This window comes from Heptranchias perlo, chromosome 18 (genome assembly GCF_035084215.1).
Source record: "Heptranchias perlo isolate sHepPer1 chromosome 18, sHepPer1.hap1, whole genome shotgun sequence".
Classification (NCBI taxonomy): Eukaryota; Metazoa; Chordata; class Chondrichthyes; order Hexanchiformes; family Hexanchidae; genus Heptranchias; species Heptranchias perlo.
The window spans coordinates 24,936,051-25,008,139 of record NC_090342.1 but is presented as its reverse complement, the minus strand read 5'-3'; the positions used below and the strand labels follow the sequence as shown (position 1 = coordinate 25,008,139).

At 43.5% G+C, this 72,089-nt stretch overlaps 1 long non-coding RNA gene across 1 annotated transcript; it reads right to left on the bottom strand.

Moving 5' to 3' along the window:
- Positions 1-37,678: 37,678 nt before the first annotated feature.
- On the bottom strand, positions 37,679-71,885 carry LOC137334974 (uncharacterized). The gene is made up of 3 exons (XR_010966287.1): positions 71,828-71,885; positions 50,399-50,458; positions 37,679-38,076 (listed from the first exon to the last, which is right to left on the bottom strand). It is a non-coding gene; the product is annotated as an uncharacterized lncRNA (long non-coding RNA).
- Positions 71,886-72,089: the final 204 nt, after the last annotated feature.

Here is a 72,089-nt window from a genome sequence, read left to right as displayed (position 1 = left end):
GCTCTTACCTTACATAAAAAGTACATCAAGCCCAAAGTAAGGAAAGATATTAAGTCCCGGGGCTTGACTAAATACATCCAATGCTCCTGAAGGAAATGGGGGGGGAAGAAAGAACGGAGGCCCTAGAAATTATACGGGGGATTTTAACTCCCTCCAGCCAGTAGAAACCGGGCGGAACGGGTGTTAAAATCGATCGTTTCTTTTTCCCCTTCGATACTGCCCCGCAACGAATTTAATGCCAGGTGGTTGAGGCATCCACAGCCTCCTACCTGGAGCAACTGCTATGGTCCCTCCGACTTTCAGAAAGCTTTTGACAAGGTACCACATAGAAGACTATTGGAGAAGATTTAAAGAACTAGGGAAAGGTAGCAAATTGCTTTAAAAACTGGTTAGTAGGAAGTTAAAAGCAGTTTCTCAGAATAGTTGGAAGTGGGTAGAGGTGACCCACAAGGTTCTGTTAATTGTATACATCAATGATTTGGATACAAGGCTTGAGGGAGTTGTATCCACATTTTCAGATGCTACTAAAATAGGAGGCATAGTAAATAATTCTGAGAGACTGAGACAGGAGCAAGGGGATATTGATAAGATGGTGGAATGGGCAAAAAAGTGGTAGTCATGGCAAATTTAACAGCTAGGCCTCATTCAAATGTTGCCAGTCCACTTCCCACAGGCGTGAAGAGGGTACAGAGCGACTGCCGGCAGTCTAAGATCGGGTAGTCTTTGGCCACCCACCGGCTACCAGAGAAGTGGCGGTGAGGGGGTTTTGGAAAGGTCTTGCGGGAGGGATGAGGGGACTCCAGGGTAGGGGAGATCATGACATTCCTTCTGGGGCCCAGAGGAGCTCTCCTGCTCCTCCCAGCTCCACAAAGGAGAGTTTCAGATTTACCAGAAGGGTTTCTTCTATCTTTAGACCTGCTTCTGCCTTTGGGGAAAGCCATGGCAGCTTCCCCGCTCATGCCCCAGTTAAAATTGCATCAGGGTCCTTTTGATGTAATAGAATTCTGATTTGGATAAATTTATGAGGCTCTCACCTGCTTTAGGCAGGCAACTCATCCGCCTACAAAACCCTGCAAGTTAACAGCAGAAATGGTCAGGATCTGAGTGGGTAAGTAATCTGCTCGTTTATAACTTCTTGTCCACCTGGTTTCTGCTGGGCAGGCAAGGTTAGAATTGAGCCAAATGAATCTGATTTTGACTTATCAGTCTGAGTTTACCTGGAGTCAAACATCTTCTGATAATCAACCACCTTGAACTATGCCTGGCATCCTACACAACCGTGCCATACAGAGATGCCTAAATTTGGAGGAAGCAGAGCAAATACAATAGCCCTCATCGGATGAGGAAGACTGGGGGGATGGCAAGGAAGCAGCAGAAGATGTATGGCCACCGCAGCACCTTGCAGGAAGAGATGAGTTAATTGCTCAGTGATTCTGGTGACCTATTCATTCCCCTGCCCTGAAAACCTACACAGAGCCCCTCTGCATTACATTCCTGGATATATTGTTCGCCTCGCCCTTAATCCTGCATTAAGAACATAGGAACAGAAGTAGGCCATTTAGTCCCTCGAGCCTGTTCTGCCATTCAATGAGATCATGGTTGATCTGTGACCTAACTCCATATACCCACCTTAGCCCCCTATCCCTTAATATTTTTGGATAACAAAAATCTATCAATCTCAGATTTAAAATTAACAACTGTCCTAGCATCAGCTGCTGTTTGCGGAAGAGAGTTCCAAACTTTTACCACCCATTGCATAAAGAAGTGTTTCCTAACTTCATGCCTGAAAGTCCTGGCTCTAATTTTTAGACTATGTCCCCCAGTCCTAGACTCCTCAACAAGTGGAAATAGTTTCTCTCTATCTACCCTATCAGTTCCCCTTAATATCTTGAAAACTTCGACCAAATCACCCCTTAATCTTCTAAATTCCAGGGAATACAACCCTAGTTTGTGTAATCTCTCCTTGAAACTTAACCCTTGGAGTTCAGGTATCATTCTAGTAAATCAACGCTATGCTTCCTCCAAGGTCAATATATCCTTCCTAAGGTGTGGTGCCCAGAACTGAACACAGTACTCCAGGTGTGGTCTAACCAGGGCTTTGTACAGCTGTAGCATAACTTCTAACCCCTTGTATTCTAGTCCTCTAGACATAAAGGCCAGCACTCCATTAGACTTTTTGATTATTTTCTGTACCTGTCCATGACATTTTAATGATCTATGCACTTGGACCCATAAGTCTCTTTGGAACTCCACTGTTTTGAGCTTTTCACCATTTAGAAAGTACTCTGATCTATCCATTTTAGATCTTGCCTACATTGAAATCCATTTGCAATAGTTTTGTCCATTCACTTAATCTATTAATATCTCTCTGTAATTTTACGCTCCTCTGGGCCCCACAAGGAATGTCATGATCTCCCCTACCCTGGAGTCTCCCCATCCCTCCTGCAAGACCTTTCCAAAACCCCCTCACCGCCAATTCTCTGGTAGCCGATGGGTGGCCAAAGACTATCCGATCTTAGACTGCCGGCAGTCGCTCTGTACCCTCTTCACGCCTGTTCCGGGTGGGAAGTGGACTGGCAGCATTTAAATGAGGCCTAGCAGTTAAAATTGCCATGACTACCACTTTTTTGTCCCTTCCACCATCTTATCAATATCCCCTTGCAGTTGTCTCAGTCTCTCAAAATTATTTACTATGCCTCCTATTTTAGTAGCATCTGAAAATGTGGATACAACTCCCTCAAGCCTTGTATCCAAATCATTGATGTATACAGTTAACAGAACCTTGTGGGTCACCTCTACCCACTTCCAACTATTCTGAGAAACTGCTTTTAACTTCCTACTATGCTTACAATGCCTCCTATCTTTGTGTCATCAGCAAACCTGGACATGTGACTCTCTATCCAATCATCTAAGTGGTTAATAAATACAGTGAATAGTTGAGGCACCAAGACAGATCCCTGTAGGACACCACTAGTCACACCCTGACAATTTGAGTACCTGCCCATTATCCCTACTCTCTGTCTCCTGCCGCTCAGCCAATTTCGTAATCAGGTCAATAATTTGCCCTCAGTTCCATGAGCTTTAACTTTAGCTAACAGTCTTTTTTGAGGGACTTTATCAAATGCCTTGTGGAAGTCCATATAAACAACATCCGTAGATATTCTCCTGTCCACTATTTTAGTCACCTTTTCCAAAAATTCAATCAGGATCGTCAGGCATGACCTACCCTTTACAAATCTATGTTGGCTCTCTCTGATCAGCTGAAAATTTTTAAGGTGTTCAGTCACTCTATCCTTAATTATAGACTCTAGTAATTTGCCGATAACAGATGTTAGGCTAACAGGATTATAACTCTCTGTTTTCCCTCTCTCACCTTTCTTAAATAGCAGAGTGACATGTGCAATTTTCCAATCTAAAGGTTCCTTCAGCTCCAACAACACTCAAGAAGCTCAACACCATCCAGGACAAAGCAGCCCACTTGATTGGCACCCCATCTACCACCCTAAACATTCACTCCCTTCACCACCAGCGCACCGTGGCTGCAGTGTGTACCATCCACAGGATGCACTGTAGCAACTCGCCAAAGCTTCTTCGACAGCACCTCCCTAACCCGCGACCTCTACCACCTAGAAAAACAAGGACTGCAGGGACATGGGAACAACACCACCTGCATGTTCCCCTCCAGGTCACACACCATCCCGACTTGGAAATATATCGCCGTTCCCTCATCGTCGCTGGGTCAAAATCCTGGAACTCCCTTCCTAACAGCACCGTGGGAGAACCTTCACCACACGGACTACAATAGTTCAAGAAGGCGGCTTACCACCATCTTCTCAAGAGCAATTAGGGATGGGCAATAAATGCTGGCCTTGCCAGCGATGCACACATCCCATGAACGAATAAAAAAAAAATACTTATGCAAAGTAATTATTTAACATGTCCGCCATTTCCTTATTTTCATTTACAATATCACCATTATCAGTTTTTAAGGGGCCCACAAAGCTCTTGATGACCCTCTTCTTCCTAACAAAATTGTAAAAATTTTTTGTGTTCATCTTGATATCCCTTGCAAGTTTCTTTTCATACTCCCTTTTTGTAGTTCTCACTATCTGTTTTGTCACCCTTTACTGTTCTTTATCGCCACAACCTGTGCTATTTTTTTGCATTTTTGTATGCTTTTTCTTTTAGTTTTATGTTCCCCTTAGCTCTTTTGTCATCCATGGCTTTTTTTTGGCAAGTAGAGCTCGTGCCCCTTGGGGGTATAAACTGGTTCTGTATCATGTTAAAATCTTTTTTGAACACTTCCCACTGATCTTCTATCATTTTACCCATTAACAGAATTGCCCAGTTTACTGTGGACAATCTCTGTCTAATCCCATTGAAATCAGCCTTTCCTAAATTTAGAATCTTAGTAGCTGATAGGGGTTTCTTCCTTTCAATCACAAGGTTGAACTCGATCATATTATGATCACTATTCGATAAATTTTCATGCACCGTTAGGCTGACAACTAAATCTGGCTCATTACTCATTATTAAATCTAATATGGCCTATCCCCTTGTTGGTTCTTGGACATATTATTGCAGAAAGTTGTCCTGAACACACTCAAGAAATTCGCTACCTTTCTGACATGAGTTCGTCTGCTTATCCCAATCAGTATGAAAGTTAAAATTCCCCATTAAAACCACTCTGCCTTTGTTACATGCTTGTCTAATCGCTGCATTTATACATTCTACCACTTCACAGCTGCTACCAGGGAGCCTATACACAACTCCCACTACAGTCTTAAATCCTTTTCTATTAAGGAACATTGAAATCATTCAGCCAAATATATATCAATTACATACTGACCATGCAGACTCAGAAGCCTCTATAAAACCTCATTGCAGATCATAGTGCCAAATGTGACAACGGTAATGAATTTAATTCTCAAAACATTAATTGCCTTCCATTCATTTCACACTCAAGTGTCAGCCCATGGTGCCTTTCTTAAAAGAAGGTTCACTAACTCTACGACTCCTACAAGTTGCTTCCTTAGTAGTCTCAGCAAAACTGGTGGAAGGCTGCTGTTGCTCACATTGGGACCCTTGAGATGCTTGTGGTCGGTGACTTGTGAAGGCCCGGCTGCTGATTACTGGAGCTTGGCTGCTGCCAGGGTCATCTGGCCCAGCTGACTTTCTGGCACCATGGTTCGTTTTGGTTGAGGGGTTGGCGGGGGAGCAGATGTGCTAACATCCTGAGAAAGGGCAACACGTGCCACTCTCGCTACACCACTGCCACTCCCATTGGGCTGGGGCTCATCACTTCCACTTATCTGCAGGAAAGTAGACTGCAGAAGATGAGTGATGCCTTGAAAACCCCTAACTATTTGCTCCAACAGTATCTCCAAGGCTGAAAGTGGACTCCTCCATTCTTCCAGCAATAGTGCTGAAACTCCTTGGCAGGCCTTCCCAAAATCTAATACAACTGCTTGTGAGAGACAAACAGTTTTCTTTTCATGACTGGGCCCTTGAAGTCCTCATGTTTCTCCCACTCAGCAGAGCTGGAAGAGGACCTCACCCCCTGAGTTGTCCCTGCCACCAGTACCTGCTACTGCTTACTCGTGCTGGTTGTTTCACCATGTGCAGACCTCTGACTCACTATCTAACCCACATGGAGTGCTGATGTCTGTGCTGGTGCTTGGGAGGAATAAAGCGTGTGACGGTGCATCCTCAAGAGGATTGTTCTCCGAAGTGTCTTCTTCAGGAAGCTCTTACTGCTGAGAAGGACCTAGAGGAAAGAGAAAAGGGACAAGATTTAGGATTGTACTGAGTTACTGAAGTGAATGAAAGCTAACAAGTAATATTCAGACACTCTACTGAGATGTGCTGCCAGCCTTGCCTTCCCCGATGCTCATGGCTTTGTGTGGGCCACTAATCTTCAGAGTTTCATATTCCACTTGGGTGAGGGTTATGATGTTAAGTGTTCCTTCCCTAGTCTTGCTCCTCTCCTTTACATTATGTGCAGTCTTATCCTGCAAAAAGGGTGAGAGTTAGTGAGTGGCTGTTGAAAAGGTAAGTGGAGATGTGTATGGCTTGTACATATAGTGCATCTGCTGGGAGCTGGAGAAGAAGCAAGATGGAATGAGGGTGGGGAGGTGATGAATGTAAACCTAACTGTGTGGAATGTGAAGTGAGGAAGGAGTCCTGGGAGCAGTTGGTGGTTGCGCAAGTGCTAAGGGGTAAGAAGAGTGTAGTGTGCAGTGTGAAGAGAGCAAAGGAAGAGGTAAAAGTGTTTGAAATGAAAAAGAGAGGTGTTACAGTGTGTCCTTGTGATTGGATGCTGCAGGATATGTTGCAGGGGAGGGAATTGTTGAGAGTGGTGGGAGAGGGAGTGAAAGGAGTTGCTGGTAGTTCTAGTTGAGAGATATGGAGAGATGAAGAGCTTTACTCACCTTTGCTGCTTTTGTGAGGCCATTGAAACTCTTCCTACACTGAAGCCATGTCCTGGGGTGATGCTGCCGGCACTGACCCTGTCAGCCACCTCTGTCCAAGCCTGCTGGATAGTGGCCCTAAAGATGCACCTGCAGATGCTTGGGAACAGTACCTCCCTCCTTTCCCTGACCTCCTCCACGAGGACCTCCAGGGGGGCATCGGGAATCCTGGGGACAGCCCTCTGACTCATTAGTCCTATCAGAATTGTGTTCACAGTTTTGGAACGAAATGTGAAAGCAGGGAATGCAATCTTGCTTCAAGAGGTGCATTCCTGCTTTAAATAGGCCTCGGGAGCCCCGCCTAAAATTGCATGGAGAAAGTGGGGGAGCGGGCTGCCCGTTTACCAACGCGATCAGGTCAGCAGCCCGTCAATCATATTAAAATGAGGATCAGGAGTTAAAATCATCCAGGCCGGACGCTGGTGTTGTCATGGGGGGCTTTCTGCTCACCCCACCTCCGCCCATCCGATTTGCACCCCGAGATAAAATCAGAGCTTAATTTGCAGTTCCTGACATAGTTTGTGTTTCAACTGACATTTGCCGTAGTCACAGCTACTGTTCCCAAAGTGTACAAGTGCTCTTTTTATAGGGTTTTTAGACTTTGTTTTTTCTAAATGCATTGCTGTCATGATACCAGATGTGGGCAATCAGAAATTAGCCCAGAGTTGCTTTGAGGACCTCATAGATATTGATAAAGCAGAACTGGACAGTTTTATCGTTAATTCTATTTTATGTACATGTAAAGGGCAACCATGGGCAGTATTTTATATCTGCAGCCACATCTATTTTTACCTTTAATCTGTGTCTGCAATTCCTCCTTTCACCCTGATACATAGGGGAAAATACTGGCTGAAAGATTCACTTGCTGCTGTTGAGATCATCGTGATTAGGAGTCATTTTGTATATATGACTGCAATAAGACAGTGAGGGAGTTACCAGTCAGTGCCAACAATTTTACTGTTGCTTTTAGACTGGAGACTGCAATATATGACAACCAGTGTAAATCTGTCTTGTAAATATTCGTGCTGCCTGATCATTTTAATCACGCAGGCATGCAGCCAGCGCTACTCCTTCTACTCACTGACGGCACACCTATCTGGGGGTGTGAGGGGGGCAGATATCAGGGGTCTCTGATACCACATAAAGGCAGCCAGCACCAGGGGAGGTGCATTCTGGCTGCAGACACCAGGGAAAGACACAAGTAGAGAAATGACTGAAATGTGCTGAAGGAGCACTAAGGTTCTTGGATGCTGCCTTGGAGGCCCTGGTGCAGGCAATGAACAGGATGAGGGACCTCCTCAACCCCCCCCCCCCCCACCCACCCACCCACCAATGGCAGGAAGTCCTCCAGGCATCAACTCTGCCGACAATGGAAGGAGGTCGCAGAGTAAGTGAATGCCAGGTGTTTGGCACCCAATACATGGTTGCAATGTCGGAAGAAGTTCAGTGACCTCACTAGAGTTGTCAAATTAACAACACTTCCTCTGCTCACACCTCCACCACCTACAGCTTCACTAGTTATGAAACTCACAGCACTCACAAGACTTCCCTCCCCACTTCCCTTCAATCTCCTAAAATTATTACACCACACTTCACTAACACCTCCTTCTCCTTACACTCACCATTATTACAACCCTCATTTACCCACAACTCACATCTCACACTCTAACTTGCAGTTCTACTACCATGACAGGCACATTCTCAAAACACCTCACAAGACTCTCACCAACACTCCTTTCTTGCAGGAGAAGGTCACACAGAACTTCAGACAGCAGGTTGGCATCCAAGGGGGAAGAGCCCACTTGCACAACCTCTCCCCCGCTCGAAGAAAGAGTATTGGCTATCATTCTCCTGCTCCTCCTCCTGCGCCTGTTGCTGCCCAAATGGTGGTAAGGGTTTGTCCCTTATGATGGTGAAGTTGTGCAGCATGCAGCAGATGACCACAAATCTGGATACCCGCTCAGAGGTGTACTGCAAAACTCCTACGGAATGGTCCAGGCAGTGGAAGCACTGGTTGAGCATGCCGATTGTTTGCTCGATGATATTTTTAGTGGCGGCTTAGCTCTCGTTGGAGTCATGAGCCATATCCAGAGGGGATAGTCCTTGTCACTCAGTAGCCAACCTGTAACTTGCCAGCCTGTTTGGAATAAAGGCGGCACAAACGACTGGGGCAGGATTGATGAATCATGACTGCTGCAGGATAGTGGGCACAGACCTGCATGATGCAAACCAACTGTACGTTGAGGTAGTTCGATTGATAAAGATGCCAGGCTGGTGATAGAGAGCACGCAAGGCAATATGAGTGCAGTCTATGACGCCTTGGCCCTGGGAAAGCCTGCCATGTGGGCAAAGCCGAGTGTGCTCTCTCCTGCTTCGCTCTATCCACAGGGAAGGAGATGTAGATGTTCCTCGTGGCGTAGAGAGCCTGAAACAATGGTGTGCTGCAAACTGGGATATGTCGCTGATGTCACCTGCTGCAGCCTGGAAGGAGCCCGTGGCATAAAAGTTAAGGGCCACGGTGACCTTGACAGCCAGAGACAATGCAGCCAAATTTCTAGGCCAGTGTTTCTTCATTAAATCGATCAGTAACCTTTCATCTACATCCCATTCTTTCTCCAGATTCCTTTGATACCCTTATAGTTTTATATTATATTTTTACAACATTTCAAGTTTCTTTGAGCCATGATAAGCGGTGTTTGGAATTGGAGAGGGTGTGGTGAATTGGAATCTCTGTTTGGTGATGAGGTGATTCTCGGAGCACCAAATCCAGGCCAGCAGGTCTGTCTGGGAGCTGCAGGCACAGAATGTGGTCACTGTATTTCTGAACTACTATTGTCTAAATTAAAAGAGCTTTGGGACTCCTACTGATAGTTTCAACTATAATTAGACATCATGATAGACACATTGTTACACTGCAGCTCTAAAGATCACAGTCATAGTATACGCGAGCAACAAAGAAGTGAAACAAGTGAAAGAAATAGAAATGCAAGAGGCCGAAAACGGTAGTGGAGACAAAGACATAACTAAAGAAAATCTATGTGAAAACTAGGATAGGAAAAGTCTTATTTCTAGTGCATGGTGTAATCAATTTTTGCAAACATATATACAATTAAAAGTATTATAAGATCACATAGGGAGGGATCAGCTTTCTATTGGAAGGTAGTATTACAGTACTTGTGGAGAACATAACTCATTTATGAAAGTAAAAGAAATGAATCTCCATTAATTGATGGACAGCTGTATTCTGTGTAATCGGTTGATTTATTTATTTCTGTAAATCTTTGCAAGTGTTTAAACTGTGTGTTTAACAACAATTTTGAATGCACAATTATTTTGAATAACCTTAATATTAATCTTCTCTTTCTACATTAAAACAGTGACTATACTACAAAAAAATGTACTTCAATGGCTGTAAAGTGCTTTGGGACATCCTAAGGTCATAAAAATCATATATAAATGCAAGTTCTTTCTTTCCCCAAGACGAAGGAGCAAAGCTCTGAAAGCTTGTGATTTCAAATAAAGCTGTTGGACTATAACCTGGTGTTGTGCGACTCCTTACATTTGTCCACCCCAGTCCATCACCGGCATCTCCACATCATGAATAATTATAGGTATATGATTCCTAGAATTATAATTATGCAAGCATATGCAGTGACTAATATCCTGTACTTATACTTCTGTAGTCTATGTCTATATATAGAGATCTTGCCCAAAAGCCTTCCTTTTTTCACCCTTGACAATAAAAAGTGCAAAACTAATATTTTTGGTGACAATCAAAAAATCCTAAATGAATTATAGTTTTTACTAAGATATTTCCAATAGAAAGAGTCAGTCATTATTAAACTGAAACCACTGGGGTTTAATTGTGCATCAGTCCCTTGATAATGGCACCAACTTGTGTTACTTGTCTGTATTAACATTTGTTCGAAAACTGCAACTGTCCAGATTTCCACATTCACACTCTAGTCTGGAATAACCTCTCACTATTGCACTTTACCACTAACCCACAAGAGGCTTTGCAAAATGAGCAACTACAAAGCTGTTCTCTGTCACATCACACACAGCATTTTGTGCAGGACCAGCAAAAAGATAAAATGCTGAGCTCCACTCGAAATTTAAGCTCATCTGAAACTCCATGTATACTTCTATTAGGAAATTAATTATAATTAATTCTTGATGCTTTGAATACAACATTCACATTATAACAGGTAGCTTGTTAAAAAGCATCCAGTTATCTGTGGAATTAGCAAGTGATTTTTAAAAATGCAATGAAGTTCTTAAACAACACCTACCTGCCCATACCAGCTGTATTCCAACATCATTAAATTTAGGAAATCTTGACTAAGAAAAGTTATTGAACTTTTGCGATCTAACTTGCAGAGAGATTCAAACTCACTGTTAAGCGACCACTTTGCCTTTCAAGCATGTGCACTCAGGTCTACACCTACTACTTAGCCACAAGTACGGCCACAATCAGAGCTTTGTTGAAGTGTTGGAATCTTAGTGCTTAAACCTGTTGATAATGAACCTGAACCCATTATTTTGAGTCAATGAATTGAAAGAAATAGGGCAAAGAATGAAAGCCACAGGGCCAATTACTAACATTCTTTGATGTATTACTTGCTAGGACTCACCAAATCACTTTGTGTCTTTGTCCTGATCCCCTCTGTTATTCATTAATTATTCTGAAAGGGTTAGAGTTCAAGCAGCTAATTGCATGGACACTCTTACTTGGTAGGGATTCTTCCAAGACTGACACTTTCCCCAACTGTGCCCAGCCACCTTGTGCTATGCCAATTAATCCAATTCTTGGTGTTTTTTGTACACCGTCCCAGGTTCTTTTTAATCTCTGCTCTAATGTTACCTTCAGGATTCCTGTAGCAGTGTGGAGAGGAGGGATTTTGAGGAATTGGCTGGGTCTGGTTTACGATGGAATTCTTCCTCACCAGTGGAGGCCATTGGCCACTGTCAGAAAAGCGATGGCCCTGGACTGCTCATCCTCTGCACAATGTTCTATGCCAAGGCTACCACTGCTCAGCTTTCTCCTTGATCACATGGATTGCTACATTCATTGTCAATATTCTGTAACAATGGATTCAATTGTGTAGAACGCAATATTCCTCGTCCACAAAACTAACCCTTTCAAGCCTGAGAGGAAGAGCTCAATTTCTGACAAATATGATTTTCAATCTCATTCTTTTCCTGAAATGCTGTTATGCAGAAAGATATTACTAATCCAGTATAAAGCTTGGATATGATTCAAGTACTTGACTGCAATTCCAGATCAATCCTTATACAATTACAGTTAAAACTTTGAACTACATTCAAAAATGTAATCAATACAAAATGGAAATGTTTCAATGCAATTTAATAAGGGGTAGATTCCCTGTGTCCTGGACAGGTAAACAACCTTTATGAGGACAGGTTGCATAAACTTGGCATGTATTCCCATGAAGTTAGAAGGTTAAGGGATGATCTAATCAAGGTGTTTAAAATGATAAAGGGATACAATAGGGTAGATACAGAGAAATTATTTTCTCTGATGGGGAATCCAGAACAAGAGGGCATAATTGTAAAATTAGAGTTAGGCCATTTAGGAGTGAAATAAGGAAGCTCTTTTTCACATTAATGGTAGTGGAAATCTAGAACTCACTCCCACAAAAGGCAGTGGATGTTGGGTCAATTGAAATGTTCAAGACTAAGACAGATAGACTTTTGTTAGGTAAAGGTATTAAGGGGTAGGGACAAAGGTGGGTAAATAGAGTTGAGGTAGAGATCAGCCATGATCTAATTGAATGGCAGAACAGGCTCAAGGGGCTGAATGGCCTACCCCTATTCCGATGTCCCTGTGCATTTTATTACTGATAGTAGACCCCTTTAATTACCCTGTTGATGTATTTTATTTACACAATATCACTAATTCAATTCTGAGACTATATTAAGAGGGCAGCAATGCAAACAGAACTATAATGATATCAGGAAAGATATTGTTCAAACCTAAGTACACTTATCTTGACAAAAGGGCCCTTACTATCACTGAGTGGCTGTTTCCTTAACAGTTTGTAACTTTATGTAAATCAAAGAATGTGCATTATCATTTCCATTTAAAAAACCTCATGAATTATTGTGCAACCATAATACTGATTTTACCTCAAACCCCATAACCTGTACCCACAAACTGAATTAAACTGCTGTATTCTCACTGTTACTTCCCATCTTTAGCCTGATCTGAAAACAGTTTTCCATTCATACAGAAGTTTCTTTAAAAAAAAAGACCGAACATCTCATTTTTACCAAAGTAATCAGAAAGAAACTGGTTTTTAGACATTCATTCACAAATAATGCTGTTCCTTACCCACTGGAATCCTTATTGGATTATATCAGATAAGTAAGTAGGAGGCATTGAATTTGTACCACTCACATTATTGTGCAACCGTGGAAGAAGTCCTTGGGTTACATTTCCTCACTTGCATAGAATAACTAGAACTGTCTGACACTGATTGAAAGAGGAACAACCTAACTTTTGCTGTTATTGCACACTATGCAGTTCAGTCTTAAAAAAATGTACCAGTTAAACTACAAAATGCAATTCTGAACAAAAGACAGTGCCCTGACACACAGTGCTGAGTGAGCTTATTTGTCCTGCATACCTCCCACAAATTGGCACCTGCCAGAAGTAATTTGTAGTGGCACACTTCACTTTAGATAGGCAGATGTTTTGCAGTCAAAGGAGGAGAGTTATGTAGCACATTTCTGTAATATGGGTGAGGAAGAATAGGCACAATCATTGGGAGGATGAGAGGCTTGTTTGCCCCACTCTTTTTGGCATGGACTATGTCCTTCTCTTCTCCTCCCTTCTCCCCAGTCCAATGTCCCCCTCAACTCAGGAGGAGATATACTGCTGCCAACTAAATGGTACAACAGTAGGAATAAAGCTTTTCAGCCTAACAAACCATGAACAGATGGTTGTGAAGCTTCATGTGAATTAATTGCATACTAAAACCCCTGAATGACTGGTGATGCAGACAATCCTTTCTACTAATCACCACCAGCAGTTAGCAAGAATGAAGCATCCTAGCCAGTGCAAGGGTCATAAAGAACAGTTAAATAACATGTTACGAGACTCTGAAAAGAAAAGGGGTAGAAATCAGGAAGAGAAGAAAGTGATAAAGATGACTCCATATGCAACTGTAGGCTTTAGACTGACTAGATTTTTAAATTATAAATTTTGTTGGGGGTCGACAATAGGATTGTGTCAACATTGCCATTTGTGCAAAGGAAGATGAAATATTTGTTTCCTAACAAATCATCCACATGTAATATAGGTTACACATTCACAAGATAAAATATTTCTTGAAGTAAACCTCTGATGAATGAAGCTGGCAGCTATTTGCAGTGCATCACAGATCCATTGGAGTGATAAATAAAGCAAGTGTAAAGTGGAGGGATCTATAAAACCCTACTGCCTCAATCTATATTACTAGAATATTTAAAATGTTCATTTGATTTATACATATTATAAGTTTTCCCATCTTCATATTGCTCCGCCTCCTCCTCTTCTTCAATGCTCTCGTCATCACAATGTGATTGACGAGTGACTTGGTCGTACTTCACCTCTAATCCTCGATGCTGCGCAATGTTGTGCAGGACGCAGCACACCTCTATGATTCTGGAGACCCTCGCTCGCGAGGACTGAAGAGCGCCTCCAGACCTGTCTAGGCACCTGAAGTGCATTTTCAAAAGCTGACGGCTTGCTCGATGACACATCTGGTGGTCATGTGGCTCTCGTTGTAGTGCTCTTGTGCCTCATTGGTGGGGTTCCTCACAGGTGTCATGGGCCAAGTTTGAAGGGGGTATCCCTTGTCTCCAACGAGCCAGCCCTTAAGTCTGTTTCTTGGTATGTAGAGGTCTGGGATGTTGGACTGCCGCAGTATAAAAGCATCATGGCAGCTCGCAGGAAACCTGGCGCACACCTGCATGAATCTTTTCTTGTGGTTGTACGCCAGCTGTACAGTGATCGAATGAAATCCCTTGCAGTTGATAAATACTCCTGATTCCTCTGGTGGTCCTCGGATTGCCACATGTGTACAATCGATGGCACCCTATACCTATGGGAAGCCAGCCAGGGACGCAAATCTAACTGCCCGCTCATTCTGGTCATTGTCGTCACAGGGGAAGTTGACATAAGTCGACGCCCTGAAAAACAACCCATCCTTGACCTGCCTTATACATTTATGTGCAGTCAACTAAGGGACCCTTGGGATGTCTCCAGTGGCGCCCTGGAAGGAACCAGAGGTAAAGAAATTGAGGGCAGTGGTGACTTTGAAAGCGACTGGCAATGCGTGGCCACCAGGTCCAGCAGGGAGCAGCTCTTCTTCTAGGAGTCTGCAGATGTCTGCGACCACCTGCCATGCCAATCTGAATCAGCAGAAACATTGCTCTTTAGATAGATCAAGGAAGCTGACTCACTGTCTGTACACCCTATTATATGGGTAATGCCTCCTGCGACCTCGGTTCCTCTGTTGCTCTCCACTCTGTTCTCCTCTCTGCCATTCTCCGTAGGTGGTGATTGTCTTCCTCATCCAAAGTCCAATCGAAAGCAGCCATGGCGCCCCTTCATGCCCACCCCCATCCTGATGCTGTCCATTTGAAAGACTCCTAACTTCTGCAACACGTCTGTCACCACAAGAACTCTTAGCAAAACATTTGCCAGAGGGAACTGAGAAAGCAGCTATAAGCACTGTGCCTTTATTCATAGCAAGGAATCAGAAATTTAGACACCCTCACGAAGTACCACTCAATCTCACATCTGATTCACTGACGAGTTTCCCGAGCTTGGGAAACCCGTGATGGAGGCCCTAATTTTAAATCGTTGGTGGAGCTCTTCAAATGAGCCCTATTAGCATATGATAATGAGCAACCCACCTCTGGCGAGCAGGTTACTCACACGCACCCTAATGACCCTACGTTAAAACCGGAAGTGGACGCGTTAGAGGCGGGCTAGTGTCGGGTTTCAGAATTTTGACATTGTTACCTACCTACCCACCCCCAACCCACCCATCCAAGGGGGTTAAAATTCCCCCCTTTGCTTCTGTAGGCTAGATTAATCAGGACAGAATTTGATTCTAGCCCTTGAGGATATCAATGTGAGGAAACCTTCACTTTGTCTACAGATTTGTTTAAATAAAGAGCCTGCAAAATATTTCCATCACTTACTCTTATTGAAATTATGTCAGGTTTTTGAAACAAAAGGAGAAATCATCTACTATATTTCAACAAGATGATGAAAATTTATTTATAGGATTTAAGCTAATGTTATATATTTAAACAAAAAAGTGGAGCTTTTGCTGACAGTGCTGCTAATGATTTCATTGTCCAGAACTGCTCAAGGCATGACTGTTGTGAAATCACCAATAACATCAGGCCAGCCCATATATTTATCAAAGCACGCAGCAAATAAACCAAAGTGAGCCCCTCAAAATATGTACGTAAATTATTATATATTGCTGCCACCTCCCCAACTTCCCCAACCAGTGGGCCAGGTATTTCTCCAACTTTCCACTCTTAGTGATCCTGGGCTACATCATACCACCAGTGCCAACACTTTTGAGGTTCTAGTTCCCATTTATTTATGTGATCACATTTTGGAAGTGCTGACCATCCACTAACAATATCATCTTCAAGATTTAAATTTTCTCCTTCCTATTTTTTTTGCTTGTTTTAGCTGTTTATCATCAAAATTCCTCCTTCAACTGGAGAGGTAGAGTGGAACAAACAGGCCTTTGAGTGCTCCATAATACTATAAACACTGTACTGTGATCACTGAGGGACAGTCACATCATCCCTTCTTTCTCTCTCTCGGATTAAAAATGAAACAATGACTTCTAGAATAAGCTCCATCTTGTGGCCCAGCAAAGAACTGACAAAACTTTGCCAACTAAGTAAGACAAGCAAATCTGATTATGTATTTAATGCTACACGGCCATTTTAGAAAGCTGCTCTGAGCATTCAGAGTGCTTACTATTTCTGCACTCATGACGTTTACAAGTTTTCTCCCCTCTTGAACAGTCTTATGAACAGGTTTGCTTGCCTTCCTTTTTCAGTTTTGTTTTGGGTGAAGAGTTTTTGTTAACCTGTCTTTCTTTGTCAAAAAGTGGATTTGTCTCCAGCATTCCCTGTTTTTATTTTGGACTGTCACCTTTCTGTTACTGAAATGTCCCCATTTATCCGTGAGATGATTCTACCAATTGGAGGAAGAAAAACAGCAAACGCTGTAGCAAAAAAAAACATGATTGCTGGCAGTCTTTCTGCTCCCTTTTGAGCCCCCACTTCAAACGGTTTTCATCAGCCTTACCTTCAAAATGGCTCCTCTATTGTGGCTCTAAAAAGGAATTTAAAAAGCGTAACAGTTTTTTTAAGATTGTACACCATCCCACTGCTTGAATGTTTTTTTTAATAATATTTTATGACTCTTTTCATGACTGCTTTTTAGAGACAAAGCAAAAGAAGCTGTGTTCCAGATAGGTAGCCCAAATATTGTTTAAAAGGTGGAAGGAGAGAGTTCGGCAGGCTGGTGGCAGCTACTGTATTTCACCAGAAATAATGGCTGTCTGTTGGACCAGCCAGTGTAGATCTCTCAGGAATGTTAGAAAATTCATCCAAACAAACCCAGCAAAAAAAACATATTTACAAATAAAGGCAGCTGAAACATCCAAAGATCTTTGTTCATTCAGTTCGTTTTGAGCTCTTCAACAAGGTATTAGTGACAGGAGACCTTCAAGGAGATTCAATCACCACTGAAATAAACATGCAAAAGCAGGGGAATATCATTGTACATAATTGTGCATGGGGAGACACTTTGAATTCAAAATTGGAAATTTTCAGGTTGTTCCAAATTTCTACCAAATTTGGCTTAGTGAAGTGTTTTGTTGGGGCAGTATGTCGCCCTAATCCCGATATTGAATGTCTGTGTTCTGCATCCGTTTTTTTTATATATTGGTATAATTATACTGAAGGTGCCAGTTTGAAGCCAGTACTGATTGACTAAAGTTATGCTGCTGGCTCCATATTACTCGCTAGCTAGGCAAACTGACATCCAAATCCGACTTACATTTTAATGTCAGCAAAGAGCCAGGGAACTTTTCAAACTTTGCTTCATATCAGACTGTAATTATACTGCAACTGGCATGAAGCTTAAACAATAGCAGACACAGGAACAGCTAGATAAAAAAACACTAAGTCCCATCAAGTTTGCCTTCTACCATCCTGGTAGTCGCATGATACAATGATAATGGTGTTGTTGACTCAACATGGCAATCGATATCAATTCATCCACAACAAACCCAGATAGCAAGCAAGGAAAACCTCAGTGATGGAGTGCTTTCGGAACCATGGGCTCAATTTTCAAAGTAAAAAACCGTTGGGTTGGGAGCGGGGGGGGCATTGAAAATTGGCACCAATTCAGACCCGCCTCCAACCCGCCCATTTCCGGTTTTTACAGGGGCGGGAGACCAACCCGCTCCGAGGAGGCCTTAAAACCTTTCAAGGAGGCTTCAGGCCTCCATTTTTCTCGAATTCCCGATTTCAACCCCAGAGGGCCGGGATTCCCGGGCCTTCTGTTTTACGCCTCATGAAAGGAGGCAAGGCCTGAGGTAGGTGCCCAGAAAGGCGCAGTTTGTGGGCCCGGACGAGCAGGAGTGCTTCCTCCAGGCCCAACAAGCCTACCTGCATCGGCCCCCCAACGATCGTGGACCTCCGACCCCCGATCGCGGCCCCCCCTTGAACCCAGACCCCCGACCCCCGTTTGCCAATTCCCCGACCACAGATCCCCCAACCTTCCACCCCCAACTCCAATCCTCCGATCCCTGACCCTCCCCCCCAACTCCGATCCTCCAACCTTCAACCCTCCCCCTCAACAATCGCGGACCCCCGCGATGACCCCCGATCCTGACACCCCCACCCCGTGACTGACCTCCGATCCTATCCCCCGTGACTCATGACCTCCGTGCCAACCTGTGCCCACCTACGCCCACCCGTGTCCCTTGCCCACCTGTGCCCCGTGGCCCACCCCCAATCCATACAAACAAAGGCTTACCTGCAGACTTACCTGAAGACGTCCTCTCCCTGGCTGGTCTCCCGTCTGACTGAGACCAGCCTGTCAATCAGCCGATCAGTCAGACGGGAAACCGACAAACAAAAAATAAACGACGTCCTTACATCAAAATCGTAAGGACGTCCGGAAAACCCGTCCTAATGGGTTTCCTGACCTCAATTTGACCCCCCTCACCCCTTCCCGGCTCTGTTTTAAAATTGAGTCCCATTGATCCAAAGTTACATTTTCCCTCCCAAGCATGCAACACTTACTACATGTAAGTAACAACCACCTAGAGATGGCCCCACATCCCTTTGCAAAATTGGATTCAGGAGACTTCACACCAAAATTACACTAGCATGAAAGCAACGCAGTTTTAACTTTACACTGATGTATACTGTGTAGTATACCTGGCCTAGAAATACAACGCTTGTTAGGTCTTTGCCCAGATACTTTAGTTATTGGCTAATTCTACTAGCGTACATTCACATTGATTATTGACTTATGTCTACTCTCACATACACAGATTGGTTATTGACTTATGTCTACTCTCACATATACAGACTGGTTGTTGACTTATGTCTACTCTCACATATACAGATTGGTTGTTGACTTATGCCTAGTCTCTCACATATACAGATTGGTTGTTGACTTATGTCTACTCTCACATATACAGATTGGTTGTTGACTTATGTCTACTCGCACATATTCAGATTGGTTGTTGACATGTCTTTGAGTACACATTCACATTGGTTGCTCCTATTTCAATGTCACATCCAAATATTAACTTTCACAAATTAAGATTATGTTAAGATTTATGTTGTTTTGTCTCACTAGGTTGAAATTTTTCTGAAAATCCAATCAAGTGATTTTTTTTTTAACTAAGCTGAATTAATAAAGTGACGAGAGCTAAGTACTGGTATTAACAAGGTTCTTTGATTCTAATTATGACTTAAACTTTACATAACTGAAAAGGACTGCAGACTTCAGTCAGTTAGCAGTAATAGGATTAAAACATTGGTAATGAACTGAAGACTTGGAAAGAGGAGGCATTTAAGCAGCACCTGCTACACTGAGTAATTCTGTTTTAGAAACTTGCTGGGTTTAACAACATCAATAATGTCAGGAGGTAAAATTTATTTGGAGTCTTGAAAGACCATGAAAATACACACCGGGTAGTAAGGTTTTATCTTTTTTGAATTCTTCAGAGCATTTGGTAAAACAAGTAACTCTCCTCCTGTTCTGCCCCTCACATAAAAACAAATAGTGATTTTCTTTTCTTTCTTAAAAATATATAATGAAGAGCCAAGTTCAATATGTGGCTGGTAATATTGTAAAGCTGGACAGTTTAACTCACCATTTCCCCCATAACTTTTTTTTTAAAAAGATATGTCTTTTGCATCAATAGCCTTGCATTTACTGTAAAAGCAATGTAAATTATTCAGGATTAAAATATTGTTTTGATCAGCTGAGCATTCATAAATAGTATCAAAATTATTGTAAACATATGGCCCTGATATTCCTCTCCCCTCTGTGCCAGGGAACTCAAAATGCTATGGGGAACAAGAAGCCACTTATCTTTTTAGCCTTCTTGGCCTCTCTGTCTGCCCTCACCCCTCGAGACCCTCCAATCTGAGGGGAGCCAGCACAAGGGATTGTGGCTGCTTCTTCAGGGGCACCTCTAAATGTCACCATACCAGCGTTCCCAGAGGAAAATGAGGCAGTGTAGGCACAGGTGCTTCATGTCTCCATGGGGGAAGCCCTAGAAATCCCGAGGCAACATAAAGGGGGCAGAGACTCAGTGTCATGGATTTCTGCTCCTGTTTCCTCTCCTTTGTGTCTGGAAACTAAATATTCCCAAGACAAGTAGGAAAGGAATATCAGGGCTCCATTGTTTTCCAGTGTCAAACACTATTTTAACCAATGATATGCATGGGGATTTTTTTCTTTACACTAGAAAATGCATTTAATCTTTCAAATGTGCTTTTCTGATATGTGTTTTATGCACAAATGTGTTTCAGAAGGACTCTTATGACAACCTATCATTCCAAGTTGTATGCTCTCTAGTCCAAATCACATTCATAAGTGCATAAAATAGAAATCACTGCTTTCATTTACTTAAACAAACCTACCGGGAATTTCCTCAGGGGTCTCCCAATCAGCCATCATAACTTCGGCGTAAGATTGGCGGAGACCATGGATACATGAAAAACAGGGTTTCTACCAATCTGCCAAAATTACGGTGGTCGATCAGGAGATCCCCAACCCCCCTCCAAGGAAATTCCCAGCAAGTAACTTTAGATGTATATTACCGCTTTCTGACAAGTCTCTTCCCATAAGGTCTTGATGCAGAGAGATTACCCTTACTCTTTGGGCTGCATTTTCCACCCTGCTGCTGCCCGATTTTGATGGTTGTAAGACTTATGGTATGGAGCTGTTCCATTGGCTCCCCCAACGTCCACCACTACTTTCAGGAGGTCCCACATATTTGGGTGGGGGTATTTAAATGATATGTTAATGACTGCAATACATCATCTGACATATTTCCCATCATTAATGACCTCATAACACTGGCCATCAGGAACGGGTGGTGGGGGGGTGGAATTAAAAATTAAACTTGTCTAGCACTATCAATCACAGAACAATCAATTGATCTAGGGAAGGTATGTTTTATTTAAATTTTTGCAACAAGAGGAGCAACCATTTTCCATACCTCCCACTTGAGACGGGTGACCTGGCAGCAGCGGAAATACTGCCGAACATCCGCAGGTAAATTTTAAATGGGCCAGACCCCAGATGATCTTCCAGGGTCAGCGGCCTTGGAGATGATTGGGCACAAGCCTTCTCACCATCAATCCAGCATGAACCCACCCGATAGGAAAATCTAGACCGAACATGTTGTATGCTAGTTGTCAAACAACAAAGTCACATCAAGGATATATGCCAATGTTGATAATGTCCTGTATGATTTACTTAAACCTCTTGCAGCTCCAAAAGGCATCAGAGAATGAATTCTTTGCTCCCTATGACCATTTATTTATATACCATCTTCTTAAACATGATCACTGGATTTTTTTAAATTTCAAAAAACATGGTTAATAATTTTTATTTGGCAACTAACTGACAAAGATGAATTATTAACAGATTATCATGGTGTTAGGTGTTATAGTTAAATTGGACTTTTGCTATGGAATGTTGCTAGGCTTCAAATAGATTTGGGCCCATTTTAGTCAAAATCACCTTAATATGCCCCGTTGCCATATTTATTTGACAAAATCTACCTTTGTTTTAGAAACTACATTTACTTCAGGCCTTTTTTTTCACTTTTAGCATTAGTGCGCTCCATCTAAAGCTGTTTATTATACTAGACCATTAAATTAATTGAAAACTTCCTTTTACAGGAATATGTCTGGGTGTTGAGAAACTATAATTAAGGTTTTATTTTGGCTTTATTACTGAACTTTAAAAAATATGTCATTAAAACTTTATTGAATTGCTTTAATTTCATATTTACTTGATTCATAATATTTTACAAAGCTGTGGGACAGAAAATTATGAGGGGTAGAAGGTAAATTATGAGTTATACCAAATCAAGGTTAAAATGAATTCCTAGTGACAGTGACCCAGAATGTGAAATCCTTCTAATGACACTAAAGAGCTGAGCTATCGAACCTCCATTCCTGCAGCATTAAAAGGCGTTCAGAAGGAGACTGTACAATTTATTGTTTGATGTTGATTGAGCAATGGAAAGACACACATAATTGTTCAGTGATCCCAGAAACAATGTGCTTTTAACATTGTGACATTTGGGGAATGTTAACAAGCCCAGGTAATCCTCTCTGCACGATGAAAATGGTCAAATTATGCCACACATATTGTGCCATTACGTCTATGAGGTCACCCTGCAGTTGAACTGTTCTTTAACCATTTCAGTGCCTTTTCTCAATATCCTAAATGGCCTTTTTTTTTGCCTTAGACATTGGCATGTCGCCAACAAATAATTATGAAAATAATTCAAAACATTCATTTTTAACTGTTGTTTAGAATGCATTCTGGGCTCTGAATTTATCTGTTGTGTCATGTCTAGCCAGTTGTAAGCAAAATGAAATCTCTGTATACATGGCTAATTTGTGTAGCTCTGGATATATGAAGTCGCAGAGGTTATGATTAGCTTCACAAGTGAAGATTTCTGATGTATTTCGCTAAAAAGATAAAAAGGAATGTTTTGAAGTATTTTCAAATTTAGTATCAACATGTCAATGTACACGGCTATAAATTGAAAGTGCATAATTTTGAAATTATTTGGATATTTTAGATATTTAAGATACTTTAGATATTTCTGGCTACTTACTTGCAGAGTAAGGGTATTAAGGGATAGGGAGAAAGGGCAGAGAATTAGGATTAAAAAGATAGAAAGCTGCCCAGTTAACAAAATGGCAGAACTGGCTCAAAGGGTTGAAAGGCCTACTCCTGTTCCCATGGCATTTTGTAAGTATAAGTAGATGTCTCAAAGTATAAGGTTAGAATATTTAGTGATAGCATGTTTTTTCAGAAACCAATTGAGTATTTTTATAGTTTTTCTAACCCGAGAAAAAAGGTCTCAGCCATATTTCTGATATCAATTTGATCTCACACCAGTTAAACTATGATTGTAATTTCTACTGGTAAAACTGCACACGGCTGCAAATAATAACGTTGTCTACATAACATACTTTAAAGTCTTAACAAAGATCATGCACATTAGTATTCAAGTATTTTCATGAGAACACCATCAACCAAAATAGAAAGAGAGCTGTCAATTTCCCAATAAACTGTCACAGTCTTTAGAGGTTTTTTTAAAGTATTTAAACTTATGGATTAAGTAAACAACCAAGATCTAATAGGGAGGTACGAAATGTCAAGGCCAGAAATCTGTGCTGATTTCAATCTGGGTCATTTAATGTCTTTGTTGGGTTCAAGCTCTATAAACTCAAATTTGATTTATTTTTTACTGATGGCAACTGCAGGTTTCTGCCAAAAAACTCATTAGTCCAGAAATTGGATCGCGGTCGAATTGGCATCAGATGTGTTTGCGACACCATTTGGGCACAGGATGTTGACCTCCAAGCACTCGTTGTCTGCCGGAAAATGGGCACTACAAGGCCCAATTTCACCCCCACTGTTTTCGTTGAATAAAGCCGTTAACAACATATTAAAATAACTACATGAAGGTATGTGGTTCAATTGGAAGATGTTATTGTCTGGAGTTAGGACAATGGAGGTGATGCTGTCTGAAATGCTAATAATAGATCTGTCTGAAATGCTAATAATAGATCTAAACACTCTTATCTAGCCTCTTGGGGAAAATTTAACTGTCTTTAATTCAGTTCCAACTTTGTCAGTGGTGTTTTTGTTTGATAACGCTCCTCTGAAGCGAGTTGGGACATTTTACTATGTTAAAGGTACAATATAAATGCAAGTTCTTGTTGCTGTTGTAGATATGGCCGAGGAGGACCTGTAAGTGTGTGAGTTGGCAACAGACTGGATCTAACACTGACTAACTGCTCTGGATGCAGTGAGAATTTGGCTAGTGATGCCTATAGCTCTCCAAAAACAGAAGGAAGTAAAGGAGAGATGTTCTGAAAAGCAAACTGAGCAAAAGCTGGCTTTGATTGAACAAACAGGAACAGTAGGGAACACAGCTGATACCAATGTTGGCTGAGTGTCAATATCAGAAATGGCAAGTAAGTGGTTTGTTGTTGTGGGTGAAGAATAGTGACAAAATTACTTATGGAGTTTAGCCTGGTCCAGTCTCTCCTTGGACTATGGTGCTTGATTTTTTTTTGCATTTCAAAAAGTACTGAGTATGCCTGTGATGAGTGGGTTTTTTCATTCTATATCATTATATTATGGAATGCACTGCTGATTAATTGCCAATGTTAATCTACAAAGTTGTAAATGTAAGGAATCTTACAGCACCAGGTTATAGTCCAACTGTTTTATTTGAAAATCACAAGCTTTCGGAGGCTTTCTCCTTCGTCAGGTGAGTGAGTGTGGGATTCCATGGAAGGTTACCGCATTTATAGTCAAAGAACAATACCTGGTGATTACAGATAATCTTTCCAACTGCCCGTTGTCAAGACTAACACGGGACGCAACCAACAGAGTACCCTTCGTCGTCCAGTACTTCCCCGGAGCGAAGAAACTACGCCATGTTCTCCGCAGCCTTCAATGTGTCATCGATGACGACGAACACCTCGCTAAGGCCATCCCCACACCTCCACTACTCGCCTTCAAACAGCCACCCAACCTCAAACAGACCATCGTTCGCAGCAAATTACCCAGCTTTCAGGAGAACAGCGTCCACGACACCACACAACCCTGCCACGGCAACCTCTGCAAGACATGCCAGATCATCGACACAGATACCACCATCACACGAGAGGACACCACCCACCAGGTACATGGTTCATACTCTTGTGACTCGGCCAACGTTGTCTACCTCATACATTGCTGGAAAGGATGCCCCGGAGCATGGTACATCGGCGAGACCATGCAGACACTGCGACAACGGATGAACGGACACCGCGCAACAATCGCCAGACAGGAGGGTTCCCTCCCAGTCGGGGAACACTTCAGCAGTCAAGGACATTCAGCCACCGATCTTCAGGTAAGCGTTCTCCAACGCGGCCTTCGAGACACACGACAACGCAAAATCGTCGAACTGAAATTGATAGCCAAGTTCCGCACCCATGAGGACGGCCTCAACCAGGATCTTGGGTTCATGTCACGCTACACGTAACCCCACCAGCGAAAAAAAGTTATCTGTTTTTAATACAACGGGTCATTCTCTGTCTTTTTCTTCCTTTCGGATGTTTCTCTGTCTGTCTTTTGCTCAGGCCGTTTGTATATTCGGTGGTCCTGTAGGTAACATCACTCTGTCTGAACACTTTGATTGCCTTGACAACGGGCAGTTGGAAAGATTATCTGTAATCACCAGATATTGTTCTCTGACTATAAATGCGGTAACCTTCCATGGAATCCCACACTCACTCACCTGACGAAGGAGAAAGCCTCCGAAAGCTTGTGATTTTCAAATAAAACAGTTGGACTATAACCTGGTGTTGTAAGATTCCTTACATTTACAAAGTTGTACACTGACAGCAAGTCTCATTCGGTGTTAGAACTGAGCAGGATCTTTGTTATACAAACCCTTAATATTCATGGAATCAAAAGCTAGCATTCTGATAACTGTCTCCAATTTTAGACTAAGAATTTTCTTCATGTTGTGGAAAATTAAACCACTGAGCTTCTCTAGTATGTATAAAGCTATAGATTACTTTAATCTTCATCTAAAAGTTTGCACATTAACACCTGGAAGGTCCTGGAGCCTTTCTCCGCCAGCAGATGTGCAGCTAAGCAGAACCTCCAACCGCCCTCATCCAAGGCCAGATACACTGTCCCAAATTCCAGGGATGGGGTCAATTTCATAATTGGAGGAGGAGGGCTGCATCTGAAGTGATTACTCCAGACCAAGCCAATCCACCATTGTAAGGTGGAGCAGAGCCCTCTGGAGGCCCAAATGCGCTGAAGAAAAAAACTCTTCAGCACGCACTGGAGCCACTCCAACTAGAGAAAATGTTCGAGTGAAGGGCTTTTAGAAGGCCTCAAAGGGACTCATGCCAGGTCTCAACTGGCGTGAGCTTTACTGAGGCCTTTCAAGGGCATAAAGGGAGGACTTTCCTGGGAAAGCCCAGGAAATCCCTTAGCGCACACCTTTAATGTGGGGTGGGCGGAAGATGTACCCGAGGCCTCCCCAACCAGAATTTACAGTCCAGTCCAAATGGAATGGAATTCTGGTAGTTCAGAGACTAACCTATATTCAGGACCTCCCCCTCCTCCTCCCCGACCCCCCCTTCTAAGGGTAAATGTGACTTACAACCTCTCCAGCCCCAGAAATTTTGGGATCTAAGGCATAAATGTTAGCCCAGAGCCGAGAAGACAGCAGGGGTGGGGAGAAATTCCTGGACATCCTTACGATCTTGACATAAGGATGTCTTTTATTTTTTTTGTCGTTTACCCGCCCCTCAGACTAGCCTGATTGACAGGCTGACCTCAGTCGGACAGGAGAAGTGCAAGGAAATGGATGCGAGAAATTAAGGGCTCGATTTTCGCACCCCCAAGCGGGTGCGTTCGTGGTGGGGGGGGCTGTGAAAATCGGGGATTCCCGGGGCAGGTCTGGAGCAATTAAAGCCGGCGGGGTGCCACTTAAAGTACTCGTTAAGGTATTTCAGGTCATTTAGAGACCTGATTAACGTAACATTTTAGGAGGGGTGGGATTTTGCAAACAACTGGGACGATTTCCCGTACGGGGGAAACACTCCCAGTTCAAATGGACGTGTTGCAGCCATCAGCCTGTGGCAGCTGCAAAGGTCCATTTAACAGGTCGGGGTGGGGGGGGGGTGGGGGGGGGGAGACCCTCACTCATTGCAGGAGGCCACTCAGTCACTTTGGACAAAGTTTGGCCTCCACCACCCTCCGCCTAACAATAAAATTCACAAACTTGCACACTTACCCCGGTGTCCAGACACATTTACCTACCTTGCGGACCCCCTCAGATGTACATCTTCCGGATGGGGGCCGCCGTAGCTGCAGTCATGACCTCCTTGGAGGACGAACAGCATCACCAGCCTCGCCGGCCACGCTGTCCACCTCTGACACGTGGAGCAACACAACACAGTGCTGTGACACATCCACCTGCACAGCAGGAGGGAAGGCAGAGAGAGATGCATCGCAGAAGGCACTACCCTCGCCACAGGGTCAATAGACCGAGGCTCAGCTTCCTGGACCTCTCTGAGCAGTAGTGCACACGGAGGCTCAGAGTCACTCGACATGTAATCGTGGACATCTGCAGCCTCCTTCATGCTAAGCTGCTCCTGGCTGGCCCGAGCACCATCTTCTTACCTGTCGCTGTCAAAGTCACCACCGCCCTCCACAACTTCTCCTCAGCATCCTTCCAGGGTGCCACCGGGGATATCGCCGATGTCTCTCAGTCGTCTGCACAAAACAGCCCTGCAAATACACCTACACCCACTCTGCAGTGACACAATGGGTGGCATCAGTTGTGGGTCTTCATAGTGATCCTCAGGAAAGGGCATTATTGCACAATCCAGACAAGATTCGCAAAGATGTGGCAGTAGTGGTGACAATATAATATGTAATGTGAGTTGATCAGAAATTAAATATAAGTAAAAACCATGACAAACCCTCAAACACCCTTGTGCATCCCCTTCATGCTCATGACACGTTTGCCTTACGCTTCCTACTGCACATATGTGATGCATGCCCTGTGGCTGCAGCACAGGTAGTGGCAGGTTGAGTGAGGCTGACCGTGAAAGAGATGCACGAGAGGGTGAGTATGAGATAGAGCCATGAGATTGTATGAGGATTGGGTTGAGTGGTAGTGGTGGGATGAGTACTGGCGAGGTGAGTAAGTGCAGGTAAGATGAGGATGAGCTTTGAGCGGGTGTGAGGGGTGATGTGATAGAGTAGTGTTGGCAGTGCAGAAGGAGATGTGGGGTGGGGGCGGTGATGTGGCAGACGGAGTGTAGGGGAATGAGTAAGTGTACTCACTTCGGCTGATCTACTTAGGTGATTGAAGCACCTCCTGCATTGTATGCAGGTGCACGATATGTTGGTGGTGCAGGTGGCCTCCTCTGCCACCTCGAGCCAGGCCTTCTTGGTGGCAGAGGCAGGCCGCTTCCTCCTGCCTGCTGGGGGGAAGATCTATATCCTCCCCCTCCCCCTCACCCCATCCAATAATACCTGGAGTGAAGCATCATTAAACCTGGGAGCAGCCTTTCCCCTGGGCTGCTCGATGCTGTAAATTTTCCTATTTCCTGCAGCAACAGTTAGTGGAGGACTGCCCCTTTAAATAGGGCTCCTCCAGCTGACAGTCTATGCTGTGCATGCGCAGTCCGCCTGCTGTGCAGCTTTCCAGCACGAAACCCGGAAGCAAAGGTAAGTGGCTCCAATTAGCCTGCGATTCTGTGTGGAGCACACTGATTTCACCGGCCGCATTACCCACGCCCCCAGTCGACCCCCCGCTGAGAACCCGCCGCCCTCCTAATATCGGGCCCTAAGTCTCAGATGGGAGGTCGGGATGGGGTGGGGGGGTGGTCATGGGTGAGGGGGGAGGTGTCGGAAGTCATCAGGGGTCATTGGGGTGTCGGGGTTGGGCTGGGAGTCATTGGGGGTTCGTAGATCGTGGTGGGGGGTCGCTTCAGGTAAGCTTGTTGGGCTTGCGGGAAGCACTCCAGCTCCTCCGGGCCCACAAGCAGTGCTATAAAGGCGCTTACCCGAAGTTTTTGGCCTTCTCACCCCCTCTTATGTGGTGTGAAGGTGAAGGCCCAGGAATCCCAGCCCCCAGGAGTTAAAAACAAAAAAGCTGTAAAAATGGAAGCCCGCAGCCTTCTTGAAAGCCTTTAGTGACCGACCCGCCCCCTAAGAGTGGGTTGGTCGCCCACCCCACGTCCTGCCTCTGTTAAAACTGGAAATGGATGGGTTAGAAGCAGGTTTTAGATTTTTAAAATTTTATTGCCCTCCCCGCCCCCAACCCACCTATTTGTCAGAGTTGAAATTTAGGCTTAACTCTCAAAACATCTATACTGAAGCAGCTGCAATGCACTCATTTTTATTTCGATTTTTTGATGTTTCTTTTTGACTGTCAAGGTGGAAAGTGTCAATATTGGACAGCAGACCACTCTTCCCACTTTCAATACTCAATCTCAGTATCAAACAATCTTGGGTCAGGTATAGCACAATCCAGGTACATAGGGGTCAATTTTCGGAAGGCCGAGCGGGTGCGTTCGTGGCGGGGGGGGGCTCCTAAAATTGGGGATTCCCGGAGCAGGTCCAGAGCCCGGCTCCAACCCGCCCACTTCCGGGTTCCCCAATGACGCGAATCGGTGCGCGCGCAGCCCCCGCATGCGGGGCTGATCCCACTTAAGATCTTTATCTGGGTACTTGAGGTCGTCTACAGACCTCATTAGTTGGAGATTTTAGGAGGATTCGGATTTTGGACAACCGAGAGCGCGTTTCCCATGCTGGGGGAAACACTCCCTGTTTAAACAGATGTGTTTCAGCCAGCAGCCAGTGGCAGCTGCAAAGGTCCATTTAACAGGTGCGGGGTAAACCCTCATTCATTGCAGCAGGGCACTCTGTCACCTCAGACAAAGTTTTGCCTGCCACACCGTTGTCTCCACACTCCAAATTATTGAATCATACTCTGCTGTCCAAAAACATTTACCTATTTTTTGGACCCCCTCACACTCACACTGTCAGAATGGGTGTGGGGGGTCCATTGCAGCATTCATCACTCCATTGGATGACGAGCAACATCACCAGCCTTGCAAGGCATGCCATCCACCTCTGCCACGTGGAGCTACGCAACACAGTACTGCGCAACAGGCACCTGCACAAAGTAGTCGTGCAACTACACATACACCCACTGTAGGGTGACCCAATGGGTGGCATCAAGGGTGTTCATGAAGAACCTCATGAAAGGGCATTATTGCACAAGCCAGTCAAGAATGGCCAAGACGTGACAGTAGTGGTGACAATATAATATATAATGTGAGTTGATCTGAAATTAAATATAAGTAAAAACCATGACAAACCCTCAAACACCCTTGTGCATCCACTTCAGTCTCACGACACGTTTGCCTTACGCTTCCTACTACACATACGTGATGCATGCCCTGTAAGTGCAGGTAAGATGAGGATGAGCTTTGAGTGGGTGTGAGGGGTGATGTGATAGAGTAGTGTTGGCAGTGCAGAAGGAGATGTGGGGTGGGGGCAGCGATGTGACAGACGGAGTTTCGGGGAATGAGTAAGTGTACTCACTTCAGCTGACCAACTTAGGTCATTAAGCGCCTCCTGCACTCTATGCAGGTGCGTGATATGTTGGTGGTTCTGGTGACCTCCTCTGCCACCTCGAGCCAGGTCTTTGTGGTGGCAGAGGCAGGCCACTTCCTCCCGTCCGCCAGGGAGAAGATCTCCGTCCTCCCCCTCCTCCTCACCCCATCCAATAATACCTGGAGTGAGACATCATTAAACCTGGGAGCAGCCAGCCCCCCGGGCTGCTCCTTGTTGTAAATTTTCCTATTTCCTGCAGCATCAGTCAGTGGAGGACTGCCCCTTTAAATAGGGCTCCTCCAGCTGACAGCCTATGATGCGGGTGTGCAGTCCGCCCGCTGCGCAGCTTTCCAGCGCGAAACCCGGAAGCCAAGGTAAGTGCCTTCAATTTACTTACGACCGCGTGCCAAACCCACCGATTTCACTGGGTGCGTTACCCACGTGCCCAGTCGACCCCCCACTGCCAACCCGCCACCCTCCTAATATCGAGCCCATAGTCCCTGAAATTCCACCCATTTACACTGGATCTTTATATTCCTGGACCAGAAATGTCCAGGCCATAGTAAAGGTCCTTTTGCATCATCTCAGCCTCCATCAATGTGAAAGTTTCCATTCACCATACCAGTTACCTATATTTTACATTGAATTGTAAGTAGTTTTCATGAGGAAAAACACCTGTAGGAGCTTGATTGAGATTGTCCAAACTGCTTTCAGTTGGAACTGTTACTGGCATCTGAGGGAGAAAGGTTTTATACCATCAGTCTAGGGAGATTTGAACCTCGGTCTTATTGGTGGATGGAGAGTGCATGAATTCCATTTGTGACACTGGGAGATTTAAAGCCAATTTACCTTGTAGGCTTGTGATTTTCTCTCTCAACATCACTACATTGGTTGTTATATGTATTGCAGCATTCCCATCAACTATTAAATACAAACTTGTTACTAGAATAGTTCTAAATATTTCTAGAGCATTAGATGGGGTATGGCATCCAAACTCCAGATCAACATCTAAAAGTCAAGCACTAATGTAATCATTCTGGGTGAAAAAAAGACATGGGTGGATGGTGAGTAGCCAAATGGTATGTTCAATTCACTGCTGAGAACAGCAAGTCAGTAACTCTGTTGGGAAATATAGGTTACCATGTTGCCCACCGCCCTCTTTAGTTACATTCAGCATCTTGGCTTGGTAAGCATATATATGATCTACCCTGGGCCAGCAAGTAAAGATAGCTGCAAAATCTGGTGGAGGAGTGGGAATTCTGAAGAACCTCAGTCTTACCTGTCAACGTCAGCAAATTCTGTTCTCTACAAAGTCAAAATACCCTCAGTGAGGGAACTCCTTGTCATATTTGGCAGGCTGCAGCAGAAAACTATCTCTTGCTACTAGCTCAGTACATTCGAAACTAATTCACATTAATGGAGTTGGTGCATTCTGGTGTAAAGGCCGTCCCTGTTCTCTCCAGCATTGGAAAGATTTAACCAATCCAAAAGACTATGGCTAATGCACTAAATCCGCAGGAGCTCCTGGAAACCAGACCTCCATGTATATACCCAGGACAGCAGCTGCATCTCATAATCCAAAATATTTACACAGAATATCAGTCATGAAGCTTCATTTCTGCTGTCTATTGAAGTATCAATGGCTAGAACTTTATCTCTTGTATATAAAAGTTTAAATTCATATTTAAACATCTCTTGCTGAACCAGGTGGAACATGCTTTGAGCTCTGGGAAATCACTGACACCTGAGTACAATTTCTCCAGTGCTTTCTAGGTTCCCAAAATACCTAAGGTCAGTTTTTGTGAGAGCTCTGGACAGCTCTGCTTTGATATGGCTGTCTCCTGCTACATTCTGCTGTTAGTGCAAATAATATTAAAATACAAACAAATGCACAACTATTAACTCCATCTAAGGGTCACATTTTATTGCTCCATTGCATGCAAAGAAATTAATTAAATTGGTAAATGAATAGTGGTCAAGTACAGTAGTTAATTCGTGGCATCCTTCTCCAGTGTTCATTCCTTTAAAATGCAGGTGTACTGTGCTATCAGCCTCAGCATGTGAATCATAGCTTCATAGCATTTATAATGTTGCAATCACATAGTCAGTAAATTGTGAAGGCAGCTGCCAAACAAGTTCAAGCATTCTTTACAAATTTGGCACAAGGAAAGCAGTATGCAGCAAAATACTTGAAATACTTTGAGATTTCAATTGAATCTTTGTTGTGTGCAGAAATTTTTCCTGCTCCAATTTCCTCTTGAATACATAGGAATAGGCCATTCAGCCACTCGAGCCTGTTCCACCATTCAATTTGATCATGGCTGATCTGTATCTTAACTCCATTTACACCCACCTTGGTTCCATGGGGGTTAAATAAGATGCCAGCAACATATAACATTTGTGCTGCCTGCTAATCTATATGATTGCTGCATGCAACCAGCACTACCTGCGCTGTGAGTGGCTGCACGCACCAGCAGGGAGCCCCGATATCGGGAGTGGCAAGCACCGTTTAAAGGTAGCCTGAACCTCTTAAAGGGGAGGTGCTCTTTGGCGGCAGGAAGTGGTGTGAATGATTCCTGGTCTGGAAGATATTGAGGAACGGCTGCGCCTGCAAGAGAGCGTGCACCAAGGTTCTCAGATGGTGCACTGGAGGCCTTGGCGGAAGAGGTGGACAGATGGAGGGCCATCCTATATCTGCAGGGGGGCAGTAGGCCCTCCAGATACATCCTCAAGAGGCAGTGGGAGGCTGTGGTGCACAAGGTCAATGCCAGAAGCATCACTCCACACACATGGATGCAGTGCAGGAAGAAATTCAAAGACTTGACACAAGTGGTCAAGGTGAGTGCGTTCAACTGTCACATGGCATATCCTACTAACTGCACCACTAGCCTCATCCACTGCTCCATGCAGACACTACCCAACACCCACCTACCAACCAACAAACTCTTTCAATCAGTACGCAACCCTGTGAATCAGATGCTGCATCTCACCCTCACACATTACTACTCTTGCAAGCCATATACTCACAACTCATAGGTCACACACACTGGCAGCTATTCAACCGTGACAGCCAAATCACCCAAACATCTTGCAGGACACTCACTGACACACTTCCCTTTTTCTTGCAGGAGAAGGTCGTGCATAACAGCAGGCAGCAGGGAAGACCTGGGTGGAGGACAGGCACGCCTATACTTCTTCACCCCCTTGCAGGACACTGTGCTGGCAATCATTGGGCGGCCTGTTGCTGCAGCATTGGCCACTGGCAGTGCTGGAGGTCTCGACAATGAGGGTCCCTGCATAACTAATCCTCCTTCTCGCTTCCCACGTCTCCGTCAGCCCACAATCTTTTCTGAATCATGTGTTGCAGATATATTCAGCACGCACGTCTTACTTTCTCCTCTCCCCTCACCACAACTCAACCCGTGTCCCTTTGTCATTTCAGATGCCCAAGACCTGGAACTGGCACAGTCAGAGGAGGCAGAGAAAGTCAACAGCGATGATGCTACATTCACAGCCACCAGCTCAGAGGCTGATACTGCGCGTAATCTAGAGGCGAGGGTAGAGGAGGGATCTGCACGTGGAGACACACCGGGCACAAGTGCGCAGGAGCAGGTGGTGGTGGGGGAGGGGGAACGTATACCGCAGGTGCCAGCTCACCGGAGGGCGAGGTCACACACTAGCTCTGCTGCCGAGGAGTTTGATGATGACTTCAATGGGCCAAGCTGCAGAAGGCGGCTGATGGGCATACACAACCAAATGCTTAGTGCACAAAAAAGCCTGCACACAATGTCATGGGGCATGGAGGAGTCCAGCTCCAACTTGGCACAGGGCTTTGCGCAGAGCTTGGTGCCCATCCTTTCCCACATGTAACGGGTTGTCACCTCCATCAACACATCTGTGGAATCCACCATGATGCAATGTCTGATGACCGCTGTCTCAGCTTCCTTTGCAGCACAAACAGCTGCCATCCAAGATCTGCATGCTTCATTTTGGAGCTCAGACTGCTGCCTTGGGAGCTCAGACTGCTGCTTTACAGGCTCAGACTGCTGCTATCGTGGATCTGGATACCACTGTGGAACAGGGCTTCCAGGGCATCACAGCAGTCCAGCAATCTGTTCTCCAGCAGATCACCAGGATTGCTGAGACGCCGCCCCAGGAGAGTAGTAGTGGCATCATGGAAGACGAACCTGCTGTCCTCTCTCAGGATGACAGCATTCCTGCTCCCACTCCTTCCACTCCGCCAGTGCCCTTGCTATTGCCTTTAGCCAGCCAGGCCAGACTGCTGTAGCCCAGGCCGAAATGGTGCAGTCTGCAACTGGGCCCTCCCAGCCCAGAGCTGCTCGATGTCATCCTCCATGGCCACCTGCACTCTCCTCAATTGAAGGTCAGCAGCCTTCCACCATCCATGCTCCAGCCACTGGGGATGCACCTCGCAGGAGCACAAACGACAGGTAGTAAGGGAATGCACAAGGGTGAATAGTCTCATTTTGTTTGCTTTATTGCATATGTTAATTGATAAATTTGGATTTGGATTTTCATTTGGTGTTGGCTTTCATTTCTGCGATGAGCTGAGGGAGGAAGCAATGCGTTATCATTAGGAGGAGGATTTGATGGACATATGGAAGTGGAAAGGGAAGGAGTGTGGGACTGTCGGTGAATGGGGAGGTGTCCTTGAGGTTACTAATATCTCTCATTCAGAATCTGATCACACAGGGCCCTGGCAGAGAGGGCCTGTCTACCTTGTAATCTCTCTGATTCTTCCTCCAATTCCTGCTGCACTTCCTTCTCATCCATGTCCTCTTCTGTCTCTTCCTCCTCCTCCTCCTCCTCCCTCTTCTAGCAGTTTGTCCTGCTCTGCTTGGCCTCTCCGCATGCTCCCAGTCGTGTTCAATTCCCAGAGGAAGCCCTAGCAGGCCACCCATGTCTGGAAGCAACCTTGTTCAGTGCACTATTTTAAATGCCACCAACAGTACTGCAAGATCACCCAGACCACTCGCTATAATGTATTGCAACTTTCTCCAAGAATAGGAAACTTCCACAAACAACTACAATTGTACCAGCAGCCAGAATACTAATCCAGCAACTAACCTGTAACTCCTGCGTGATCCCTTTAAATAGCGCTGGTGGTGGGGGTCCTTTATGCCCTTTACCTCCTGTTCAGTTGTGCGAGGTTAGGACAGTGCATTGGCTGGAGCGGGGAGTTCGAAAATGGCGCCAGCTGCTTCAAATCTGCGATGCACACTGATCTACATCATAATCTCCCTACTTTACATGCTGCCGACGTTTGTTCGGTGCATGTGCACAGCCACCTTTAGCCAAGGTGGCGTCCTGCACCCATCACGCCGGAAGGATGTGTGGGCATCGCAGACGCTATTTTTGGGGCTTAGGAGTCCGCATAGCACCTACACAAGGCATGCTACGCAACCCAATTTAACCCCCCCAAATCCCTTTACACCCATCCCTAACAAAAATCTATCAATCTCACTTTTGACATTTTTGATTGTGGTGAATCTGCACTGCACCCTCTCCAAGGCCAATATATCCTTCCAGAGGTGCGGTGCCCAGAACTGAACACAGTACTCCAGAGGTGGTCCATCCAGAGTGCTTTACAACTGTAGCATAACTTCCACCCCTTGTATTCCAGTCCCTGTATGCGGAGTAACTATATATTTCTTCGATAGTAAATCAAATAGCCCCAAAAATTTGCAGGACTACCTGTAGTTCAGTTACCTGCCCTGTTATTCATCTGAAAACTCTCTTACCTTTGCTTACTTCATGAGTTCATTCAACTTCTATCGATACAGCAAGGAGGTCCTTGAGATATTGGAGGTCCCACTCACAGCCACCTCTTTCCATGTGGTCCATACTGCTGCACGTGATGGTTTCTTTCCTGGTTTTCTTACCATGGCATCCCTCCATTCTCATACTTCTGCCAACATCATCTCCACATCAATCTCTGAAATGTTAGAAGCTAGCCTTTTTCCTTCTTTAGCTCCAGCCATTTCAGGCCCTCTTCCAAGAGCCTGCTAACACAGGAACATAGGAATTGCTAGACGAGAGAAGACCAAGGTCCATCTAGTTCGGTTTCTACCATCCTGGTAGTCACGTGATACAATGATAATAGAGTTGTTGACTAATCATAGCAATCAATCCCTGCCAATTAGTCCACAACAGACCCACACACGACACAAGGAAAACCCCAGTCACCTGTTGCTCACCATATGTCACATTTCAAATTACTGATATATATATCCCAAAATGATATTTGTAATGTTAGATGTAATGTGCTAAGCGTCTTTAACTGCATGGAGCCTTTTAAATAGAGAAGTTGCACCTATGCTCTACCCCTTCCCGAACTTCTTGCGCTCCCTGGAATAACTGGCCCCCTGCTAGTGGGATTTCCACCCATGTCCCACCAGCATTATTTAAATTAGCTGACCCCGGAATTTCTGATGGGGTCAGCCTCATCCAATTTTGGCAGGCATAAGTTCGACGCCACCGCACTTATGCCAGTTAATAAAAGTGCAAGTTATTGTTGGCAAAAATGTTGGAAACCCTGCTTTTGCTATCTTTTTAACTAATGTTAGCAAACAAAAGAAAATTACACCACACAGTTTCCAATTTTTAACATTGTGATGATGTGGCTTCCCTATAAGTTCCCTTGAAATGTTATTTTTAGGATTCCTGTGTTGAAGGTGTCCCAATGTTTTGCAAAACAAACAGAAACTATAACGTGTTCATGTTAGTCTTTACAGTTCTAGCACTCAACTGGATGAATACAGTAGCCTTAAGAATTCGTATACAGCCAATCAGCAATGTGGGACCTGCCATGTCACAGAAAAGACAGTAAGAAAATATACTTTGTTATTTTTTTTTAAAAGAAATTAATTAAAATGTTAGAATAAGATCTGTTAGTTGTAAAAAAGAAGTAAATTTTAAATAAAAACAGGAGAATGCAGATGGGGGAGGAACACAGGATGAGCAGAAGTGTTTTTTTTAAACTAAAGATTTACTTGTATAGGCATGATATTATAGAAGAAATTTCTCCTGACATTTTATTAGCTTTATTGATATAATAGAATTTGTTCAGCATCACAGGACTAGCTGATACCTCTAAAAATGGCAAAGCAGGAGAGACTGAGATTTCTTCAGCAGTCTAAAGTTATAATTGAGTTTACAAAAAGATGAAGTCCACTGCTGAATGTGAGTTATTTGAGATGCAAGCATTTAGATGTATTTCACAATGTTACCAGTAACTTTCTTCAGGATTAGAATAGCTATTAAGCAGAACAAATTATATCACATATGACCATTTAAAAAAATAAACATTGCCAAGGAACAAATTGTGGATCTTAGAAAGCTTTCACTAGAGTTCTATACTACCTTAAAAATATTCTCTGGTATTTGTACTGGTTTCCATGTCTCTATTGGGAAGATTTCCTGGAATGCATGAGTTCTGGACAAGACTGGAAGATGCTGTTGAATGTATTGGGAAGTGCTTTGCTGTTGCCATGCCTTCTCCCATTTCTCCTGCTGCTGCAGCTGTTCTTCCATCAGCTCCAACCGACATCCAGTTGGCGACTGCATTCTGATTTTGCCCCGTTTTTAGAAGGTTTTCAACTGGAATAAAAAGGAAAAGAATTTTAACCACAAATAAATTTTTACCTTGCAGGTTCATTAAGGTGCACCTTATCAATAATTCATAAGAAGGTCAATTATTTCAGAAGAGTTCCCTTCCAAGTAAAATACTGACAATTTTATCAATGTGATGTGAACTTAAGCAGAATATTATTTTGAAGTAAAATTACTGATATGTTTTCAGAAAGAACTACTATGGGAATCAGATTTCATCCAACCTTTAATAATCCTGAATCAATTTTACTGTCTGTCTCTTATGGCAACTGAAAAGCATGCATATTCGTTTCTTAAACCTATATTAATGTTTTTTAACCATCAGTTCAGTATTTACACCAGCCCAGGAATGCTTATTCCCCAGAACCAAAGCGCAAAAACATGGGTTGAAGACCCATGATGCCTCCTTTGCATTGGCTGGGTATTTCTGAGGTTTCCCCTGAGCGAGGTGTGGAGTTCTTGAATCAGACCAACAACAAATGGTGAGGAGGGACCTAATGATGCACCCCACCTCATTTTGTCCTGACAGCATAAGGTGGGCAATCAGTGCGGCGCCAAGCACTACTGGGCCTTAAGCCCTACACCTGCCACCCTCACATCAGATGATCTGAGCAAATGCAAGCAGCAAGAAGATGAAGTCAGGTACGCCATTTTCAGACCTGATAGCCTTCTGATTGCTGTTATTGGACAAAAGCCAGAAGGCCCTGCAGCCGTCTGCCACTACTGTTACCGCATTCTCTCAGCCGTTGACTTTCCTCGTCTCTTCCAGGCACTTGGCCTCATCCGGGTGTGGACTGTACTGCAGGAGCCTATGGCCTACATAAATTGCTTGAATCCAAAAATACAGGCAGATTCGGGTCGTGTCAGGAGGAGCGCACTTCAGGTGCACCTGACTAGCACCAAGTATGTGGAGGAGGAAAATTGGCCCCATTAAGTTCATTAAAAGAATTATGAAATTATTAAAATGGTGATAAGATATTGGAGCTGATTTTCCTCTCCCATCCTCCCCCAACCTAACAGCACATTTTGTACGTACCCAACTTGGTCTCTGCTGAAGCCTACTGTCTTTACAGGTTCAACTCATTAAGTGTGATGGGAAAGTACCAGGTGGCACTTGCTCAGAGTAAAGGGCAGGAAGTTGCATGTAGGACAGCAATATGTGAACCGTAAAGTTGACTGATTTTAGCACCAGTGGCTGTTCTTTCTGGCTGTTGTCCACTCTCACAGTGCAGCCCTGCTGCACCAAAGATTTTGTTCCATAGATCCCTAACCTAAATGAAAGTTGTCAGTTGCTCCTAGTCTGATCTCAAGATGTAGCATCGCCTAGAAAGACCCATAGCCCAGTTTGGCTGGGTGTTCGTCATTCCTGGCGTCCACGCAGCAGAATCCCAGGATAATGATGTAAGATGTGTTATTATGTCACTTCCACATCAATTTCATAGGATTTGAATGCTCCCACCCGTTTCATGTGCATAAACCCAATGTTACTGGTGTCCGCTCCAATTTCCTGTCCCTAACATTACATAAATTGGTGCACACAAGGTATTAGGGACAAGAGCATTGGTCCTTTTGTTTTTAAGACAAGAAACCACAATATTATGTACAGTTTTATATTGAACCTATCAAATATGTTGTAATTGAAATCAGAAACCATTACGAATGCAAAAGATTTCACGTTAAGTACAAAATTGTTTATTTTTTTTCCAAGGAAATACACTTCTCTTCCCCCCATTTTTAATATGATATTTTTGTGCGGTGCAATTAGAACCATGATGCAACAGGAGTTTTGGTAAGTGACACAATTCTACCAGAAATTAGTGACGTAAGTACATAAGGAGTGCAGTAGATGCAATCTTAATACAATATTTTGTCACCTTCAAAGTACATAAGAGCCCAGATTCACTGATTCGCTTTTTTTTTTAAATACACCTTGGCTATAGGTGTGAAAGCAGAAATACAAGGGTATTGTTCATTTTATGCAATACAATGCAAGAATTGAACCATAACCTAAATTTAACCTTCAAATGGCACCAATATTATACAGTGGGGAAGAGATTCAATTCACAGCCATCCGTTTCGCACCTGAAAAACAGGCTGCCAGGAGTTGGAAATTGGAGGGGCACCTCAGCCGCCCCATTGACAGCCAAGGCCCGCCTGATGCCATATTCAGCCTGTAAATGGGCAATTGTAGGACCCCGATGCAAAATTCAGGTACAAATAGGTAAAGCTTGTGTGGTGCAAGCTCTGCTCAGTTGTCACAGGTCTTGAGCAGCCAAACCGGTGGTCCTTAAAGTGACCTCTGGAAGCTGTTCAAAAAAACAACCACAAAACTTTTTTAAAATTATATTTTTGTGGAGTCAGAAGGATCTTCCTGGTTCCATTAAAAATACTGTGGGCTTCCATCTCCACCCCCCACCCCCACCTCCTCCAGGACCTTCCAGCATGCCGGCTCAGCTTTGGAGCCATCTGGTCGCGACCAGAAAACTGCGTCAGGACACCATTTGGCGTCTGCTGCTCGCCGCATCTATTCAAATGATGCCGAGTTTAGCTCGGGTATTGCACTGGCATGAACTGGTGCGTAAAGCAATCACTCTGCTGACTTGCTGCCCATTTAGGGCGCAAGTCCAATGTCTCACCCAGTGTTTCAGCTCCAAAGCTAGCCACCATTTTTTAACATTTATTTCAATCGCTGGCTGACTAAAATTTTTAGTCAAATACCAGAGATAGGACTTTTCTGCGATCAATTGCGTGCTGCTTCTTCCCATTAAGTTTGTTTTTTGTTTCTTCAAAATACCTTAAACATATTTTGGATTTGGTGTTTCTCCTAAGACACTAATGCAATATGGTTTTTTATTTAAAATATTCTTGAAGATCTATTAGACTGACTCTCTCACCTTGTATTTGTGGCTTATCCAGATTGGAAGAAAAAGAGCTTTCAGTGGGATGTAAAACTCATTGTCCTGCCTCATTTTTCACCCAGCGTGTACTCTCAGTGTACCCACAGTGGTAGTTTCCGAACATTGAGGGGGTAGAAGCAGCATGAAAATAACTGTGTCACAGTTGGTGACACAAACCCTTCATGCCAATGCCAGGATGCAAAAACTTGCACTGTACTGCTGTGTGGCAGAAGGGTTCTCTCTGCTGTTAAACTGTTTGGACAGGAAATTTGCATCATTCCTGAGGAACTCTGAAAAGTGGTGTCACACGCTGGTGACCTTCTCTGCTCATTAAAACATTCCCAAAGACAGCTCCCTGCATGAGGCTATGTAGCTTCAACAAGCATGAACTAATTTGTAGCCCTTATTTTGATCATGCAGTGGTGAAAATACTAAGCAGTATTTTTCTTTAGAGACAGAGAAATCTTTCAGCAGCTCAGCATGTTCAAATACCCTTTTAAACTCCACACACCTACAGATTTGCTCTTTTCAACACTAATTATTTTATTTCTTCTGTTCCATGCAAAATTAATAGCCAGATCTTCGCTAGTTAACAAATTCAATTCCACCCAATACAATGGCTATAGAACACCTCACCATGCAGCTGTAGGTAATTAAATTTATTTAAGAAAATACTCTGATATGAGGTATATTTAGGACTTGGATTAAAAGCTAAAGGAATCAATTTCGTAGGCTTGCTTCTATCAAAGTTAAAGGCCACAGTATTCTTGTGCTTCTATATAATTGGATAAAAAGATAACTGCACCATACAAAGATTTTCCCTCATCCAGGAAATTTAGGTTAGCTTTAAGATCAAAGGAGAGATGCTAAATTTATTTTACGAAGGATAATGCTATCCAGGTTGCTATCCAGGTGCATGGGTAATGAATTGTCATTTGGTTATAATGTGCTCCTTCTAATCTCAACATAGACAAACAGATTTTTATAGAATCACCTTGGGGTGTTTTACTACATTAAAGGCACTATATAAATGCAAGTTGTTGTTGTAATCAACATTCTCAATTTCAACAAAATTGAAGCAGGGCAGAAAAGTAACACTAAGTAAATTTCAAAATCCCCATCCAAGTAAAATAGCTCAGCCCTGTATAAGATATGATAACAACAACTTGCTCCCTTATAGTGCCTTTAACATAATAAAATATTCCAAATGCTCCACAGAGGTGAAAATAACTGGACACTGAACAGTAGGATAGGAGAAGGATTAGGGGTGAGGGCATGGTTGGACTTGTAGATGAGGATAAAGATTTTATTATCAATGCTTTGGGGGCTAGGAGGCCAATGAAAGTGGTAGGGCAAGGGTTATAGGGGAGCAGGACTTACTGTGGGATAGGATGAGCGTGGCAGAGCTTTGACTGAGTTGCAATATGTGAAGGGCAGAGATTGGGAGGCTGACAAGGACAACAGTGGACTAATTGAGTCGGAGTGGCAAAGATGTGGTTATGCGTTTTGAGTGAGGGTGAGGTAGAAGGCAAGCAAAGGTAAAGCAACTGTCAGCAAAATAGTAATTAATGCCTATGTTGCGGTCTTTTCAAAGTACTGAATTGTTCTTTAAACTAGGCTGCCTTACTCATTGTGCCCAGCAGATGGCTTCAGACTAATGCAGTGCTCATGGGCATGATTTTAGCTGCGAGCCAGGAACCCAGCGTGTCAGTAGATATTCACATGGGGAACACAGAAGTCATTGAGTGCATCGCAATCTGCGATCACAACTCAATTGAAGGTGTGTATTGGTGCTTCCAGGTTTCCTGTCGGAAGGGAACGGAGTTGCAAATCAGGGAGGGGGGTGGGAGGGAGAAAGAGAGAGATCATGGGCCGTGGAACAAATCAGAAGGGCGGGGGCAGGTGGGGGGACATGGATGACATCGGGTGGGCCTTGAAGATCAGGGGGTCCAGCATTGGAAGATCGGGAGGTCCAGCATCGGGTGGACCTTGGAGATCAGAGGGTCCAGCATCGGAAGATCAGGGGGTCCGGCATCGGGTGGACCTTGAAGATCAGGGGGTCCAGCATCGGATGGGCCTTGAAGATCAGGGGGTCCAGCATTGGGTGGACCTTGGAGATCAGGGGGTCTATCATCAAAAGATCGGGAGGTCCAGCACGGGTGGACCTTGAAGATCAGGGGGGTCCAGCATCGGGTGGACCTTGAAGATCAGGGAGTCACCATCGGGTGGACCGTGAAGATCAGGCGGTCCACCATCGGAAGATTGGGGGGTCCAGCATCGGGGGAGGGGTATCCAGCATCGGGGGAGGGGTATCCAGCATCGGGGGGAGGAGTGAGTCAGACGATCACGGGGGTCCTGTCACACCAGGTGAGCTTGTTGGGCCTGGAAGAAGCTCTCCTGCTTCTCATGGCCCACAAGCAGTGCAATAAAGGCACCCATCTTATCGATCTGGTCCTTCCCACTTGCTTTCATCTGTGAGAATCGGAAGCGATGGGAAACCCGAACAGGTAATGTTAAATTCATTTTACTTTTGCAATACACAAAAAAATTAAGCATCTCAACTATTTCAATGAGGTACATTGCCCCTCTGTTGTGTGCGTGCATCTAAACATGCCTGGGTTAAACCCAGAAGTGGGTGCGTTGGAGCCGGGATACGGTCCTACTCCAAAAAGCTATTATTTTAACCTCCCACCCGCCCCCAATTATCCCCCATGAGTCAATTCAGGTAACTTTTATCATCCAGATAATTATTTTTTCTGGATTAAATAATTAGTTTCTTAAACAGACACCAAAGTGTTTTCTGCAATTAACTTGTATCTGAATGTAGTTCGACTGGTCCACCATGCACCAATCCTTAGGGTTAATAAATCCAAGGCTAACAATAAACAAAGATCAAATCTAATTTTGTGGAAATACAATTCCAGTTGCAAAAGGTAAACTAGCTGTCAGCAAAATAGTAATCAATGGCTACGTAGTGGACTTTTCAAAATGATTTTAACCCTCTGAGGATGAGATGATGTGAAGTTATTGGGATGAACACAATGAGAGGTTGTGGAAGTTTGTAATCGTCCTTCCGATATAAGTGGCCTATTTGTTAACCTGTTGAATCAGAGCTGGGATTTAATCTTTGACTGAATTTTTCAGCTGCAAACACATTCCCCAATATTCACATATATTGCAGACATTGAAAGCTTTCATGTGAAATTTGCAAATGATAATTATACAGTCACCAATTTTGTTCAGCAGTGTTTTTTTTCTCTTATTGCTGCAGGAATATGGTGAGTCAAATATTATATATCTGTCATATATATATATATTTGAAACTTAGGGAATGAATTTTTTTTATTGCAGAAAAATCACACCTTACATTTTGACTCAGACCTTCATTAAAAACACTTTTCTGCTGCTTTATAAAGGAATGGTTTGTCTTTTAATAAAATATTACAGTGCTTTTGACCCTTCAAAGTACACTATTTTTAATAGCTTGTGCAGCAGACAGTCAATCCAACTGCCCCCCCTCACCTTGCATCAGGTGAGGTAACAGATAAAAAGGGTTAGGTTGCAGGTAATGGGAAAGTGCAATGCAATTCACTCAGCCCACCCATGTTCAAAATACCAGCCCTTGAAATGTTTGTGAACACGACAGATTGCAGATGCTGTAATGGTACTGTATTGGTAGAACAGTATCAAGCAGATGCTGCTCTTGTATACTTCCGAGTGAAAGATCATTCAGCAGAAGGCGGGAGTAGATCTACTGCCGTGGTTGGGATTGAGTATGGTTCAGGGAATGTAAAGAGGGAGAGAAAATTATTAACAAAATGAAAAACCAAATACCAAAAGAAAAATGTCGCAAAACTAAAATTAGTAGCGTGAAAACATCCTTAAGGTAAAGCCTTATTGAATCTATTATCCCTGCCAAAATATTACTGCTTTATCATCTCTGCCATACCATTCTATTTTAAATAGCCATCTATAAGTTTATGTAAATACCAGAAGTAATACATTCAATATGGACAGCTGCCCCCTGCTGGCTCTTTATATATATTATATAAAATATAGATTTTTTAAAGTTCAGCAGTGACTGTAACTTTCTTTATTGCCTTTACTCGTTTACAAAGCAATCTGTGCAAAATTCTTCCAGATAAATAGAAATTAAACTCTGAATTATATAGTACGCTGAAAAGACTGGTCATAGCTCCATATTATTCCAAATTGCAGATTTTTCCAAAAATGGACATCTGATTTTGTGGAAATTATTTTTTTTAATATTGTTGTACCCTTGAGTGATGAAGTATTTAAAATTGTTAACTTCACAGAAGCATATCTAACGTACAGCGATGAGAGTCCTCAAGAATGAGCAATGCCATGGGGTCAATATTAACCCCCTCACAACAGGTGGGAGAGTCGAGGGAGGGGGAGTTAAAAATTTTAAATTGCAAAACGCAACCCCATCCTGCTGTGTACACGCCCGTTGCCACTTTTACAGCGGTAGGTTGCGTACCGTGTCTGTGTCTTCATTATAATATTTAAATCAGGCTCCCACTGTGCAGTTGGGAACCTGATTTAAATTTAACGCTGGCAAGTCAGGTTTCCCAGGGCTCGGGAAAGCAGGTAGCAAAATGGAGACGGGAGCAGCCAGGTCAAACTGGTAAGTGCTTTTTATAGCATTGCTAATGAGCCAGGAGGAGCAGGAGTGCTTCCCCAGGCCGCCAAGAAAACCTCCTGCCGATCGCAGCCGCTCCTTGCTGCCACGGTCAGCCAAACCCCCTCCCACCCACAAACCCACGATCCCGAGCCTCCTGCCCCGCGAGGGTTCTTTCCCTCCCTCCTGATTGCCAGTCCAACGCCCCACCCCCCCCCCCCCACCCCCCGCGCTTTGGCCCCGCGATTTTTGCTGATTGCCAGGGACCATCCCCAACGGTGCCCGGCTGTAGCCTTCTACCGTAGGGTTACCCGCCCGGCAGCCAGCCAGCCTTCAATCTGGCCTGCTGCTAGGCGGGAAACGGAATTAAAAAATGATAATGAGGTCCTGCCGTTAAATCCGGAATTTGTGGGTTTCCCCCCAGCATCCAGGACAAAGCAGCCCGCTTGATTGGCACCCCATCCGTCACCTTAAACATTCACTCCCTTCACCACCGGTGCACCATGGCTGCAGTGTGTACCATCCACAGGATGCACTGCAGCAACTCACCAAGGCTTCTTCGACAGCACCTCCCAAACCCGCGATCTCTACCACCTAGAAAGACAAGGGCAGCAGGCACATGGGAACAACACCACCTGCATGTTCCCCTCCAAGTCACACACCATCCCGACTTGGAAATATATCACTGTTCCTTCATCGTCGCTGGGTCAATATCCTGGAACTCCCTTCCTAACAGCACTGTGGGAGAACCTTCACCACACGGACTGCAGCGGTTCAAGAAGGCGGCTCACCGCCACCACCTTCTCAAGGGCAATTAGGGATGGGTAATAAATGCTGGCCTTGCCAGCGATGCCCACATCCCATGAACGAATAATTAAAAAAAACACGCTCCCCCGCTCCCTCCCCGTAAATATCAGGGCCCGCGTGTCTCCACAGACAATAATGAATGAACAGGCATGAGAATGTTGGATATTTATGATGCCAGAGATTGTACTGGCACAAAGCCAAGTATTAAAATAAACAGTGCCATGGTAAACCTCTATGTGCACACAACTTTGAGTTCATCATAATTATCACATCCAATCACCGACCTAGAAGCATTTTTAAATTACCAAGCTCTAATTTCAGAGCTGCATGGTTTCCAAACAGAGTTTAAATTTTGAAAGACAGTTAGCTGCACCTGCAGTTAGTTCCAGTTTCCCACCAGTTACTTGCTTGTCCCACAGCATAGACTTGTAGATTCTGGTACAGATTCCAAGCTCAGTGGCATTTGTCCCAAACTTCCACTGGACAGTGAGTTCTTGATCTCAGGTGGAATTATCGAGCACATATGAAATGCTTGGTTAACAGGTGAGGCTGAATATGGCCTATCCCTCATCTTTTAAGTTCATCTTCTAATGGAAATCTTTTTTTTAATTTGTTCTCGGGATGTGGGCGATGCTGGCAAGGCTACATTTATTGCGCATCCCCAGTTCCCCTGGGAGGGTGGTGGTGGGCTGCCTTCTTGGGCATATATCACTGTTCCTTCACTATAAGGACTACAGTGGCACATGGCAGGATGGTATGTGACTTAGAAAGGAATGTGGAGGTGATGGTGCTCCTGTGGTGTTGCTGCATTTGTCCTCCTTGGTGATAGGGGTCATGGAGCTAGGAGGTGTTGTCGAAGTCAGCTTGGTGAGTTGCTGCAGTGCATCCTGTAGATGGTGTATACTGCAGTCACAGTGCACTGATGGTACATTGGGCATGATTTTATCAGGTGGGGGGGACGGGGGACATGGAAGTCCTACCGGGAAACCCGGAGGTACGTGTTTCCTAGATGCCCTTACGATTTTGACGTAAGGACGTGCTTTATTTTTTTCTTGTATGTTTCCCGCCCGACAGGGCAGTCTTGTTGACAGGCTGGCCTCAATCGGACAGGAGAATAGGAAGAAAGAGGACATGAACAGGTAAGTGTTAGATGGGGGGGTGGGGGCTCAGTCATAGGGGATTATGGGGAGGTGTCATTGAGGGGGGACACGGTCATCGGGGGGAGAGCTCAGTTATCAGGGGGCCGGTCATCAAGGGAGCGGACTGGATATTGTGGTGAGGGGACCCGGATAGCGTGGTGGGAGGGGGGGACGGGATAGCGCCGTGGGGTGCGGGGGGACAGGATAGCGCGGTGTGGGGGGGGGGGACGGGATAGCGCGGTGTGGGGGGGGGGAACGGGATAGCGCGGTGTGGGGGGGGGGACGGGATAGCGCGATGTGGGTGGGGGGCGGCGACTGGATAGAGTGGTTTTAAACATTTTTACCACCCCTCCCCCCGCCCCCAACCCACCCATTTTTCCCATTTAAAATCATGCCCATTGAGTTTAATGGCCGATCAAACAGACTGCTTTGTCTTGGATGGTATTGTGCTTCTTGAGTGCTGCACATTTTCAGGTTAGTGCTCAGTAGTCCATCACACCTCTGACTTGAGCCTTGTAGATGGTGGGGAGGTTTTGAGGGCTCAGGAAGTGAGCCAATTATTGCAGGGTATTCAGCCTATGCCCTGGTCTTACAGCCAAATTGTTGATATGGTTGGTCCAGTTAAGTTTCTGACCAGTGGTAAAGCCCAGGATGTTGATGGTGGAGGACTCGGTGATAGTGCTGTTGAAATCAGAGGGAAATGGTTGGGCTTCAGCCATCTTGTTGGGATGGTCGTTTCCTGACACTTATGTGGTGCAAATGTTGTCTGCCACATGTCAGCACAAGCCGGGATGTTGTCCATGTTCTGCTGTAGTTTGTCTAGGGCTGCTTCATTATCTAAGGAGTTGTAAATGGAGCCGAACACTGTAGAATCATCAGTGAATAGCCTCACTCCTGGCCTTATGACGGAGTGAAGGTCACTGATGAAGCAGCTAACAATGGTTGGGCCAAAGTCACTGCCCTGAGGGAGTTTCGTACTTGTAGCTGGTAGAAATAAACTAAGGGAAATTTTGTAAAAAATAATTCCAGTTCGACAGCATATTTAGGTCAAGAATAATTGCACCACTCCTAAATTTCCCCAATTTTAGTGTCCGTCATTTTGACCACAAGTAAAGTTTAAGCCACAAAAATCTAAGTTTAAAACAATAGTGTAATGCAATATCTCGGCTCCTGTTTCAACGCTGGATGGATTTTGGACGGGTGTGTGTACTATCTGATGATACAAGGATCAATAAGGAAGTAATAGTTCGCATACAGAGAACAAGCGTGGCCTTTGGTAGACTGTACAAGTGTGTTTGCAATCAGCACAGCATCAAGATTGCCACTAAACTGAAGGTTTATAAGGAGGTTGTCCTTACCAATCTTCTGTATGGACACGAAAATAGACACTCTACAGAAGGCACACTCAACAGCTGGAAATGGTTCACTCAAGACACTTTTGCACTTTGTGTTAGGTGACAGGACTGCAGATCACTAGCAACAAAGTACTTTAATGTGCTGACAATGCCAATATGAGACTATGATAATCAATACTCAGCTCTGTTGGGCAGGACATGTTGTTAGGATGGACGACGTATGGTTGCCGAAGCAGATGATTTATAGAGAACTGGTGGATGGCAGAAGAAAGCAGTGCGGACAACAAAGACGTTATATGGACACAATGCAGACTCAGTTGAAGCAATGCAACATAATGGTTGACTCTTAGGAAAACCCTGACCAAGGACTGACATCAATGGCGTGCTGAAATGAGAGCAGGAATAAGGGGCTTTGTGCTACAATGCCATTCCAGTGCGGAGGCCAGGCGTGAGAGAGGGAAGGATCAGCAACGTCAACAGCAGAACCCCCAGGAATGTGATTATGTGAGGCTTGTGGTAGACAGTGTCTATCACGTGTCAGCCTGCATAGTCATCAATGGACCCATCAACCATGTACTTATGCTCCCTTCGTTGTTGGCATCATCAAACGCGAGTCCGAGGGACATGCTACTATACCTCAAGGACCAGGTGCCTGATTTTGTAGCATCAGTGTTATTGCCACTGCTATCAATGATGTTGCAGAAAACTCCATTCTATGCTCAGTGTTATGTCAAGTGCTAATTATAATCCATGTGTTCTTCTAGTGTGTTTTTGTGTCAGTGTACAGAAGAGGAAAATGGGGCAGAGACACATTACATCAGGTCTCTGCCCCCCATTGCGCTGCCCCAAGACACATTTGAATATGATAGATTCCCTGAAGCTAGCTAGTGTAAGGGCCTGCCACAGGACCTGCAAGGACCGGGGGTAGGCCAAAGAGGAAAAAGGAAAGCCAGTCAAATTTTATTGCCAAACCACAGGATGATGTGAAGGGGGAGCCAAGAGCACAGCTGCAGGTATCTCAGGCCTGTTTGCTGCCTAATATTCAGCACAAGGCCCAACCAGGAGGGGCAAGCCTGGAGAGCGACCGGTACATGCAAATGACCAAGGGTGACAGAAAAACATGGGCAGCTGCCTCCTCTCAGGTGTAGCGCCCCTCTGGTGTACTGTGCCTGTCAAGTGCCCATAGAGGAAAATCTACCTCCTGATGAAAACTCGTGAGTGATCTGACATCAGAATACACATGGACTTTGGTGTTAGTGGGTTGCACTGTCATATTGCAGTGGTCTATAAATGTTCTGTTCAACAAGACCCTATCACATATCTTCTATTTATTCCCATTGTTCCTGGACAATTAAAAAAATGGATCGTTAAATTTACTTGGGGCTGTTTGGACTTTTGTTCACAAGTTTCATTTGCTTTACATAGAACTTTCTAGAAATCAAGCTACAGATTATTTCATGATTAACTTACAATAAGGCTATCACACATCACTGGAGCACAAGACACTCGTGTCTGCAGTGGCAATTGCAGCTGGAATACAAACATAAACAAAATAAATAAAACTCCCACCAAAAATGGAAATCATATAAACAATAATGCATAATAGGGTGTTTTCAAAATTGTAATTAAATCTCATTGATTGTTGAAAATTATTTAAACCTTATTCGAACAGTTTTCCACTTCATCTGAAACTTGGTTAGGTTATTTATGCCTTGTGATCACTCTCAAATGTCCATTATTTTCTATATAAGATTAGATGTACACAACCCCCAGATGAACATTTCCCAACCGCAAACATACAAGATGGTGATAATAGCACCTAGCAGCAATGACACCTAAAATGGCAGCAACTTTGGAAATGGCATTGGCAACTCCAGGAAACCAGACGCAACATATAGATCACATGATACACACCTTAGGTCTGTGAAATTGAGAACTCAAGTTAACCTATGTGGAAGTAAAGAAGAGGAACAAACGTACAAACCAGGAAACCCTCACAACAGGAATTCTCCAAATCAGAAGTGGAGAGCAACAAAGAACAACCACAGAAAGCAATTTCTCAGAACAGTTGATAGAAAGGGAGTCTGTGCATTCCATTAGATTCTGTGAAATGTAAAGCTAGAAAAGACCCTTTAAAATTAGAGATTTTCATTATGCTGGATTATAAAGGTGATTTATGGTAATAATGCTATGAGTTTAGTGAAAAGTTACATACTTTTTCTAAGCATTGTGTATGGTCTTGAGTTTAAGTGAGATTGGAGAAGAAGTCAGATATTGTGAGCCTGTTGAAAAAGGCAGAGTGCACTTACACTTACACTGAGGCCAGTAGCAGCAGTCCAGGTTCCAGCCAGGCAGAGCTCTTGTTTACATTTCTTGGTTCTTGCTTGCCTGGAACTTTAGCTGTCCTTTTAAGGGGAGAGTGTAGCGTGTGTCTAGATCCCAGCATACCCAGAGCTGGCTCCCAAAAGTTAGCAATTTACATATTTAGAGAGAGGAAAATTCTTCTTCCCCAAACATTTAAATTAAGGTCAGAGTCGTTCATAAAGTGTCCAGGGATCCAATTGATTCTCTGAGAACTTTGGAAAGCAAGTTTGACATCACATGAGATTTACACTCAACCAGAATGGGTGTGACGCTGACCCACCAGGAAGTCTCAGTCCACTTGACTCTGGAGTCAGGTCAGGCAATATCAGAACCTCCATCCAACCCAAAAAAAGTCACCACATCAGAGGAGGCATAGCTGAGAAGAGAGGACTTCCAAACCCTGGCCTGGGATGCACCCAACAGCTGGTACACCAAGAGAAAGAAGGCTTACCGTCCCTGCCCACAGTGGAAATGGGGCCCAAGTTGGGCAGTCGTCAGGCAAAAATTGCCCCTCCTTGCAAGTGTGAGGTTGGCTCAGTTGTTCGCACTCTAGTCTCTGAGTTAGAGGGTTGTGAGTTCAAGCCCCTCCCGCCATGGACTTCAGCATGTAATCTAAACTGACACTTCAGTACAGTAGTGAGGGAGTGCTGCATTGCCATCTTTTGGATGAGATGTTAAACCATGGTCCCATCTGCCTTTTCAGGATGATGTATTTGAAGACCAGAAAGCTCTCCCAGTGTCCTTGCCAACATTTCTCCCTCACCCAACATTGCAAAAAATAATAAACTATGCCATCATTCATTCATTTGCTGTTCGTGTGATCTTGCTATTTGATTATTGGCTGTCATATTTACCTACATAAGTGACTGCATTTCAAAAGTGAATCCTTTGGTTGTTAAATACTGTGGGATGTCCTTTCATGCCCTTTTAAATATAGTGGGGTTCAATTTCCTTGAGCGTTCTCTTAACTGTCTGCTGTAACTTCGGCAGAATATCTGCAGAAACTCCAGAGAACTAGCGCAAACAGTGTTTACACTATTTGTCCAGGGTTTCCGCAGATCTTTCACCGGCGGATGATTGGGAGAAACCCCGGGAAATTCAAACATAGTGCGCTCTGTCTGAAGACAGAACCTCTTATTGCACAAATAAAGTTCAGTCATGGCACTGCTAACATGCTATTTAAAATGGTAGCATGCCAAAATCTTCCCTTATGGAAGACAAAAAAGGATCAGTATTATTCAAAGCTATGTCTGACTGCACTATACATGGAGTGATAAACTACCTTGAAGAATTCATGTTTATTTGTGAAGGCACAAAACTTTAAAGGGAAAGTGATGTATTGGTTTAGAAAGAAGGTTAATCCTAAATTTAAAATAAATGGAATATTTCAAAAGGATGTGGTCATTTACAACTTTTCATGAAGATTAGGTTTTTCAGAAGAGAGAATTACAGTTGGGATTGGGAATAGAGATCTTTTTAGTATTCTGAAATCCTGACCTGAGAACGAAACACACATACTCGGGCATTTAGTTATGTACGGTTGTACTGTGTGCGTGCATGTTTGTTTGTAGTACATGTCCGTGTGTGTGTGGTTGGGGTAGATCTTGACTTTGTGCAATAGTGTAAAATGGGTGATAGCGAGTCAGCAGCCCGTTTTACATCTTTCCCGATTTTTATGTCCATTAAATTAGATGTAAAACAGGCTGTCGATTCGCTATCACCCATTTTGCACTATCGCACAAAGTCAAAATCTACCCCCTTGTGTGTGAATAATTGTGATTTCTTTCATAGGAAAGCTCTTTATAAATGTTTGTATTTTGTTCTACTCCAATATAATTATGTGAAATGTCTAATTATTGCTAATTACATTCCCAAGCATTAATATCTTAATTGGGTTAAACTAAGCCCTCAGAATTTCAGATTTGTGTGAAATGGGTAATGTTACAGAAGCTCTGAGATTACTGTTTGAGTACTGGATTTGTTTCAGAGGAAGAATAGAAAATATTTAGAAATCATTTTGATACATGATCCAGGCTTTAAAGTAACAGAGGTGGTTGACGAGAATGCAAGCAGGTTACTTAACTTTAAACTGTGATTGCAGAATTAGAGGATGTGAGTAAAAAATTAACTAGCCTGGAGGAAAAGTAAAGGTTAGAATTGTTTCCCCTCAGAATGTTGAAGGGTTTGTTACAAACAGGCATTGGTGTCTGTGCACTTGCCGCTAAATATAAAAGGCTATCAGTTATACGTTCTATTTAGCCAATTTCAGTGTTGAACAGATACGGGATGTACAACTATTGGAGAGGGCCCTTTTATCTTATCAGTCTGGGGTGAGTTTAAACACTGATTCTAGATGTGAAGAGCAGTTTTAACATATCCTGCACCACACAGTCCTCTAGGAGCCTGCTTTGTCCAATATCATTGCACAGTAAAGGGGTCTGTGTCACACTTCAGACCCAGAATACAGAGCACATAAACATACAACTGGTGTGGAATAGTGATTGTAAATTCTCAACTCTTATCAACTCTCAAAAAAATCAAGCTGATTTATACCAGATCATAAATTTAACTTATGAAGCATGATACTCAGACATAGAATCATAGAATGGTTACAGCACGGAAGGAGGCCATTTGGCCCATCGAGCCCCTGCCGGCTCTTTGTAAGAGCAATCCAGTTAATCCCAATCCCCCGTTCTTTCCCCATAGCCCCGCAAATTTTTTCCTTTCAAGTGTTTATCCAATTCCTTTTTGAAAGCCACAGTTGAATCTGCTTCCACCACCATTTCAGGCAGCGCATTCCAGATCATAACTACTCACTGCGTAAAAACATTTTTCCTCATGTCACCTTTGGTTCTTTTGCCAATCACCTTAAATCTGTGTCCTCTGATTCTTGACCCTCCTGCCAATGGGAACAGTTTTTCTTTATTTACTTTATCTAAACCCTGCATGATTTTGAACACTATTAAATCTCCTCTCAACCTTCTCTGCTCTAAGGAGAATAACCCTAGCTTCTCCAGTCTATCCACGTAACAAAAGTCCCTCATCCCTGGAACCATTCTAATAAATCTCTTCTGCAGCCTCTCTAAGGCCTTGACATCTTTTTTTTTTAATTCGTTCATGGGATGTGGGCGTCACTGGCGAGGCTGGCATTTATTGCCCATCCCTAATTGCCCTCGAGAAGGTGGTGGTGAGCTGCCTTCTTGAACCGCTGCAGTCTGTGTGGTGAAGGTTCTCCCACAGTGCTGTTAAGTAGGGAGTTCCAGGATTTTGACCCAGCGACGATGAAGGAACAGCGATATATTTCCAAGTCGGGATGGTGTGTGACTTGGAGGGGAACGTGCAGGTGGTGTTCTTCCCATGTACCTGCTGCTCTTGTCCTTCTAGGTGGTAGAGGTCGCGGGTTTGGGAGGTGCTGTCGAAGAAGCCTTGGCGAGTTGCTGCAGTGCATCCTGTGGATGGTACACACTGCAGCCACTGTGCGCCGGTGGTGAAGGGAGTGAATGTTTAGGGTGGTGGATGGGGTGCCAATCAAGCGGGCTGCTTTGTCCTGGATGGTGTCGAGCTTCTTGAGTGTTGTTGGAGCTGCACTCATCCAGGCAAGTGGAGAGTATTCCATCACACTCCTGACTTGTGCCTTGTAGATGGTGGAAAGGCTTTGGGGAGTCAGGAGGTGAGTCACTCGCCGCAGAATACCCAGCCTCTGACCTGCTCTTATAGCCACAGTATTTATATGGCTGGTCCAGTTAAGTTTCTTGTCAATGGTGACCCCCAGGATGTTGATGGTGGGGGATTCGGCGATGGTAATGCCGTTGAATGTCAAGGGGAGGTGGTTCGACTCTCTCTTGTTGGAGATGGTCATTGCCTGGCACTTGTCTGGCACGAATGTTACTTGCCACTTATGAGCCCAAGCCTGGATTTTGTCCAGATCTTGCTGCATGCGGGCTCGGACCGCTTCATTATCTGAGGGGTTGGAATGGAACTGAACACTGTGTAATCATCAGCGAACATCCCCATTTCTGACCTAATGATGGAGGGAAGGTCATTGATGAAGCAGCTGAAGATGGTTGGGCCTAGGACACTGTCTTGAGGAACTCCTGCAGCAATGTCCTGGGGCTGAGATGATTGGCCCCCAAAAACCACTACCATCTTCCTTTGTGCTAGGTATGACTCCAGCCACTGGAGAGTTTTCCTCCTGATTCCCATTGATTTCAATTTTACTAGGGCTCCTTGGTGCCACACTCGGTCAAATGCTGCCTTGATGTCAAGGGCAGTCACTCTGACCTCACCTCTGGAATTCAGCTCTTTTGTCCATGTATGGACCAAAGCTGTAATGAGGTCTGGAGCCGAGTGGTCCTGGCGGAACCCAAACTGAGCATCGGTGAGCAGGTTATTGGTGAGTAAGTGCCGCTTGATAACACTGTCGACGACACCTTCCATCACTTTGCTGATGATTGAGAGTAGACTGATGGGGCGGTATTTGGCTGGATTGGATTTGTCCTGCTTTTTGTGGACAGGACATACCTGGGCAATTTTCCACATTGTTGGGTCGATGCCAGTGTTGTAGCTGTACTAGAACAGCTTGGCTAGCGGCGCAGCTAGTTCTGGAGCACAAGTTTTCAGCACTACAGCCGGGATGTTGTCGGGGCCCATAGCCTTTGCTGTATCCAGTGCACTCAGCCGTTTCTTGATATCACGTGGAGTGAATCGAATTGGCTGAAGACTGGCTTCTGTGATGGTGGGGATATCGGGAGGCGGCCGAGATGGATCATCCACTCGGCACTTCTGGCTGAAGATGGTTGCAAACGCTTCAGCCTTGTCTTTTGCACTCATGTGCTGGACTCCGCCATCGTTGAGGATGGGGATGTTTACAGAGCCTCCTCCTCCCGTTAGTTGTTTAATTGTCCACCGCCATTCACGACTGGATGTGGCAGGACTGCAGAGCTTTGATCTGATCCGTTGGTTGTGGAATCGCTTAGCTCTGTCTATAGCATGTTGCTTCCGCTGTTTAGCATGCATGTAGTCCTGAGTTGTAGCTTCACCAGGTTGGCACCTCATTTTTAGGTACGCCTGGTGCTGCTCCTGGCATGCTCTTCTACACTCCTCATTGAACCAGGGTTGATCCCCTGGCTTGTTGGTAATGGTAGAGTGAGGAAGTTGCCGGGCCATGAGGTTACAGATTGTGCTGCAATACAATTCTGCTGCTGCTGATGGCCCACAGTGCCTCATGGATGCCCAGTTTTGAGCTGCTAGATCTGTTCTGAGTCTATCCCATTTAGCACGGTGGTAGTGCCACACAACATGTTGGATGGTGTCCTCAGTGCGAAGACGGGACTTCGTCTCCACGAGGACTGTGCGGTGGTCACTCCTACCAATACTGTCATGGACAGCTGCATTTGCGACAGGTAGATTGGTGAGGACGAGGTCAAGTAAGTTTCTCCCTCGTGTTGGTTCGCTGACCACCTGTCGCAGGCCCAGTCTAGCAGCTATGTCCTTTAGGACTCGGCCAGCTCGGTCAGTAGTGGTGCTACCGAGCCACTCTTGGTGATGGACATTGAAGTCCCCCACCCAGAGTACATTCTGTGCCCTTGCTACCCTCTGTGCTTCCTCCAAGTGGTGTTCAACATGGAGAAGTACTGATTCATAAGCTGAGGGAGGGCGGTAGGTGGTAATCAGCAGGAGGTTTCCTTGCCCATGTTTGACCTGATGCCATGAGATTTCATGGGGTCCAGAGTCAATGTTAAGGACTCCCGGGGCCACTCCCTCCTAAAGTGTGGTGCCCAGAATTGGATACAATATTCCAGTTGTGCCTGAACCAGTGTTTTATAAAGGTTCAACATAACTTCCTTGCTTTTGTATTCTATGTCTCTATTTATAAAGCCCAGGATCCCATATGCTTTTTAAAACCACTTTCTCAACCTGTCCTGCCACCTTCAAAGATTTGTGCACATATACTCCCAGGTCTCTCTTTTCCTGCACCCCCTTTAGAATTGTATCATTTAGTTTATATTGCGTCTCCTCGTGCTTCCTGCTAAAATGTATCACTTTGCACTTCTCTGCGTTAAATTTCATCTGCCATGTGTCCGCCCATTCCACCAGCCTGTCTATGTCCTCTTGAAGTCTATTACTATCCTCCTCACTGTTTACTGCACTTCCAAGTTTTTTGTCTGCAAATTTTGAAATTGTTGCCCTGTACACCCAAGTCAAAGTCATTAATATATATCAAAAAAGCAGTGGTCCTAGTACTGACCCCTGCAGAGCACCACTGTATACCTTCCTCCAGTCCAAGAAACAACCGTTCACCATTACTCTCTGTTTCCTGTCACTTTGCCAATTTTGTATCCATGGTGCCACTGCCCCTTTTACTCCATGGGCTTCAATTTTGCTGACAAGTCTATTATGTGGCACTTTATCAAATACCTTTTGAAAGTCCACATATACCACATCAATCACATTGCCCTCATCAACCCTCTCTGTTACCCTTACAAAAAACTCAATCAAGTTAGATAAACACGATTTGCCTTTAATGAATCCATGTTGGCTTTCCTTTATTAATCCACACTTCTCCAAGTGACTATTAATTTTGTCCCGGATTATTGTTTCTAAAGTTTTCCCACCACCGAGGTTAAACTGACTGACCTGTAGTTGCTGGGCTTATCCTTACACCCATTTTTGAACAAGAGTGTAACATTTGCAATTCTCCAGTCCTCTGGCACCACCCCCGTATCTAAGGAGAATTGGAAGATTATGGCCAGTACCTCTGCAATTTACACCCTGATTTTAAATTTCTTACCCCAGCTGAGACCTGACATGCCAAGTTTCTACTTTTCTTGTAGTGTTACTGACAAGGAGGAACCAACTGCCACTCACATCACTAGGAATGATACCATGCCACCAGTAAGCCTACATACAGTCTTGTCACAGTACATTGGCCATGATTTAATGCTTACTCATGCAAAAACAAGAGGTTAATGTTTGATGATTTAATACAAGGAAATGCTGTCTCGAGATGCTTAAATTATAGGTGATGAACAATTTATGGATGGAATAATCTCTTTCCTGATTTATCCCCACGCCTGTTTACAACAAACATTAAGTGTAACACCCTCATTATTGCCTAATGAAGGATTTATGTCGTGTGAGTGTACATTTGAATCCAATTACTGTAATGTACCAGATGCAACAAACCTTTTGAGCATTATACCCATTATGTCACACTTTTTCCAAGAGTATATTTAGGGTTTTTACATTACAGTTCAGTGCAGGCAGATTTTGATGGACTGTTACAGAATCCTGCTCTTCTTTCCATGCACAAGAGTTACTGCTTTTTGTCTGTAGCTTAATGATACTTATAGCTGTTGTGTATTAAGTCATGAAATATTCACAGCTACTTATGCAGTTAACAAATGCAGACAGACATTCCGGCTCTTCTGAGATTGCAAATTGGTTGTTTCCTGAGTATTACAGACTGAGTTGATGTCTTTTTCAGCCAACTGTCCCAACATTCTTCCTTTTATTTTATGATGTGGAGATGCCGGTGATGGACTGGGGTGGACAAATGTAAGGAATCTTACAACACCAGGTTATAGTTTGTTGCATCTGGTATCTTACAGTAATTGGATTCAAATGTACACTCACACGACATAAATCCTTTATTCGGCAATAATGAGGGTGTTACACTTAATGTTTGTTGTAAACAGGCGTGGGGATAAATCAGGAAAGAGATTATTCCATCCATGGGCTTCAATTTTGCTGACAAGTCTATTATGTGGCACTTTATCAAATACCTTTTGAAAGTCCACATATACCACATCAATCGCATTGCCCTCATCAACCCTCTCTAAGAATCCTTACATTTTATTTTATGATATGACAAGAATTTAATTTTATAATGATGTGCATTTTGGTTTTGTTGGAGTTCATGCACAAGACTCCCTAAGCTGCCATGGATAAATATAACAGAAATACCTGAGGGAGACTCGAAAAAAGATGGCTCACAAGTGCTCTGTAAATAAGTCAACAGCAATGTTAATAGGTAAGCACATTGCAGGAGATTCACTTTGCTTACATCAGCCCAGTGTGTTTAGTCCACCAAAATCGCTGTGTGTCAGGCTCGGTGGGGTATTCTATAACTATAAAAGTACTTTTTTTTCATTGTACATAGTATCTGTGTGTATAAACCAACTAACTTGATTTGTTTTGGGGTCATTACTTATTCTCGCATTTAAGCTCCCCTTTTAACTCCAAATGGATTAACTTGAGTGACTTTGAGGTTATGAATTCTCTTTAGTTAGCATCCCTTCAGCAATGTGACTGCCTGCATTATAATGAAGATATGTGACACAAAATACACAATTCAAATAAACAAACAAGAGGTGGCTTTTGACTGCCGGCTGCCAGAATCTCACATAGAAAATGGACAGCTAGCAGCTGAAAAGCAGGGTGGAGGGAAGAGGCATCTCAGCCACTCAACCGATGCCCACGGCCTGCCTGATGCACTTTTTAATGAGCTAGCATCATGCCCACATGTTTTGAGCGGGAGGCTGCTTAGAAATGTCATTCGGGGTCCTACACCAGTTGAAGGACCCTGTTTGCAATTTTCAGAAACAAATGGGCAGAGTGTATGCCATGCCCTGTCTGCCCATTTGTATCAGGCGGTGAGCAGTCTAACCAGTGGTCATTAATGCCACTGCAGGTAGCCACTCAAGAAAAAGCCCAGAAATTTTTTGGAAGAATTTTTGTGGTGCCAGGAGGACCCTCCAGGATCAGCTTCTCCAACCCCCAGGCCCGACTTGCTGGTCAGTTCAGCATGGGAGCTGGCTGATTTCCCACCCTCCCATGACTGGCGAGCTGCAGCGGGGCATCGGTAGCTTGCTGGCTGCATTCAAATTAGGCCCAAACTCAAAAGTGGTTCAGGGCAACCGATGCCGGCTTCAAGTGGGTGGCACAGCCTCACTGGTGACTTTGTGCCCGTTTCGGGTGAAAGTCGAAAATCGCCCCCATCATCTTTGTTGGTTTCATTTATTAAAGGACACTTAAAGATTTTAAAATCAGATTTTCTCCTAAAGAATTATTAAATGCGCATAGTAAAACGCACACAGGAATTGGATAAATACTTGAAGGGAAAAAATTTACAGGGCTATGGGCCTAATTGGATAGCTCTTTTCGAAGAGCTGGCACAGGCACGATGGGCCGAATGGCCTCCTCCTATGCTGTACCAACAATGATACTATGAAAAAATCATGTTTTATATTTATGCAAGTTTGAGAATATAACTGCTGTCATTCAAGGATAACATGTAAAGGCATTGTGCTAATTTACTAGATTTACATATGTAAATTATGTTGCTTAGGAACAGGGATTTTCAACATTACCCAAGAAATGTAAGTTGTATCTTTATGAAAATTGGAAAGTATAAATTTATATACCACTAGGAATCGCCTTTGACTTAATTAAATGTTAACTGTCTTTTACTCACATAAATTAGGTCAATTAGAAAATTAAACTCTACCTTACATCTCAGGGAGTATAATTATATTGTTAGGAATAATGTTAATTTAAGACAAATTGGAACTAATTAGCACACGCAAATATAGGTTCATTGTAATGCAAACTGTTTCTTATAACTCAAACCCTGTATTCCTATGTTCACCACCACCTTCTCAAGGGCAATTAGGGATGGGCAATAAATGCCGGCCTCGCCAGCGACGCCCACATCCCAAGAACGAATTTAAAAAATGTTCACAAAATTTGCCGATAGATATTTAACTATTCCCTTCATTTTCTTAATTTACACAGAATTATTTAGTAAGTTTCTTAATTATATGCTTACTATATCAATTTATTTTATATTACAGCATTAAATTTAGCTATTTGAAAATGCTAAATGTATAGAAGGACTGTCTTCCCCTTGACAGCCCACAGATAAAACCAGTGTTCACCGAACTTAGGAAAATACATGCCAAAAACCTGCATAATCTATCCAATTGAATATATAGTTTATACATTAAATGAAGAATCCTGTTTAAATGCTTATTACAGAGGCAAAGTACCATGGTATCACTATTGTTTTATTTATCTCATAGGGCTGACTGCCAACAATATCCAAGGTGTCAGAAACTGAAGACTTTTCGGGATCTGTTGTTTATGTTTTCAAAAGAAACAGAAGTAGAACAAGAGGAGTGTCATAATAAAGTCACATGCTATCATGGGAATTTGTTATTACTTTTGGGCACCTGACCAGACAATACTATTTTTAAAGAGACATGTGCAAAGTTAACCGAAAGGATTTCCTTTCACTGATCCTTTATCACGTGAATGACGTATGATAAACACTAACCATTACTGAACATGGGATGGGGGAATTTTTCTTTTCATTACTGGTCCAGGACCACTAAACATAAAAGTTGCTACTTGGTGCACTCTTCACACTGCCTAAACTAAACTGCAGTGAATATTGTATTTGATGATCACTGAGATTAATGATCTGGTAATCCAACTGCATTATTTGAAGATTTTTGATAACAATGACAGCTCTGCTATTTCAATTTTAAACCACCTCCTTATACTAGCACCAAATTTACATTGCAGAACTTGAGAGGGGTTACAGCAATATGGCCCGGGGCATTAGCCTACAACAAGATGAAGAATAACAAAAACTTGTATTTATATTGTACATTTCACAGAGGTATAATCAGACAAAAATGGATGCTGAGCCAAAGAAGAAGATATTAGGAGGAGTAAGGAAGTGGGCTTTAAGGAGGGTCTTAAAGGTGAAGCGGAAGGCAGAGAGACAGAACAGTTTAAGGAGGGAATTCCAGAGTGTGGGGCTTAGACGGCTGGATGAATGGTTGGATGAGGGGGGGGGGGGGGGGGGGAGGTAGGGGGGGGTGCAAGTGCCCAGTGTCAGAAGAATGGGGAGCTCTAGGGATGGGTGTGTTGTAGGGCTGGAAGTGGTTACAGAGATAGGGAGGTGTAGGCATTTAAACAATTTTAAATTAGAGGTGTTGGGAGATTGGGAGCTAATGTAAGTTAGTAAGGAGATGGGTAAGTGGGAATACCAACCATTCATCAAGGCACCAATGTATAATGACAGTGCACACCAACACAAGGTGCCATGGAGTGATGGCTGCTGGCATGTGCCCATCATTCCTCATGCAGCAAGTTCCCATCTTAACTGGGCTATCAGCAGAAGGCAGTGAGCAAAGGCATGATACTTTCCCACTGGAGGGAGGGGATAATCAAGGGTGAGTCAACCTTTCAGTTACACAGCAATATTGACAGAGACATGTAAGCAGTTTGCTAGCCTGCTATCTCGCTTAGGGAGCAGTGATAAACACATGAGGCAGAAGTCTGAAAAATTATTTTAAAATAAAGGAGTTAAGAAATAATAAAGTGGCCACACTTGAACTATGGCTATAGTGAGAAACAGTACCAATACCAAACAAATTCAACATTGCAACTCTAGTTAAGTAATCGCCACACTGTGGGCGCTAAATTGGGCCGTGTAGCGCCAGTTGTTTCAGCACTACACGGCCTCTCCAACATTCAAGATGTGTCTTGGCTGCGCACGCACGTTTCTAGCATGACGTGCGCCGGACGCCATCTTGGTATGGGAGTTAGCGCAGGCACAGGTAACGAATGCTGGAAGCATGTAAAGTAGGGAGAAAATGGCTTCAATCAGTGTGCAATGCTGATTTAAAGTGATAGACACCATTTTGACACTTAACGCTCAACTCAACGCACAGTCTTAACCCCAACCATCTGAACGTGTCTTAGAGTGCCAATAGTCCAGCAGCACTATTTAAAAGGGACCATACAGGATTTACAGGTTAGTGGCTGGATTATTGCTTCTGGCTGCTGAGATATTTGTAACTGTTTTTGGAGGTCGCCTATACTTGAATACTAGGATGCGGGACATAGCCTAACATTTAGAGCCAGGACGTGCAGAAGTGAAGTTAGGAAATGCTTCTACACACAAAGAGTGGGAGAAGTTTGGAACGCTCTTCTGCAAACGGCAGTTGATGCTAACTCATTTCTGAATTCGACATCTGAGATTAATAGATTTCTGTGAACCAAGGGTATTAAGGGATATGGGGCTAAGGCGGGTATATGGAGTTAGGTCACAGGTCCAGCATGATTTCATTAAATAGCAGAACAGGCTCGGTGGGCTAAATGCCACTGCCACTTGCTGCCACCTGATATGCACCGCCTTCTCCTGCAAGAAAGCAGGACGTATGTCTGGGTGATGTGCCTGTCATGATTGAATAGCTGCCAGTGTGTGTGGGCTGTGAGTTGTGGGTGGGCGGCTTGCAACAGTGGTAAAATGTAAGGATGAGAGGAAGCATCTGGTTGGAAGAGTTAAGTACTGATGGAAAGAGTTTGTTGGTAAGTGGGTGATGGGGGTGTAGTGCATGGTGCAGTTTGTAGGAGATGCCACTTGATAGTTGACCTCACTCACCTTGACCACCCATGTCAAAGCATTGAACTTCTTCCTGCACTACATCCATGTTCATGATGCTGTGTGCCTGGCATTGACTTCGTCCCCCGCTGCCTCCCACTGCCTTTTGGATATATGTCTGGAGGGCATCTTGCACCCGGCCCCCCCAACTCCCGCGGATATAGGATGTCCCTCCTTCTGTCCACCTCTTGCACCAAGGTCTCTAGTGCATCAGCAGAGAACCTTGGTGCGTGCACTCTCGCAGGCCTGGTACCAACTCAGATTGGCAGATTGGAGAGGTCTGGCGTGCAAATTGGAGGATGTGAGATTTAGTAGTGCGCAGCCTTTATTCAATGTTTTAACATAACTCATCATTGTGTAAACATAGGGACAGGACCTGCATCTGTGCTTTACATGTGCGATGTCTGATCTCCGTTCAGACTCCGTGCAGACAGTAGACCGTTATTTTCAGCAAATAACAGGTACCAGCTACCTTTAAGAGATTTCTAAGAAACATCCTCCCTTTAAGAGATTGGACTCCCCTGCTGGTGTAAAGTGCGGATTGCACTGATTCCACGTGCAAGGCCCGGAATGGAACGTTGAGTGCAGGTTAGTACTCAGGCTGGCCGAAACTCGCATCCTGCTTGCGTGGGGTCATTGGGTGCGGGGTAATAACGCATCATGCTACCCATGCCCAAAAACGGCCCTTAGACATACAAGGGGAAAAATTGGATAAGTTTTGCAACCACTCTCCCATAAAAATATAAAGGTCAGAATACATAGCTAACACTTTGGTATTAAATGCTATAATCCTACACTACAGAAAGCAGCTCTGTATCTTCTATATAATTACAACCCCACTGAGGTTATTTAGAATCATAGAATGGTTACAGCACACTTGGGCATTCGGCCCATCAAGCATGTGCCAGTTCTTTGTAAGAGCATGCCAGTTAGTCCCATTCCCTCACTCTTTCCCCGCAGCCCTGCAAATTTTTTCCCTTCAGGTATTTATCCCATTCCTTTTTGAAAGCCACGATTGAATCTGCTTCCACCACCATTTCAGGCAGCGCATTCCAGATCATAACTACTCGCTGTGTAAAAACGTTTTTCTTCATGTCGCCTTTGGTTCTTTTGCCAATCACTTTAAACCTGTGTCCTCTGGTCCTCGACCCTCTTGCCAATGGGAACAGTTTCTCTTTATTTACTTTATCCAAACCCTTCATGATTTTGAACACTTCTGTCAAATCTCATCTTAACCTTCTCTGCTCTAAGGAGAACAACCCCAGCTTCTCCAGTCTATCCACGTAACTAAAGTCCCTCTTCCCTGTAACCATTCTAGGAAATCTTTTCTGCACCCTCTCTAAGGCCTTCACGTTATTCCTCATGTGCAGTGATCAGAATTGGACACAATACTCCTTCTCTGGCCAAACTAGTGTTTTATAAAGGTTCAACATAACTTCCTTGCTTTTGTACTCTATGCCTCTATTTGTAAAGCCCAGGATCCCATATGCTTTTTTAACCGCGATCTCAACCTATCCTGCCATCTTCAAAGATTTGTGTACATACACCCCCAGGTCTCTCTGTTCCTGCAACCCCTTTAGAATTGTACCATTTAGTTTATATTACCTCGCCTCGTTCTTCCTGCTAAAATGTATCACTTCGCACTTCTCTGTATTAAACTTCATCTGCCATGTGTCCACCCATTCCATCAGCCTGTCTATGTCTTCTTGAAGTCTATCACTATCCTCCTCACTGTTTACTACACTTCCAAGTTTTGTGTCATCTGCAAATTTTGAAATTGCGCCCTATACACCCAAGTCCAAGTCATTAATATGTAACAAAAATCCATATATCAATATATCCAAAATACCAGTAAAGTCTTTTAATATATTTTTGTTTGTATCACAAGGTGTTAATAATTATTCCTTTGTGATTCCCATCGTGATTCAAGGACACGGATCTTACCAAAAGCCATTCCCAACACAGACTGCAATAGCTATATAATCCTAGCAAAACCTATGTTGCATTTTTCTTTATATCCATTCTCCTCTCTTTATTGGAGTGCACAGAACTGCACTCAGTACCACTTGAGTTTTAGTCTTATGATGTATGTTGTAGACAACCCATGGACTCACCCCAAAAAGATAATTTCTTCTGATGATACTGGTGGGGATATTCTTTATTATATTCCAGTTTAGTCGGAATATTTGTTATTATATTCCAGTTTAGTCAAAGTTCGGAGTAGTTATTTTATCTCTAATGAATTTATTTTTGATATGTTTTCTTAATTACAGCCAGCATTGAAATGGTTTTTAAAAAACATTTTCCTTTCACTTCGTCTAATTTACTCATGTTGACATGACATTGCATTTTTTTTTAAAAACGACTTTCCCCAGTTTGGCAACAAACATATAAATACAGCTGGAGAGTTATGTAAGTCTGTGGGTCTTTTCCTGTCATTCGGATTAAATGTGAGAATGAGTCACACGCTCATGAGATTGTGACCTGCATAAAATTAATAAACATCCTATATTACTTTTGGACTTTGCGTGTGAAGTCTTAAATTGGGCAGTTACTTTTTGAACAATGGCAAGAAGGTGGTACCATCTCTGCTTCAGAACAATTTCCACCAAACCTATTAAATACAAATAAACCAAACATTCTTCTTGTAATTAAGTATATCTCCTGCACTCTAATAAGCATTGGTTTTATTTTCACAACATTATATTGACATTTAAAAAGAGGAAGTGAAATTGTCATGGGAGATTCCTGCTGTGCCACACTCTTCTCTAAAGAATATTCCAATAAAGGGTTCTTTATTTTGTTATGCCCACTAAAAACCATTGATTTGACATATCACACTGTGTAAAACAATGGCTCTCAGATCTTATTGGATAGATGCCTGATATTGTTCATTAAGAATGATTTACAGTGTAAATACTCATCGTACTATCTTTGTACACTTGAATATTGTCAGTGTCACTTAATTCATTCACACAGAATGTTGTACTTCAACCAAATTGGCTATGTATCAATGGTGCTCAAATATATTAAACATTGACTGCTGATTGAAGGCTGGAAGCATCTGTGTAGATGCTGCACTTTAAATATTCTCCTTTTAATTTTCTGCTGCTTCCCACTTCAGGTGTCTCTTCCTCTCTGAAAGACCATGATTGTCAGTAACTGAAGAACAAAGTGAATCAATACATGTCTTACATGAATTACTGTGAACTTTCACTTTGAAATATTCTGGTAAATTTAATGCGTCAGTGTTGGACATTTTGTTTTTCACACCCTAGCAATATGTCTAATTCTGTCACGATTGCATATTATAGATTTCCAGCAAATATCACATACATTACCAGGATATTTAACTCACATTAGATATTAAAATAAGTTAGGGAAGAGGTGGCAGAGGCACTATTACATATATATAGAAATTCACTAGAAAAGGGAATAGTGCCAGAGGACTGTCGGACAGCTAACGTTATTCCTATATTTAAAAAGGGAGATAGAACAAGTCCAGGGAACTATAAATCAGTTAGCTTAACGTCAGTGATAGGAAAGATAATGGAATCTTTACTCAAAGATGTAATAGAAAGACATCACATCTAGAGAACGAAAATATAATAAAGAATAGTCTGCACAGATTTCAGAAGGAAAGTCATGATTGACTTCTTTGAAGAAGTAACAGAAAGAGTAGACAAGGGTAATGTAGTAGATGTAATATATTTGGATTTTCAAAAGGCCTTCGTTAAGGTATCGCATTGTAGACTCATGGCTAAGGTCAGAGCATGTGGAGTCAGGGGACAGGTAGCAGAATGGATAGCAAGTTGGCTACAAAACAGAAAACAGAGATTAAGGGTTAAGGGTAGCTACTCAGACTAGCAAAAGGTAGGAAGTGGTGTCCCGCAGGGATCAGTGCTGGGACCACTGTTCACAATTTACATTGACAATTTGGAATCAGAAGTACAATTTCAAAATTTGCGGACACCACCAAATTGAGGGGATGTAGTTGATACATAAGAAGAATACATCAAAATGCAAGAAGACATTAATAAACTTGCAGAATGGGCGTGTAATTGGCAAATGAATTTCAATATAGATAAGTGTGAGGTGGTGCATTTTGGTAGGAAGAATAAGGAGGCACATACTGCTTGGATAATAAGAGTCTAAACGGGATCGAGGAGCAAAGGGATATAAGGGTACAGATTCACAAATAAAAGTAGAGAAGCTGCTTAATAAGGCCATAAAAAAGGCAAATTTCTAGAGGGATAGAATTGAAAAGCAAAAAAGTTACGTTAACTTGTATAGAACCTTGATTAGACCACACTATTGTGCACAGTTGTGGGCTCCATATTATAAAAAGGATATAGAGGCATTGGAGAGGGTGCAAAAAAGATCCACAAGGATAATACCAGAACTGAAAGGATATCCTTATCAGGAAAGGCTGAATAGGCTGGGACTCTTTTCTCTAGAAAAGAGAAGGCTGCAGAGTGAGCTGATAGGGTAGACATGGAGAAAATGTTTCCACTCGTAGGGCAGTAAAATGGTACAGAAAAGCTTACATCCCAGTTCCTGCTCCGATCCATCTGACACCAACTTTGGGAGGGCCTACCACTGAACGGCTTGAGCTCCTGCCTGAGTGAAGCAGTAGGCCCTTTCAATATGCTAATTTGGGGCTTCTGGCGCACATAGGATTTTAATTAGCATTTTAGGACACTACTGGGCAGGGCATGCGCTGTGCAGATGCCACAAAGTATCAGCTGGCGGTCCAGCTGAACAGCAGCCCAGTAGGTAAGTTATAATTCAATTTAGTGGGGCCAAGAGGAGCAGAAGAAGCAAGAGGGTCCCCCCACCCCATACCTACCTTCTCCCGGCTCAGAGGCTAGTTGGGTTTCCCCATATTGCAGTCCCCCTCCAGCATACAAGCAACACTGGGGTTGGAAAGTCAACGTGTATCATTGAAGGATCAGGGCAGGGAGGAAGGGAATCTCCATGGCAGGCAGAAGTCCCACCATGCTGGAGATTCCCCTCCAATTAGAAAGTCTAAAATCTTGGTTTGTGACTCTCCCTTCTCAAACCGAATATCAAATTCAATGATATTAAGGTCACTATTTGCAAGTTGTTCCCTTACCGTCAGATTATTAATTAATTCTGGTTCGTTACTCATCACCAAATCCAGTATGATCTGAACCATCTCACCAAGTGCTCAGATTTATACTTTAAAATCAAACAATATTTGTCTTAAAATACTTTAAGTATATTCTCTGCAAAACCCACTTTCTTTATTTGAGGGATTTTAAACATGGACTTGATTTCCGCTCTCGAATCAGTGTTTCACAATGAATTGTTTGGTTTAATTGTCATCTTAGTATAGGGCTTTTTTTGAATTTCAAGTTGGTTACCACATGACTACGGCAAAATGAGAACAGCAGGGATCAACTGAGGATACAAAGGCCCAAATTTTGCTGTCAAAGTAACGGTGAGGTTAATGGCATTCGTCGTTATTTATACTCAAATGGTACAGCAACTTCAGGCCAGGGGCAGATGCGCGGTTAAACTCAAATATCGAAAAGGTGCTGTCCGAATTGTGCAGCTCCACCATTAGCTTCGTGAAAACGGCATCCTGCTGTCTGCCTCACCATTGAAATGCGTGGAATGACATGAAGTTGCTGTATTTGCGCAGTAGATACGAACTAAAATGGCACAGAAAGTTAAGTCTTGTCCATTTCAGTCTAAGTACTCTTTTAATGAAGTGATATGTGTTAATTACTGCAAAAGAACCTCTCTGGCACTGAAAATTAACTATTACAGGTGTTGAGTCTCATTCCTTCTGGTTTTGATTGCTGTTGGAGATTTTAAATTTAAAAACATTTTTTTATATACTGCTGGAGTCTATAATTAAGGATAGGGTGACTGAACACCTCGAGAATTTTCAGTTAGTCAGAGAGAGCCTGCATGGATTTGTGAAAGGTAGGTCGTGTCTGACAAACCTGATTGAATTTTTTGAAGAGGTGACTAAAGTAGTGGACAGGGGAATATCAATGGATGTTATTTATATGGACTTCCAGAAGGCATTTGATAAGGTCCCACATAAGAGACTGTTAGCTAAGATAGAAGCCCATGGAATCGAGGGAAAAGTACAGACTTGGTTAGGAAATTGGCTGAGCGAAAGGCGACAGAGAGGTAGGGATAATGGGTAGGTACTCGCATTGGCAGGATGTGACTAGTGGAGTCCCGCAGGGATCTGTCTTGGGGCCTCAATTATTCACAATATTTATTAACGACTTAGATGAAGGCATAGAAAGTCTCATATCTAAGTTTGCCGATAACACAAAGATTGGTGGCATTGTAAGCAGTGTAGATGAAAACATAAAATTACAAAGCGATATTGATAGATTAGGTGAATGGGCAAAACTGTGGCAAATGGAATTCAATGTAGACAAATGTGAGGTCATCCACTTTGGATCAAAAAAGGATAGAACAGGGTACTTTCTAAATGGTAAAAAGTTAAAAACAGTGGATGTCCAAAGGGACTTAGGGGTTCAGGTACATGGATCATTGAAGTGTCATGAACAGGTGCAGAAAATAATCAATAAGGCTAATGGAATGCTGGCCTTTATATCTAGAGGACTAGAGTACAAGGGGGCAGAAGTTATGCTGCAGCTATACAAAACCCTAGTTAGACCACACCTGGAGTACTGTGAGCAGTTCTGGGCACCGCACCTTCGGAAGGACATATTGGCCTTGGAGGGAGTGCAGCGTAGGTTTACTAGAATGATACCCGGACTTCAAGGGTTAAGTTACGAGGAGAGATTACACAAATTGGGGTTGTATTCTCTAAAGTTTAGAAGGTTAAGGGGTGATCTGATCAAAGTTTATAAGGTATTAAGGGGAACAGATAGAGTGGATAGAGAGAAACTATTTCCACTGGTTGGGGATTCTAGGAGTAGGGGGCAGAGTCTAAAAATTAGAGCCAGACCTTTCAGGAGTGAGATTAAAAAACATTTCTACACACAAAGGGTGGTAGAAGTTTGGAACTCTCTTCCGCAAACGGCAATTGATACTAGCTCAATTGCTAAATTTAAATCTGAGATAGATAGCTTTTTGTCAACCAAAGGTATTAAGGGATATGGGCCAAAGGCAGGTATATGGAGCTAGATCACAGATCAGCCATGATCTTATCAAATGGCGGAGCAGGCACGAGGGGCTGAATGGCCTACTCCTGTTCCTATGTTCTCCTGCCTGGTCTTTTTTCTCTCTCTTAATCCAATCTTTCTTTCCCTCTCTTTCTGTACCTGATTTGACATTGAATTCACTCACTCTAATTTACACTTCCTTCTCAGTCCTTGTGCTGCTAATTTCACAATCCTTCAATCTGATTGGTTAAGGAGATACACAGTTGCTTGCCCTGTTCACTCAGGCGCCAGATGCCCTGTTTCCCTCACTATGACGTTATCACCTCACACTTTCAGCAACTTGCCATGGAAAAAATTTAAAAACCTAAACATGCAAGGGCAAGTCCAACTAACAGCAGACGCCATTAGATTCGTTCCTACAGCAAAATCTGGCCTATTATGTCACACTGGTGGCTTGCTGTAACACTGGATGCAGCCCAGAGACCAGAAAAAGAGTGTCCACATCCTCACATTTCTATTGTTCAGCTTGCTTTTCACAGAAAGGAACCATGCTATTCCATGAAGTATTTGATTATTACTGTTTACACTTCTACCTATTATCTTCGGTCCCATTCCAAACTGGACATTGATACATTTTCAATCAGCACCACACTATCTCCTCACATGAAAGAGAAAAACCATAACAATAAGCAAATCTGATATCAATGTTTGCAATCAGACACATAATCCAAAAAGTATCATCACTATTAGGTTGCAATGGTAATGCTGAGAATAACTAAATAACTGCAACTGAACAAGTGACATATTTATATTGTATGATACATTACTTAATTATATCTTTACAATTACATTTCTCTTAAAAATTTACTAATCATATGTATTCTATAGCAGTACTAAGTCTAAGGAATATTTTGTATGGATGAAATGCACTATTTATGGAAAGGAACTGCATCCTACCTGAATATAAATGTTTGAGGTGGTTCCACTCTGAATGCAGTCAGCGCATCTGTTACTGAAGATACGCAGTCTCTTTTCAAGTTAGCACTGAAGATCTGCAAATGAGTGTGCCACATAAATACTGTTATAATCCGCTTCCTCTTTTTAATGCCGACAAAGTTTCCTATTGTCTACATCCTGAAAATAAAACCTTTTGTATCGTTCTTTGAACTAAATTTTTAAGATATTGTCTTTGAAATGTAAGGTATAGTTCTACCTGTAT